Here is a 72,089-nt window from a genome sequence, read left to right as displayed (position 1 = left end):
TTGAACTGAGGACTTGCCACCATTGACAAAGCATACTGGCGTTGGCTTTCCTTCGAGGTATACAATCTTTTGAACGGTTTCTCCTGATGCGAGAGTCGCTTCTTGCTGCAGCAGAAGAGTGTTATTATCTAATTTTAATGTTTTATTGGAGAGTTCGAATCGATATTGATTTAAACCGGGTAAGCCTAATATGCCGTCTTCTATAATAGGGAAATTATCATCTACTAAGGAAAATTCTATCTCCTTGTTGAATAAATTTAGTTTAATTTTGGAATTGGATTCGTATTTGGAATGTCCGTCCCATGAAGAATTTCCTTGTGTCTGGTATTATACTTCTTCCTGGGTAGTATTCTTGTTTAAGCAAGTTGATTAATGCTCCCGAGTCAACGAGGAATCACAACCCTAGTTGTAGTCGTATTGTGGGTAATATTCCTGAGGTAGCATTGTTAAGTCTGATTGTCCTTGAATGTGGTTAATTCCTGGAGGGGCTTTTGTTTGAGGTATTCGAAAATTTTGACATTGATTGGCAAGGTGTTCCAATCGATTGAATTTGAAACATTTCGTTTGTGTCCTTTCGTTTACTGGTCGGTTCTCAAACTTTGTAAAATTATTCATTCTTGGTTACGATACGTCTGGTTACGATAAGATGGCGGAGCGGTTGTTTGTTGTGTCATCCTTCTGCGAGCGTTGTTTTCGCGAAAGTATCTTTCCACGTCCATTGCTTTTTGTTCTGCGTCAATGATGTTGGGGGGGGGGGGGGGGGGATTAGCCAATAGCACTTGCCCTATTTCTGAACGAAGGCCTCTTACATAGTTAGTCACAAATTCCATATATAGTCGATCGTTCATCGCTCGTCGAGTTCGTCCTTATATTCATCGTTAATGCTGTATTGAATCTTGTTAAAAGCACGTCAAAATCTAATGTTATAATTTTGCACGCTTTCGGTTAATCCTTGCCTTATTTCTCTTAATTGATCTTGGTGTTCTTTTACTGATGCTTGAGTAGCTACGTTAAATCTTAATGCTTCGTACAGAGTTTCAAATTCGTTAATATGGATATTGCGAATTGCCATTGCGGGTTTTCCTACAATTTTCTCTATTTTGATCATTTTTAATAACAACATTTGTTCACCACACATCATTCTCATTTCTTTTATTTCACGAATAAAATCCTCTACACCTATATCATCTTCTCCGTTTAGTATGGGAATACATTTTAATGCAATTTCAGCCTTTAGACTTCCATAGTTTGCAGCTCTTGGATTGGATGGTTGGACGTATGTTGGTGGTCTTTGTGGCATAGGTGGAAGTGGATTAGTATGGTGTTTTAATACTGATATATTATCGCCATCGTTAGTCATCACAGAACCAAATTCAGTTGATTCTACGTCTATTTGTGATAGTTTAACACGAGAGAGGTTTCTACCTAATATTTCTATTTCGTTAGCGCGCTTTCTATTTTCTTCGTTGGCTAATCTTAATGCATTCTTTATTTCGTTAAATTGTTGTCGAAATTCTTCCTTCTGTCTCTGTATTAAGTCTAAAATTGCTCTGGTAGAGGAATCAAGTGATCCCGTTTTATTTTGGGTTTTACTTGTAGAGGGTAAACTTGTCTCGGCTTTTGAATCTTTCTTATTGTTCATTGTGAATATTGTCTCTTCGTTAGAGTTGCTAGAGAAACTAACTTTTCGCGTTCTATCGTTTAAAAGAATCCTGATTTTTCTCACCTTGATACGTAAGTTCGTAGAATGAGGTTCCTCTGCGGTGCTTTCCTCTGCGGCACGTTCAAAGGTGTTGTTAGAGTGTCAAACGCGTTCTGTTGATTTGTTCTATGCTGACAGTAGTCTCGCTGATTTGATCCACTGTAGTAAATTATTGGCAGCAGAGTTCACAACACAAATGGTCCCAATCCTTCGATCTTCAATGATGTTCGTAGACCGAAATCGTAATTTCGTTTACACTGAAGCGAATGGATCCTGGCAGGGTCGCCAAAATGTCACGCAAAAATAACGCGAAAATAATAATAAAAAAAAAATGTTGGGTTCTTGGATCACAGTTCGAGATACCTTTATTCTATAATAAGACCACAAGTGTTCGATTGAACTGTTTCCGAAAGACTGAAGCCTCGATCAAGACCCAGCCCTTCTAGATGTTCGTTTATCTTATGCCTATGTGCCGAATTCATATTCCTTTGTTTTAGGAGTTGGTGTCGTGTGCCAAGCGATTCGGGTTTCCTGAGTCGGTTGGAGAAATTTGTCGACGTTACAATAGTGTCACGACCAGCTTAGTTCACGACTGGAGATAAAGATGTGTTGGCACTCGGCAACAATGTATATCGCCGAAGCGGAGTGCCTAATGAACCATCAATATCCCAGCGGTGCTTCTGCCGAATGTTCGAGAGGACGACGTGCGTGGCAACAGTCGCGGACGCCTAACAAACCCGTGGATAGTGGGGATATTGAGAGATGACAAAGGAGAAGGAAACAGATCCAATCGAAAATCAAATTGTAAGAGCTTCAGTCTTGGAAAGTCACGGCTGGATTTCAAAAGTAAAAAGGTATAAACAGGCCAATTTCTCGTAATTATATGTCGGAGATGAAAGGACATCGGAGCCTTCTCTTTGGAACTTCGGGAAAATCCCTTAACACCGTAATCTAGATTCTATCATAGGCGTAATTAAACAATTTTCGTCATTCGATCCGATTGTATTTGTTCGAGATTTGTGATAATGAGCTTGGGCTCGAGGCGATAGTCATTCGCCGAACGTAGCAGCGGTCACGGGATGAACGCTTTGTCTAATAAAATATGGAGTAATTCTATAGCTCTCCGTAAAAGAAATACTTGTGGCGGCACGCGACAGTAAACATTCCAACGGTTTCTGTCCCGTGGCTCGCCTTACGCAGACCCTATTCTTGGAGTAAGATGATTGCCAGATGTCGATGTGTCTCCGAAGCACACGTTCAGCTAGCCTGAGGGCCAGTTATAAATCTTAAGATTGAGTTGACTAAAATCCTTCAGACAGACAAACAATTTTTGTCCCAACTACGGTAAGATAGGGGAGATCTATTTCTTTCAACGAACGACGTCTCCCACTAGCAACTTTCCCTCGAGGGCAGCTAACTTCCTTTTCTAACCACCGATATGGAGATTGACCAATTAGCCGCAACGTCAATTTCCGTTACTTTCTGAACGAAGGCTATCCTCGACGAATCCAATGATCTTGTGTCAGCAGACACACCCCATCATCGTTTTCCCCTGTGGCATCATCGTGACGGAAAGTCATTCTCTCGTGAAGTCTCATTAGCGAGTTACATAGCGTCTTTACGCTCGGTGAATATTCTACGTTTTAACAAAGAGTTAGTTTAGTAATACTTCCACCGTAGCCAAGCAAATCGAGTACGACTTGGAATTTGGAAGAAGGCGCAGCCTGTTATCCCGTTGACCGCGGATTCGTTATTGAACCTAGGATCATTGTCATTAGTTTCTCGAGTATCTAAGTGCCACGGATACTTATCAAGTCATGTAATAATCGTATTTGCACTAGTCAATGTCTTCTCTATTGCATAACGACAACGTGTAACCCAAACGAAGATTCGTTTCACGCCCCTAACCCTAATTCCAATGTAAACCCGACATATATATATTGTTGTTGTAAATAAATTCTACATTTAGGGAGCAACGAATTCAAGTATTATCCTGTGCTGTAGGGTTATTATAGATGGCAGGGCAGCAGCCGCATGGGGTTCGTTGGCCATACATCCAGGCCGTTTCGGTCAGTCCCACTCTGCGACTAGTTGGTGACGGTTGTGTCGAAGTCAGTGGCGAATGAGCGGAGTGGTTTCTCAGTCTAATTCATGTATTTTCTATGCATGTTTTAACACGTTTCTTGGATATTATTTCGTCACAGTGTATAAAGTGACTTTTTTATACTTGTGAACTGATTAATTCTATCTTTGTTACTGAATATCGCAATATTCTTGTATGTAAGTATATTCCTATGCGATTGATGCATCAACATGCCATGCAAGAAGAATTGGGAACTAGGACAAAAAGGAAGAAATGTGATGGAGTTACTTATAACCATAGAAAACGACAAAAAATTCGTAGAAGTTCAAGTGAATCTGACGAGGAGGATGTTGATAAAAAGGAACATAACAATACAGGAATAGAAGTAATAACACAAGAGTCAAACAAACTCCTCGATAAGGGTAAAAGGATGATGCGAATGGTGGGATATAAAGGAAAAAAAAAATAAACAAGATCGTTTAGAGCCAGTTCAAGCACCTAAACAGCATGGTCTTAGAGGTCTTGGACATCATGTTCCTGGACTTGAAGCTTCAGGTCTTAAATGGCATCCTGAAGAGGAAGTAATAATGTGTGTAGAAGATATGAAATGGATAAAAAATCCAAATTTTAATATACCTGCATTAGAAGAAATGCAGCACTGGTTACATCAGGGATCTAAAAAGTTGACCATAGATGATGAAATTGATTTCTGTTGTGAAGATATAGTGAAATATATTATCAATTCAAAAACAGTATTCGATCATTTGGCCGACGTTGAAGTGCGTCGAGCAAGAACACGTTGTAATCCTTATGAAACAATTCGTGGTGCATTTATCTTAAATCGTGCTGCTGTTTAAATAGCGAATATAGATAGAGCATGTAACTTTATGTTTACTAAAGCAGAAGGTTTGGGCGACAATGACCTGCTATACATTGCAGATGTTTTTGCTGGACCAGGTGGTCAAGTTGGGGTTAGGATGCAGTGACCCGGCTACGGGAGATGTCACGGGCCATGGTTTCCCGGGATGGGGTAGCGCTGGCAGTCTCTTTAGACATAGTCAATGCATTCAACACCATACCCTGGGATGGGATATTGGGGGCCCTGGAATTTTTCGAGGTGCCTCCCTACATCCTTCGTGTCATAGGGGCCTACCTGAGCGACAGATGGGTCGGCTACACCGGCAAGGGTGGAGAAGGCAGTGGCCCGTTGAGCGCGGTTTTCCGCAGGGTTCGGTTTTAGATCCGATTCTATGGATCATCGGATACGACGCGGTGCTTCGTTGCCCCATGCTCCCAGACTCGGACATGATGTGTTACGCGGACGGCACATTGGTCTTGGCCGGATGACGTTGGTGGTACGAGACGCTGCGCCACGGAGAGCTTGCCGCCGCTTGCGTGATACGGGCTATACGTAGGCTGGGCCTGAAGATGTCCCCAGCCAAGTCGGAAGCCATATGGTTTTATAACAACCGATGTAGGGGGACTCCTCCGCCAGACCTGTGTTTGGACATAAGCGGAGAGGAGGTTGAGGTAAGACCTCACATGAAATACATAGACCTCATCATTGACAGTCAATGGACGTTCGGGCCGCACTTCAAGCTCCTGGTTCCCAAAGTGACGACGACAGCCAACGCTCTATGTGGACTGCTGCAAATATCGGTGGGACAGAAGTAGGAGTGCGCCGACTGTATGAGGGAGTCATCCGTTCTCGAAGGTCAAGACCCGACCATTAGATCGGTCCTGCCAACTTGGGAGCCTTGAAGGGGCCGCGGAGGGCTTCCGCTATTATTCCGGGACTCAAGAATGGGGGAGCGGGGCGTAGTTAAACCTAACCCTGAAGTAATGCCGTAAGACGGTTCCAGGGTTGATGATTGCATAGAAGAGTAGTTGACAAATGAAGCGTTTTTAGTGGGTATAGCAACGCCATCGGCCCAGTCCCACAGACTCCAGGCTTGGGCATGCGTAATAGCACTTTCTCCTCCGCCATTAAGGAAAAAAAAGAAAATGGTGCTCGCAAGACATGGAGTATTCGGGGAATACCTATAGAAAATCGGAAGGTAGATGACGAACACCTGTCACCACTGCGGAGGGTGCGAGGACACGGTCCACCACACGCTGTAGTTTTGTCCGGCGTGGGAGGCCCCCCGTCGTATTCTGTGACTAGCGTTTTGCGCGAGATTAGACGCCGACCACACTCACTGACAACGCTACATTTTATACCCTGACTCCGGTATACCCAGCACGCCCATGCCTCATGGTCAAGTAAATGAGGAATATAACGCGCATCGTATTGTTGACTTATCTGTAATAGAAACGGAGATACGTGTAAAAGTAAGTCATAAAAACAAATGCAGTTTTCTTATACTGCCTTCCTTATTTTCATTATGTTTTTGGCTTTTATTATATGTGATTTATAATCACTTTTCTTAATAATATTTTCTTTAGTTAGATACTTGCTAACATTTATGTTCATGTAAGAGTTTCATATGTCAGTTCTATTGTCCTTTCGATAAATTTATTTGTTTCTGCAAACAAATGTTTTTATCGTCGAGTGATTGTTTGTATCCAAAAACAAATTGTGCCATCGATAATGGTTAATAATAACCGATAAAATCTTTTGTAACTGTTATTCATATATCCAGAATGCTTAAAAATTAATATTCTTTAATAACTCTGATACAGTCGTGCTTTCTTTTAATATTAGTTGCTTCTTGGATTTTCTGTTCTAGTTATCTGATTGACCAGAATTATGTGAGAAATATTTTCAAAAATATGTGCAATTTATGATAAATGCACATTATCATATTCAGAAGCTTATTGCAGCATAAATCTTCATAAATTCTTTTCTATGCTGATATGGTAAGTCTGTCTTTTTTCTTTTGTTACAAAATGTCCTATTTCAATAAGAAAGATAAATATCATTTATTGTATCAGTGATAAACGCGATGAAAATACATGGCATGTACAATACTTCTATAGTTAAATACTATGCTCTTAAAAAATAATCATGTTTCTATTAAAATCAACTTCTACAAGTATTATATTTATCTTTATATATATCTATATCTTTAAAGTTTCAATAGCGAGCATGGGAATACTTTCGTGAGTCATTGCACATAACACATACATATTTTATTATATTTTACATATTTTATATATTTTACTATAGTATAATCATATATAAATTCGGAGTATAATAATCGTTATTTTCGGTATTAAAATCGTTATCAAATATCTATTTTAATCTTACAACTATTTAATTAATCTTCAAATTGAAGTACAACCATGGAAAATTAACAAAAGAACCACATCTAGATTTTACAAGTATGGCACAAGGTGACTGCGCAATGATTGTGTACATGTTCCACTTCTAGTCCTAAAGCGTAGCCAATCAACAAGCAGCACTACCCCTTTGTCGTCACTGTTATCCTAGAAATCGGTGCTGTTCAATCGTCATTCGTATTCGAATCAAGGTAGAGTGTACATCGTATACAAATTTACTGAACGTTATAAGTTTTGAATTTACCAAGCATGAGTACTAAGTGGAGAATTAAATTCATTCAATTCAATCAGGAACATGATCTGCAAAGTTTCTGTAAAAAGAGATTTAGCGAAGGTAAATATTTTATACATATAATTTTATAAAATGAAAAGATTCGTATACGTATTAGTTTTGTATAAATAATTTTAGCCTAAAAATTTGTTCTAGAATGAGTGGGGTAGTACAGTAATTGGAAAGGAAATTATTCTATATTTAAAAGTAAGTCGTAATATAAAATATAGTTTTCTTCTTTTATGTTTTTTGTATTTTCATTACGTTTTTGATTTTCATATACATAAGCGTTTTTCATTTAAAGAAGAATTTACATTCTCAATGACTTTTCATACAAATTTGATTAATAACTGCTATTTTTGATGTGTTATTTTAACCTTTGTCCTTGTTTGTATGGGCTACTCTATCGCTTATTTCCTTTTAATGTTTGCGCGCTGTACTAATTTTGTGTGAATAATTTAGAAATATATGCGGTCTTGCAAATGAAATGACTCGATGTAGAAAATTCTTAATTTTCATAAAATAGTTCTGAACTGCCATGATTGGGTGGAAACGAAGAATCTCTGAAATGACTATAAAATAAACCGCTTCGCAAATGTACGTTGAGAGAATACATTACGTTTCATCTAATATTGTTTTTTGTACTTTTATTTCACTTATCTGATAGGCCAAAATTTTTTAGGAATAAATTTTTAGAAATTTTTTCTTTGTTAAAGTTATTTTTTACTTCGTCTTTTATTACAGACTGTCACATTTCAATAAGAAATATTCTACTTCTTTCATATTATTTATGTTTATTTCTACATAAAATATTTGTGGCATATATATTCTTAGGTTGAAAGACAAATTTGTTGGTTACTACAAAACAAACATAACAAAGTTTTTAAGTTGTTCTTAGATTATTATAAATTGTGAATTTGTCTGAATTGCTATTCTTCTATGGTGAAATGATCTTAGTTTAATGCTGCTGTGGAGGATTGGTTGTGAATAGATAATGTAAAATAACGAGAGCGAGAAGTTGCTTTCGCAACCCGTCAAATATACTTCAAATAAGTTAAACAAATAAATAAATAAAAGTACAAAAGACGCTCATTCACTTTGTTCGCAACAATAGTGTACGTTCGCTCGCGGAAAACCCGACTCGTAGATGTTGATCGCTAAATCGTGTCGCTTGGTATATACTGTCTCACCCGCGATCGCGTACGTCTATTTGTACCGGTCGGGGAGGAGTCGGAAAATTTGAATTCGTCTAAGATCGACGGTTGCCCATAAAGGTGACTTTGTGTTGTCTATCGATGTGTTTCGAGCATCAAGGCTATGTTCGTGTTCTGAGACACAACAACAACATGAGACGCTCTCGATCCGCCTCGTCCTATGACTCATGTGCCGCTACACTGCTTTTGCTTTTTAATAAAATTTGTCAGTCCTCCTAACTATCTTTCTTTGTCAGAAAAGGAAATGACCATCCTATTGCTGTTTCTTTAATGAATTTTGTTGTAAATTCTGAATACTGTACCCAATTTATTTTTCTTGCACATATTATACATTTTGTTTTCATCTGTTTTGTATTTTATTCTATTTTCTGCATTCACTGATCGTTCTTGCCTCACAGCTACTCTAGCTTTGATTGTTCCTTTTACTTATTAATAGCAGTTTCATATGTAAGTAAGTAACTTTAATTATTTTTTCTATATTTTTATCATATTTATATACTTCACTATAAGTATTCTATTCTTTCTTTCTTTCTTTTCTCCAGAAAGTATCTGTAAATCCGACCGATCGTGGGGAGACGCGATCGCGAAGAAGCGCGTCAACGGGAGTCGTAAATTCCCGTTACGATTCTAAGAATCGACACCGCGAATAGACCAATCCCCTGATTTCCGTTAAGATAATAGGGGTGCTTGAGGTGTTATAACGCTGCGATTAACAGTGTTAGAAAATATGTATTTCCAACAACTTTGTACAACAACACAAGTTAGTAATTCCGCTGCTTAAGATATAGGTGACGAAGAAATGGAGTGTTCTGATATGAGAGAATCCGGGTAGATACGTTGACTGATCTGAAGACCGAGATTCAGTACGAATAGTTCGATGGTCTTCGAAGAAGTCTTGAGGGTTGAGAGTATTCGAACTGAACTGAGATATAACTACTCTTTCGCTCTTATATACTTACGGAGGAAAGCTCGGTATGTAGGTGACTTTTGAACGAAGGAAACTGACTCGTTGTTCACATTTTTCGTTATGAAAAGTGAGGACAAGGATCCGCGATACCCATTGACTATGACCAGCGGTGATGAATGAAGATAGGAGGAGTAAGCATCCTACCAACGTGGCTCATGGGTGACCTTGTTTGTGGGAAAATCCAGACATTTCCATTATGTAAATGTCCGATTTTTTCCATTATATAATTTACCAGCTTTTGCGTAATTTCTAAAAGCGCACAATGAACCTAAGGACTTTTCTAAGGAACTCCCGTAAATCGAAAACATTTATGGAATTGCACTAGAATTGCTTAAAAGGTCCAAGTTTATGGTGGGTCCTTAAGTTTGTCGAGAGTCTAAATAACGGTCAGCGGACACTTAGCGACCCAATACCGAGGGACGTCGCATGGTTCCTATCAGGCGACGTAACAGTCTGAATTGTATGTATTGGGAGAAAGATTACCTATTTCCACTATTACCTTCTTCTCCCCTAACCAATGCCTCATTTTCTTTCATAAATACAAATTTAATAGGTAGGCAATAAAATGTTGACGAGGGTTCAGGGTTTGACCACAGCACTTAATTATATTCGTCTAACATTAACTTAAGCAGCGCCAAAGCAATTACAAACAAATGTTCTAATTCAGATGAACTTTGTGTAAAGTGACTTGGAATCCAGCTTTAACTGGTTAAAAACATGCATGGATTATACTCTTCGCCATTCCTAGGACATTTACAAATTATCCTATCTGTCCTTCTCAGGTTAGAAATTCCACTTTGTACGAAAACGCTATTGTAATTATTCGAAAACAGTTTGTTCAACATTATTTGACATCCTTTAGCCTTGTGCCTATTCGTTTCTATACACGACTGGCATATTCTTTCCTTTAAGCAGCAATGTCTTCGTATGGATTAATATCTTTACGCGTTTCGCTATCTCCATTTCCAATACATGTAGTATACTTGGCATGATGTTTCTTTCCTGATCTCATAAACATTTCTGCGATGACATCAATTTGCCAACGTTGATATGGTTTATAGTGCAATTATCTTTGTCGCTTTCATACTAATCATTGTACTGTTCTGTGTCCATTTTATTTTCCCATGCAACGTTGCAAGATTGGGAAAATTTTAGATTGGGTTGATTTTACAATTATATCAAGCACTTTCTTACTGTGTTTCCCTAGGAGTGTAGCAAGCCCGAACGAAGAATTCAATTCTCTCATTTTCCTGGCGTTCTCTCTTCAGAAACGACAACATTTCTTTTGTCTTTCTCGGTAGCTCTCGAAATTGGACAATTATATACCCGTAAGACAGCAGAATGTAAATTTTCCGGACAGCCATAGTATCTATTGATAGCCAATCCCTGAAAAATATCCGTTAAATATAATTTCCCATACCGCTCTCTAAAAGTTGCCAACACAATCCTGCGATTTGTTTCAGATGGCTTTTGGTATGGATGGCATTGCCAATTAGTGGAGATGAGTTGAAAAATTTCATCCAGTACTCACACTTAATTGCAATTTTGGAACCTAAGCCGCGGTTTCTGGTTCTAGAAGACTGAATTTTTCTTTTGCAGTTCTTGCAAATAACACTAGTCGCTATCATCGAAAATGCAGCAACAAAGTTCAAGATATGTTAACTAAGATCACTTGCGAACACTTAATTGTTATCTCTATTTCACAATTTTTTAGTTGATGCGCTTGTTATTCGGTTCAGCAACGTGTATCATTCGAGTTGCAGTTGATGTACACGTAGAACGCCATATTAGAGCTGATGCAATTTTCTTGAACCCATTTGCTGCTACATATGCACTGCAGCTAGTTCTCATCACGAACGCTATCGCTATAAGGTTCATTTCATATCAAGCATTCTGTGCGAAGCAACAGTAATGTGTAATGTTGCCAATATTGAGTCGCTTCTTTAATAGCAGGGCATTCGATATAGATTGCTTTCCTCATTGATTCTGTTTGATTCAGTTTTCTTGAGGAGTACGCAATCGGGTGTAACATACCGTTATCTTAGGGTTGTCTAAAACGGCTCCTAAACCATCACCACTTACATCTGTGTAAGTGAATATTTCTTAGTTTTGTGCATATATTGCTAGGATCGGACTTGAACATAGGTATTTCTTGATCTTCTGAAATGATTTCTCACATTCTTCATTGCAGATGAATTCCTTCCATTTTTCCTTAATAAGTTATGAAGAGGTTCCAGGAGTTTGCAGGCACCTTCATTAAATTTATAATAAAAATTAATTTTCCCCAGTAATTGTCTCGCATTCTTTTTTGTTCTTTGGGCGTTCCAATTCGCCCAAGTCAAGAAACGTTCTTTCGGCTTTTAGCCCTTTTTTTCTCTTTTCCAATTCGCTTTCTTCCTTTCTTCAAATTTTTTAATCATTTTTTCTGTTTTTCTCTTTCTCTAGCTATGTGCACGATAGGCTAATCGTGTCCACACATAGTTTGTTTCTACAATGTTTAATATAAAGAGAATGTCCGGCGAAGGCGCGCGAGAACACACGTCCAGCGAAGTGCACTGTCACTGATTCTCTGAACTGATTTGAAGCGATTCGACGACTAGCCAGATACAATGCAGCGCGGTGTCATCGTTCGACGCTCTCTTGGAGTAGGCCGCGGGACGACCTTGCAATTTCAAAAACTCGTCGTTCTGTCGATCACCCAATACAATCCATGTTCTGATGACTTCAGCAGTGAATGTTGGAGAAAGACGCCTTATCAATGCATCGGTTGGCAAACAGTTAAAAGACGCTTTGCGAGAGATCCAAACATTGTGTTGATGGTGTGCATGAATATGTAGGCTCCAAGTCAGACGACAACGATACGAACTATAATAAGCTACGTTTATGAAGGGAAGCTAAACGCTACGATTAAATTTTACAAATAACTCACTCTTCATGGACATAATCGGAATAAGTTGCGCGACGACGTAAGAGGACATATAATTAATCTAATAAATTCAAATTTGATGTACCCATCTATGCCATATATTACATTGAATTCTTTTTTTTTTTTTAGATTTCGGTGATATATAGAGTTCATCACAGAATATGCGAGCCCGAGTGAAGAATTTTGCATCTTTCATTTTCCACTGCTACATTTTCTTTATCTCTGCTAAGTGCGCTCCTGGATTTGAAAGATGTTTTCGTTCGGTCTTTTCCCAGCCTGAATAATTTCTTGTTCGAGATGGTTTTTATATTGTTCCGAGATGACTGTTACAGTATTCCCTCTCTTCTTTGCTTTTCTTTTGCTTTTCTTTTGCTTTTCCTTTGCTTGGCAGATAGATTTGATTATTTTGGGGGAAAATATAAATGCTGAAGACTTTGCATCCTTAAACGTCACTGATAGCGTTCCTGCGTCCTTAGATGTGGATATGCGTCTCTATGTCTTTTGCTAACAGGACTTGCTGCGCAATGTTGATCGCCTGTTGGTCTATCGGATCCTCTTGTATCTGGCTCTTGATATTTTGTGGTCTGTATTTGTAGTTTTTAAAGGAGCATACAAGTAATCGGGAAACACATTAAAAGAAAATATTGCAGATTCTTGGGACCCTTGAATGACAGTTTCAATGATAACTGCTTCGAAAAAATGTTGCTTTATATAATTCCGTAACTTCGTCATTTGTTACACAGCGTTTAAGGTATTTAGTGGAGATGGTTGCAAATGATTGGCGCACTATGGTGGATAACATAAAGTAATAATATTATTTTTTGAGCGAGATTAATTAATTCTACGATTTTAGTATATTGGCGATACGTGACCATCAAGCAACGAAAGCACTGGTTCCTCAAGCATGTGACTTGAGAATTTTATGAATCCGCTAAACCAAAGGATAAAAATTACAATATATTTTCAATGATTTATTAGGCACTTGCATAATCCTACTTTCGTCAGCGTTGTGAATATTACCAGGTTGAGTCTTGTACTATTTATAAATCGACTGTAACTAATGGAAGAATTGCCCTGCAACAACGCGTTGAAACCAATTGCACGACTAACGAACGTCTTCTCAGATGCTTTTAATGATAATGTTATATGTTTCTAAAGGGAAGCGTACGATCAGTTTTGCCTCCTCTTCCCTCCATTAAAGTTACGCAAAATGTTAATTTTCTCTGCTATTTGAGAAGCTAATTGTTGTAGATCCGTTAAAGTGACGCCAAATAATGTTTCGTCTGAGATTAGTATGTAATTTACTAACACTTTTTCTTGGGTTTCCGATAAAACTGCCCTGTAATCATTGAATTTTTTTCGAGCAGCTTCTGAAGCAGATGCAGCTTTTTTCATTATATCTTCCTAAGAAGACTGAGGCACAGTTTTGGAAGAACCCGAGCGAGAGATGGCTCAAGAATCGACGACTCAGAAGAAGACGACGACGACGATGAGATTAGCGTGGTTGGGGACCGTTTGGACGTTAACGGTCCGGGAAATCGCAATCTCAATAGCAAAGACGACGGAGTTCGGGTAACTCCAGTGTTAAGACGATCGAGGCAAGACGAGCCTATGTGCATGCTGTTAACGTTCACAGACGTGGAGGACTCGCTAGAGAAATTCAGCGGGGACGGTCTGCCGAGTGTAAGTCGATGGATCGAGGACTTCGAGGAAATGGCAAAAGTGTGTGGGTGGTCAGACATCCACATGGTAGCTTTCGCTAAGAAACTGCTCACGGGCTCCGCTCAATCCGTCGTAAAGCGAGAACGATGCACGAAGTCCTGGATAAAGCTAAGGGAATCGTTAAAAGACGAGTTCGAAGACGCAGTGAGTGACCACCAGATACACCAGATGTTAGCAAATAGAATGAAGAGACCAGATGAGAGTCTGCAACAGTACATGAACAGTATGCGTGAGAATGCGGGACAGGGAACAGTCGATATACCGTCGCAAATCAGCTATATCGTTCGAGGCAGTCCCGACGAGGTCGCGAACAAGGCTGTGTTGTATGGAGCCAAGACCATGCAACAACTGAAAGAGCGCCTGAAGCAGTATGAAGCGATGAGGAGGGACATGAAAGCGAAGACAAAGTTTGAGGGACGTAAGGAGGATAAAGGAAAACGATCGGAAGTGCGAAGCCAGCCGAGGCCAACAGCGAGTGATAAGAGAAGATGTTTCAGTTGTGGCAGTGCGGATCACTTAAGCGCTAAGTGTCCGGAGAAAGGAAAAGGTATGAAGTGTTTCAAATGCAACGAGTTCGGACATGTGGCGGCGAATTGTACAGCGCGACAAGTAAAGACTTACGTAATCTCAAGACCGGAGAGGAAAAAGTACTTGAAGGACGTGTCGATAGATGGCTGCAAGTTTGTCTCGTTAGTGGATACAGGTAGTGACCTCACGTTTATACGATCGGATGAGAGTGCGAGGTTAGGATCACCTCCTCTGGGAAACTACAAACTTAGGTTTGATGGTTTTGGTTCCGCTGGTAATAGTACCTGGGGCGAGTTTACAAAGGTAATGACGATCGACGGGTACGACTTTACTGTCACCCTGCATGTTGTCTCGAAAAAGGTAATGACTGCTGCTAGGTACTGATTTCTTAGACCAGGTAGAGTTGCGAGTCAAACGGGGCGAGGTGACCTTTTTACGACTCGACGGTCAGACTGACGGTCACGAGGACGCGCCGGATGTACTGAGGGTAAACGCGATAGAAGAAACCGACGAGATAGACTTGTCGCATGTACGAGAACCTCATTACCGTGAAGCCATTCGCGATATCATTAAAGGGTATAGGCCGGAGAAGAAGCGAGATGTCGGGATAACCGCAAAAATAGTTCCGAAAAGCGACAAACTCGTAGCACGAAGACCGCGAAGACTGGCGCCGTCGGAAAGAAAGGAGGTGGACGATCTGATGGAAGTGTCGCGTAAAATTAAGGTAAAAATAAGGAACTTGTTAATTTCCGAAAAGGAGATTAAGTTCTTTTTATTTTTTACTCAATTTATACAATTTTTTCGGTTCGCGATGATACACTTTCGATACTTGGATTAGTTAAGAATTTTTTTATTAGACTGACTGGATGATTTTGAAGGGAGCATTTATATTCTTCCATTCGTTGGAGTGGGAGAAGGTTTTGTTTATACTTAGTGTAAAATTCGGAGAACGGCTGGAGTGATCGAATGCCACTCAGGCGGCTGAGAACGGGTGCTGACCGGACGGTCACACGCGATAAGGCGTTCGGAATTTCGGTTTGTTATATACAGTTGCTCGAATTTCGTCTGTGACATTCCCCCCTTCTTAGATTGAACTTGATCCCTCAAGTTTTCTTCAGAAGACTTTTGTGGAATCGGACTTGACGTGGCTTGAAAATTACAGCTGATTCCTCCTCTTCATCTGAGTGGTATGTGTTGGTTGGGTTAGATGTATAGGTTGGTTGTATAGATGTTGGGTGTTGAGCCCAGGGTGAGTGGTACTGGTGGGGCTGTCGCATTGTGGCTGTTGATTACAGTTTCATTTCGGCAGCAAAATAAATTGATACATAATTTGTTCGGTATACATTTCCTGATGCATTTGAATACCCCTATTTTGTTTAATCCATATATACCTAGTATGCCTAATGCTATGTACCCTAATATCTGGAGCGTGGTTAGTCCCCAATACTGTATATTTTTAATTCTGTGTTCGAAATTAAGAGTTTCTATCTCGTCGCCTATTTTATCGATCGTTGTTTTATAGCCTTGTAAATTATCTATTATTTTCGGTGCTCGCTCGAGTTTATCTAATAGATGAGTGAAACTATCGTTTGTTTTGAGCGCTAGGCTTTTTGTTTTGATTTCGTATATGACTTCGTTTTTTGTTTCGCCTATACGCATGTGTTCGTCTTTGTACAATATATCGCAAGAAGTGTTAGCTCTTATGATGCTTGTCAAGTTTTTGTAAGGTATGTTTCGTTTGGCAAATTGTGTCTATTTCTATCGGATTTGCTGGTATCGCAATGTAACAGTTGCTAGTTTTGAGCGGTATAAAGCTAATGTCTTCAATCTTAAGTACAGTTATTTGACAATGTTCAATGTGTGGTTTGAAATTTATTATTTCGCTGCGACAATCGGTTCTTGAATTTCTGTCATGGATTGGTAGTGTTTGTTTGCATATAGTGGTTCCGGCTCGATTCTTACAAAGTTTGTTGAAATACTCGATATCAGCGTTTATAAATGAAAGACCTGAAGTTAAATATATCTGATGTTCGACTACTGGAGCCAAAAATACTCCATTTCTTTTACTCGGGATAGGATATACTTGTAATATGTTCCATTCTGTGTTAGAGACTAAAGGTACTATGATCTTGAAAAATATTTTGTCATCTATTGTGAAGATTTTAAGATCACTGATGTCGAGTATGAATTGAAAATGTTCGGTTTTGGCAGAAATCGCGGTGTTGTACATCTGGCTACCTATTGTCTTGGCGTAATTTTCTATGAATTCATTGGGGTCAAGTATTTGTGGACTAATTATTCCTTGTTTGCCTAATATCATGACGTTAAGTATTTCATCTAATTGGAAGTGTAAAGTTTGCATCGCGGTGTCGACTTTCATGATCATCTTAAGCATAGATCTATCGATATTTGCCTGCTGTTGTAATTTTAATATATCACTATATGACCTCTCTAAGTGGTTTAGGTTTTCTGAGTTTACAATTTTTCTAATAAGTGCTGTTTGATTAGCTATTATGGTCTTGATTTTATTATTATCATCGAATAGTTTGTCTATATTTTTGTTTATGAGCGTAAGATCATCATCGTCGAGAGTCCCGAACAGATACGGAACCTATGATGTTAAGCAAACCTCGTGTGCTCCGGGTATGTGTTAACGCTTTCAAGTGTTTTGCGAGTTGTTTTAGGTTATTGATGCGATTTTGTAATCCGCCTAACTCTTCGACGTATTGTTTGCTGATTGCACGTGAGTCTATTGTTAATTTATATGATTCTATTGCGCTTATCTGTTCGTATATGTCGCTAGTGTCTAATCCTACTATAACATTGGCAGTGTCGCTGTATAAATATCCTTTTCCTATGTTTTCTACGAATACAGAGTTTCCTTCTAATGGTGTAATATTTATTTGCGCGGATACTATTCCGGCAAAGAGGAGCGTCGACCTGGAAAGTAAGGTTTTAAACGATTACCGTGTATCTTTTTGTCTTGAATCAGATAGTATGGAGTACATACTTTATCAATCGTGTACGGTCCTAATCATTCCACATCAAGTTTATGCCTTTTATGATCGTTATGTATTAAAACAGAGTCTCCTTCTTTGAAAACTGATTGAGGTTTTATAATTTTACGTTTTTGATCGCGCTGATATCGCTGTTTACTTTTGATCAATGTTACGCGAGCGTGTCGGAGTCTAGAATCCCATTCCTTTTTGCGGAACGTGACTTCGTCTGCGTATGTGCGTTGGGGATTCTTGGATATTGTGGAGGGAAGATTGGCTTGGTGTCCGAATGTGAGTTCGAATGGCGTGTAACCAGTAGAGTCGTGTATCATTGTGTTATATGCAAGGCATACAAAGTTAAGTTGATCGTTCCATTCTTCATCCGAATTTCGCTGTATCGATTTTAACATGTCTGTTATTACTGCGTGTGTCCGTTCTAACGATCCATTACTTTGTGGGTGGAAGGATGTCGTTTTGATATGTTTGATTTTGAACGCGTCTTCGTACTGTTGCATTAAACTAGATATAAAATTCTGTCCGCGGTCAGTTAATATCTTTTTTGGAGCGGAAAGGATGTAAATGTAATGATTCAAGAGTGCGTTCCAAATTGTTTCCGTTTGCTGAGTTTTTAGTGGTACGAGTATTAAGTATTTTGTCTATTCGTCATGTATGGATAGAATGTACTGATTGCCTTTTTTCGTCTTTTTCAGTGGGCCTAATAAGTCCATAGCAATTTTATCGTTTGGTTCGAGGGGTGTGTCGGTGATACAAGGTTCTTCGCGCGGTCTGATACGTGTAGTTTTAGATGTTTGGCAGGTGTCGCATGATTCTATATGTTGTTGTATACGTTTCATCAAATCTGGTACTCTGTGCCGTTCACGAATGCGGTCGTATGTCTTTTGTATACCGGGGTGTCCTACTAAATCGTGATTTTCTTTCAATAATTCGTCTATTTCTTCGTCGCTATATGTTTGAATTGGTTCCCATGCAAAATTTAATTCTTTTACGGTGTCGTTCAGGAATAGTAAAATTTGTTTGATCGCGTTCTTTTCGGTCTCTGTGAAACTGTCGTCGCCTATACATATCTTTTCGTTTATATGAATAATTTCGTTTAATTTAGTTAACCATTCGATTCTGTCGTAATTTCCTAGCTCTGTTTTGGATAATTGATAGAAAGATTTACGGTTCGGAGTCATTTTGAGAATTTTGGGTAACGCGTCGGTAGATTTTTCCCAATCGTGATATTTTTTATCGAGTTCTATGTTCAAATTTTCGCGTCGTCTGGTCAGAACGTGTATTCTAGATAGTGCGTCGGCTGCAGTATTATCTTTTCCTTTCGTGTATTCTATGTCGTATTCGTATTCTTCTAGTTTTAATCGCCATCTCATCAAGCGTGATGAGGGGTCTTTGCAATTCTGTAACCATTTTAGTGCTTGGTGATCGGTTCGGATGAGGAATTTCCGTCCTAACAGATATTGTCGGTGGCGTTTCACGGCCCATACTATTGCTAAAAGTTCTTTTTCTGTAGTGGAATAATTTCGTTCCGGTGGGTTTAGAGTTCGCGAGATATAACAACATGGATGTCCGTCCTGTGATAAGATTGCACCTATACCTTCGTTACTGGCGTCAGTCGTTAATGTGAATGGTTTCGCAAAGTCTGGGAATTTTAGTACGGGCGATGAACAGAGTTTGTTTTTTAATGTCTGGAATGCTTTCTGGGTTTTATCTGTCCAATGAAATGGTGTCTCCTTTTTTGTAAGTTCGGTCAATGGTTTTGCGATCTTAGAAAAGTTTCTGATGAACTTACGGTAATAACCTGCTAGTCCTAAGAACGATTTGATGTCTGTGGGATTACGTGGCTGTTTGAAATTGCTAACGGCTTCTAATTTTTTGGGATTTGGCTTTACACCTTCGGCGGTTACTATATGTCCAAGATATTCTAATTCTGGTTTGAGAAATTCGCATTTGTCCGGCTGTATTTTGAGTCCGAGTTCGCGTAGGCGTTGCAATACTATCGCGAGGTTGCTATTGTGCTCTTCAATCGACTGTCCGAATATTATAATGTCGTCTAAATATACGAAGCAATGTTTATTTATGAGTCCTCTTAGCGCGGTATCCATCATGCGTTGAAATGTTGCAGGTGCATTCTTTAAACCGAATGGCATCCTATTGTAATGATAGTGTCCTTGTGGTGTGGAGAATGCTGTGTACTTTTTAGAGTCTATGTCCATTGGGATTTGGTGGAATCCGGAGGATAAATCGAGGGCTGAGAAGAATTTTGCGTTGCCTAGTTGGGATAGTATGTCGTCTATGTCAGGTAATGGATATGCGTCCTGGTCAGTTAGTTTATTTTTCTGAAGTCTATTACAATTCGCCATTTCTGTTTCCCTGAGGCGTCTGCCTTTTTTGGTACTACCCAGACTGGTGAATTGTAAGGAGAATCAGATGGTTCTATAATGTTCTTTTGTAGCATTTCGTCCATTTGTCGTTTGATTTCTTCTTTATGGCATTCAGGCGGTCGGTAAGATTTTGTGTTAATGATTTTATTTTCTTTTAACGTTATTGTGTGTTTAGCAAGATTAGTGCATGGTAATAAGTCGGTCTCTAGATTGAATACGTCGAGGTAGAACAGCAATATCTTTTCGATTGGTTCACGGAGGGTTTTCTCTATATGCGAAAGTCTAACTAAATCTTTAAACGTGGAGACTTGATCATACGTATTTGAATTTTCGATAAAATTAGTCATTTTGGCTGGGCACTCACCACCATTGATAAAGCATATCGTTGTCGGTTTTCCTTCCAGGTAGACTGTTTTTGACACTGCTTGTTTTGGAGGTACGTCGTTTTCCTGTTGCAATAAAAGTATATTATTGTCAAGTTTTAATTGTTGATTCGAGAGTTCAAATTTGAATTTAGATAGGGCTGGCAAACCGAGTATGCCGTCTTCTATAATTGGAAAGTTGTCTTCTACCACAAAAAATTCTAGAGTTTTGCCAAATAGTTTTATCAAAGCGTGTTCGTTGGTTTTAAATTTAGAGTGTCCCATCGAGGATTTCCGTTCTTTTGTTATTCTTGGTCGTAATACGCATCTTCGCTTGAGTATATTAATTCCTGCTCCGCTGTCAATGAGGAATTTATGTCGCTGTCCGTCGGATCGTAAAAGTACTGTGGGTAGTCTTCCTGTTGTGGCGTTAATTCGTAGGTCTGGTCTATTGGTTCTTCTATTTCTTCCTTGTGTGTCTCGAGATTGTGGACTGCTGGTGGTCTCGGAAATTGGCTGGGTGTTCGAAAATTTTTACATTGACTGGAGACATGTCCGATTTGGTTGCATTTGAAGCATTTTAATTGTGTCCTTTGGGCAAGTGGTATTTGTTCGGTTTGTCGGAAGCTTCTTGGCATTGGATTGGGTGTTGGAGTTGGTTTTTTAGTGATCGGATTAGGATTATTGGTTGTTAGTCGTTGCTGCTCAGGAAGTCGTAATCGTTCTATTGGTTTTGGTCGTCGATTTCGATCTTCCCTGAAGAATCGCTCGATGTCGGTGGCTTTCTTTTCGGCTTCAAGGATATTGTATGGTGGATTGGCGAGTAGTAATTGTCCTATTTCGCCTTTCAGGCCTCGGATAAAATCGATCACGGAGTCTTTTAAAATCCTGTCGTTCATAGCTCGTCTAGTAATTTCGTCACGGTATTCGTTCGTTATACTGTATTGTAACTTATTGAGCGCTCTGCGGAACCTGATGATATAATTTTGCACACTTTCGTCGTGACGCTGTCTCGTTTCGCGTAGCTGGTCTTGATGTTCTCTAACAGAGTCTTGGGTGGCTACGTTTCGTCTCAGGGCATCGTACAGGTGTCCGTATTCGTATATCGGTATATTGCAGATGGCCATTGCGGCTTTACCCGCGATTTTCCCGATTTTGATCATTTTTAATAGTAGCGTGGGTTCGCTACACATGGCTCGTAATTCGCGTACTTCGCGTATGAATTCTTCTACTCCGATATTGTCTTCGCCGTTTAATTGCGGAATACATACTATCGCGTCTTTGGCCCGTAAGCTCGGCGGGGCGAATTGCGGTGGACGGTCTTCGTAAGAGGGATGGTTGCCTTCTTCTGTTCGAATTGGAACGCATGGTGGGGAAGTTCTATCTCTCGCGGCAACAGATTCGTCCATAGTAATAAGGGAGCCTAGTTCTGTAGTAGCGTCGCGTCCTATTTTTATTTTAGAGATATTTTTGCCTAATAGTTCTATTTCCGCTGCACGCTTCTTATTTTCACTGTCGGCCGTCCGTTGTGTCTCTTCTACACAAGAATTTCACTGCGCAAGAATTTCAATTTGTTTTTGTATCACGTCGAGTATGGCACGAATCGAATTGTCCGTACCTCCGTTTGTAGAAACGGTTTCAATAGTTTCGACTTTGTCTTTTCGTGATGTGGGCATGATTCTAATTGAGCTTATTGAGTCTGAACTACTGTTGCTATTTGGACTCGAAGCGCTTGAGAAACTGGGTTTTCTCACACGGTATCGTGAAAATGAATCCAGATTTTTCAGCTTACCGTAGTAGCTATGACCGTTGAGGAGTCTCAGGGATGTTTCCTCTCTGGCTGGTTCTAGATTCCGAATCTTATTCGTAGGCTTGCTCTGCGCTGACCGTAGTCCTCTCGTCTAGTTTCACCGTAGTGGAACGTTGAAAGTTGCTGCAGGGCTTCGTAGTAGCAAAGATTCGCACTGGGTCCGTTGATCCTTCGATCTTCAATGATGCGCGTACGCCGAAATCGTAATTTCCTTTGCACTGAAGTGAATAGATCCTGGCACGGATCGCCAAAAATGTCGTGTAAAATTAAGGTAAAAATAAGGAACTTGTTAATTTCCGAAAAGGAGATTAAGTTCTTTTTATTTTTTACTCAATTTATACAATTTTTTCGGTTCGCGATGATACACTTTCGATACTTGGATTAGTTAAGAATTTTTTTATTAGACTGACTGGATGATTTTGAAGGGAGCATTTATATTCTTCCATTCGTTGGAGTGGGAGAAGGTTTTGTTTATACTTAGTGTAAAATTCGGAGAACGGCTGGAGTGATCGAATGCCACTCAGGCGGCTGAGAACGGGTGCTGACCGGACGGTCACACGCGATAAGGCGTTCGGAATTTCGGTTTGTTATATACAGTTGCTCGAATTTCGTCTGTGACAGAAGCGTGGACAAACGAGGGCGTCAGCAAACCATCAGACTCGGAGTATGCGAGTCCGATAGTGGTAGCCCGAAAGAAAGATGGCTCCATCAGGGTTTGCGTCGATTTTCGTGAGCTTAACGAACTCATTGAGTGTCCACATTTTCCGTTGCCTTTAATTGAAGACGTTTTAGATACGTTGCAGGGCGCCCAGCTTTTTACGACGATAGATCTAAAAAATGGGTTTTTCCACGTAAGTCTAGACAAGGATAGCCAGAAGTATACCTCTTTTGTTACGCCCACGGGGCAATACGAATTTCTGAAGTTGCCGTTCGGTCTGAAAATTTCCCCTATTGTCTTCCAAAAGTATATATCGAAGATCTACAAAGAACTGATGGACAAGGGTATTGTCATCGTGTACATGGACGATATCATTATCCTTGCGCAGAATTTAGAGGAGGCATGGGAACGCTTGCAAATGGTCGTAGAATTAACTGGGCAGTATGGGCTAGTCATAAATTGGAAGAAATGTCGTTTTATGCAGAGGGAAATGGAGTATTCGGGACACATAGTCTCGGGAAACACCATAAAGCCGTCCGCTCATAAAACCAAGGCCGTTGCAAACTTTCCCAAGCCAACATCGGTTAGAAAAGTCCAGAGTTTCTTGGGACTTACGGGATATTTTCGAAAATTCATTAGAGGTTACGCTAAGATTGCCAAACCCTTAATCGATCTGTTGAAAAAGGAGATAGACTTCAGGTTCGGGGATCGGGAATCAGAAGCTTTCGAAACCTTGAAAGCAGCGCTTACCAGCGGGCCTGTGTTAACACTTTATAGAATAGGCTCAGAGACCGAGTTGCATACGGACGCGTCCGCAGAGGGTTACGGAGCAATATTAATGCAACTAAGTCTAAACGACGGCAAATTCCATCCGATCTACTTTGCCAGCGGAAAAACAACTCCCGTGGAAGCGAAGTACACCAGCTACGAACTAGAGGTGCTAGCAATAGTAAAAGCGTTGAAAAGGTTCAGGGTATATTTGTTAGGTGTGCCGTTTACTATTGTTACGGATTGTCAAGCATTCAAGCATTGTCAAGGACACAAGATCATCGGATTCGTCGAGGATAGCCTTCGTTCAGAAATTAGGGGAAATTGACGTTGCTGCTAATTGGTCAATCTCCATATCGGTGGTTAGAAAAAGATGCTAGCCGTCCTCGAGGGAAAGTTGCTAGTGGGAGACGTCGTTCGTTGCAAAAGTAGGCCTCCTCTATCTTCCCGTAGTTGGGACAAAGACTGTTTGCCTATTTGAAGGACTGATCGAGACTTCAGTCTTTCGGTAATGGTCTAATCGCATACTTGCAATCTTATTGCAGAATAAAGGTATCTAGAACTCTGGTTCAAGAGCCCAACATTTCTTTTTATTATTATTTTCCCACTATTTTTACGTGACACTATCATCGCTTTTTTATTAATTATACTTTAAAACGAATAACTTTAATGTATCATGTATTTTTGTTATAATGTACGAAATAACTATAATTTATCAACAAGCATCGTTATAAATATCATTCTAATCATCACAAGGAATCATTATAAACATCAGTTCTCTTTATTGGCATAATTATAAACTACAATAAGTTTTGGATCATTATATTACTACATTTTATATGTAGAAAACCGAAAAGTTTACCTTTTAAATATATGCATATCAAAATAAATATTATTTATAATAATATTTGCGCGTATAGGGTAATAGTTAAGCCAATCATTCTATGGGATGTCTATATTTGTTTCATGTACATTTAGCAATAAGCTGCGCAAACTACCTGAGTGATAAAATGTGTGCATATTCACATATCTGAAAGTTCTTCGATAAAATGAAAAATTATAAGTTAGAGAAGTAAAGTAAATTAGAGAGAAATATGAGAAGTAAAGAGAAAAATGAAATGCCAAGAGATTGAAATAATAAGAAATATAACATGTGTAGTAATCCAAATAATCTACGATATAATACTGTGTTGATTGATCTCTTTATCATTATATTCAATATTAAATCATATAAATATTAAAACATCTCTGCAAGATATACCCGAGTTGGCTCTTTTCTGGAGCTCTCTTCAGATCACGCACTTGTAGCAACAACTAGTTCAACAATTATTGAAAACTAAATAGAACTACTCACAACGACCACACAAAGTATCAGTGCTGTCGGGAAGCTTTAAACATCTCAAGATCGGCTTCAGTTCCGCTAAGAACAAACGAAGATTTTGACGCAGGTATGGAATATTTGAATAGCAACATAATAAATACGATCCGTTCTACTACACCTGATGAAGAGTCCGCAACCAAACAGGACTACCCAGATTCCATAAAAAGAAAAATTACAGAAAGACATAAGCTCAGAAGAATATCACAAGGCAATCGAGGAGCAAGAGGAAACGTAGGTTAAACGAAGCAACGAGAAAAGTGGCAACAATCCTTCAGAAGTTCAAAAACAACTGTTTCCGGAAGTATCTAAGAAACTTGTCCCTTACAGCAGACTGTAACTATTCTCTTTGGTAGATATTCAAGAAATTCACTGGTTCATCCTAAATTATTTCTGCGATCCATTTGTCGCAAGGAGGACACGATACCCCACACAGATAAAGCTAACTTAATTGTGAATTAGCCGAAGTATTTAAGTCACTTTCTTCTATTGAAATCGGCAGGTACGCAGAAAAATACCAGGAAAAAACGACAACACATCCAAACCAACTGACTGCAGAAGCGAGCAAGACTCTCAGAGACAGAAGACAAAAAGAAAACATCCCATTGACCTCACTAAAGAAATAAAATAGTCAAACTCGATGATGGTATCCCGCTGGTCGTAGCCATCCAAATGTTATTTAGCCATTAAGCTAGAAAAATTTACCAAATGTCTAGCTGGACAAATTATAAAGTACAAATTAAATAATAATAAAAAACACTTTCTTCTACCAACGAAGCAGAAATATTTGTATATCTATAAATCATATTTGTGATAATACATGAAATTTTTGTAAATCACCTTTCTAGATATCTTTTCCTGTAAAACCATTTACAAACTCACAGGTCAAAGAAATGATCTATTACCATTTTAACCCCCAAAAAGCACCGGGACACGAATTGATAAGTAAATAAAGCGATTAAGGGAGTGTTCGGAATTAGAATGTTCTAAAACAGCCACTTTTTGTGATATTTTTAGAAGGGAAAGAAAGAAACGAATTTGTTGAATATTGAGGTATGATTTTGTATATAATTAACCAATACAAACAAATTTTTTTTTAAGTAAAAAGAAAAATTATAACAGATTTCTAAGCCTATTTCATTAGCTGCACTTTTCAATCGGCGGGAAAGATCCACATCGTAATTCTTTACCGTAGTTCTAATAATCTAAATCTAAATCTTGAAGTTAAAATCTTCTGTTACAAATTATGAATTAGACCTATTTATTTTATTTACTTATGCTAATCCCATACGTTATAAAATCTTTACCAGTGCGATGGAAAACGCAAGGCTAGGCATCTTGAAAATAAGCGCATTAGAAGAGGCACGAATTCTTTTAGAACAGTTTTCTCTTGCTACAATAAATATAATAGCAGCAAAAATATATTATTCAACGCTTCATAATAGATTAAATAATAATGATTTAATTCAGGGAATTATTTGCCTTTGCCCCTTGTATTTTGAGAGGGCTATGAAAAAAGTACATCTGCTTCATGAGGCTAATTATAATACTTCCTGATATACATTGCCACATTAAGAATCAAATACTTTCCAATCAGCTAGAACCTCGGCGAGGCAGTTAGCTACGCTCGTTAAAGCCCAGAACTGAAGACGACGCGTCGCGAGGCACAAATAGCAGAGAACGAGAAAGTTTCTTTTAAAAGAAATATACAACAGGCAAGCGGCCAGCCCCCCTCCCCCTTGCGTGTGCTGTGGATGGATGTACTTTCTGGGAGTACATGGTTAAACGTGCTTGGTGTTACGCACACAGGGGCCCGACGATCAACTCGCACAACACTGGTCTACTGTCATCCCGCCCGTGGAAGTTTTTGTTAGGGAAGTGATACATTTACACTGTACATGAGAGTGTGTGTGTAAGGGTTAGAGGGCGTCAAGGTCATAGTGGAGACAAAAGACTGTTGCCAGATGTTAGAAGGATCTAGGATAGTCGGTTGGCGACCAGCGTGCGTGCAAGACGTTCTTCAGAGAGTAATATAGATGTATAACTGTTGTGTGGGAAATATAGTAAATAATTTGTATTCCCAAATCCTCGAATTTCCTTAACATGGTAGCAGAGCGTGGTTACTAGTTTTGCAAGATATTTAGTGCGTGGTTACGATCTTGCGAGTGAGTTTTCAGTAAAAAAAAAAAAACTTTCAGAATAAAAAAAAAAGAAATATACTTCGAGCACATAGGAACGCTTGAGTAGGAAAAGAAGAAAAAGAAGAATCAATTAAAATGGGGAGATCGGAAATCATGATACCTATATTCGATGGTGAGGATTATGGAATGTGGAAGCAAAGAATCACGATGTTTCTCAAATATAAGGAATGCGAGGTTGTTACTACTAGAATGAAGAACGAAAGAGACGATGAAGACTGGGACAAAAAGGATTTGAAGGCGATAAATATAATTTATAGTGCAATATCGAACAGACAATTGGAGTATGTTAGGGAAGGAAAAACGGCGTATGATATAATAAAAAGGTACGATGAAATGTACTTGAAAGAGTCGACGGCACTGCAGATCGTATGCAGAAGGAGATTGGAAAACATAAGACTGGAGAACTACAGTGATTCAGCATCATTCTTTAACGATTTTGAGAAATTAATCAATGAATTAAAAAGTGCGGACGCACAAGTAAGTGAGAGGGAAAAGCTGAATTACATGCTGAATACGTTACCCGAAGAATACAGCTACATAGCGGACATAATAGACGCATTGAAAGAAGAGGATCAAACGGTAGCGTATGTAAAAAATAAAATAGAGATAGCAGAGAAGAAAAATAAATCCAATCGAGGAGAAAGGCAAACCAATGCCTTTTCTGCAAAAAAGGAAGGATGCTTCAGATGTGGAAGATTAAGACACTTTGCGAGAGAGTGTCAAAATGGCGTCCAAGCGGGAAGCAGTAACGGCTATTGGCATGGGCCAACACGTGGTCGAAACAGAGGAAGAGGGAACAAAGGCAATACGAGCAGAGGACGTGGAAACTTTCATCGTCAATCAACAACCGGCAGGGGCGAGCATGGAAACTCAAGAGCAGGCATATGGATAGCAACGGCGCACGCAGCAAACAGCAGTGAGACGAATGAAATAAGTAAGAACGAAATAGTGTGGCTATTAGATAGCGGTTGTACCGATCACATAATTAATAATATAAATTATTTCGATAAATCTATCGACCTAAAAGAACCGGTAAATATATATTTAGGCGATAATAGACCGATAAAAGCGACAAAAGTTGGGAATGTTATAAGTTATTTTGAAGCATTCGGAAAACAAAATGAAATAAATATGAGGAAAGTATTTTACGCGAAAGAAATGTCCGCAAATTTGATTAGTTTAGGTAAACTAACAGACAATAAGAATACGGTTATTTCCAAAGGAAATATTGCGAAAGTAATAGATGAGGATAATAAACTTACAGCTGTAGCGTTCAAAGAGAATGGGACATATAGAATAAAAAGTATATTGAAAGGGAAGAAGCACTTAGTAAACAGCGCCGAACGTAGTGGTATGAGTAAAAAGGAAAGATGGCATAGGATGCTAGAACACGTAAATTTTAAATATTTAGAGATTTTGGGTAAAGAGCAGCTAGTGACTGGCATACCGAATGAATTTGAAAAGGAACTTTTGAAATGTAGGGTTTGTATAGAAAGCAAAATGCATAACTCACCTTTCAAAAATAATCGAACTAAGGCTAGGGAAATAATGGAAATTATTCATACGGACGTATGTGGTCCCTTTAAGACCACCGGATTCAATGGAGAAAAATATTTCATTTCATTTATCGATGATTATAGTAAAATAGCTAGGATCTATTGTATAAAATCAAAAGATGAGGTCTTTGATTCTTTCGTACAGTTCGTAAATGAAGCCGAAAATTTAACGGGCAAGAGGTTAAAAACATTAAGATGCGATAATGGTAAAGAATATTTAAATAATCGAATTTATAAATTTGCTAGGGATAAAGGTATAAGAATAAATAATTGCCCAACATACGTACATGAATTAAACGGGACAGCGGAAAGGTATAATAGAACAGTGATGGACATGGCGCGTTGCTTGTTAGCGGAAGCGAAAGTACATAAAAGGTACTGGCCGGAAATAGTTTGTACAGCGGCATACTTGAAAAATCGAATATTAGCGAATACTATAGAAAGAAAGACACCTTTTGAAATATTCTTCGGGAAAAAACCAAGTGTTAAAAATCTACATCTATATGGAAGTAAAGTTTTTGTAAGAAGGCCAGAACAAAAAAGAGTTTCCAAATGGGACAAGAAGGCAGATATGGGAATTCTATTAGGATATAGTGAAGTAGGATACAGAGTCTTATTAGGTGGGAAAATAACAATAGCTAGACATGTAGAGGTCATAGAGACAGACACTAAATGTATCGGTTTTGAGGAAAATTCATCAGAGGCAGATAGAAATGATAGCGAAGATAACTATTCATTGGTTGGTATGGATAAGGAAAAGTTAGAAGGTAGGAAAGATGAAAATAATAGTAGTATTGAAAGCTCAAACACTCCTAGGAGATCTACACGTATTAAGAAAACTTCAGTAAGGTATCCAGAAAAGGAAAATATTTACGAGATGCATGCAAATTATTGTAAAGTAGATATCCCTCGTACATTTGAGGAGGCGATTTGTTGCGAAAATAATGAAGTTTGGAAACAGGCTATGGATAAGGAAATAGAATGTCTCTATAAGAATAAAACTTGGAAATTGGTAGAAAGGGTAAAAGGCAAAGAAGTATTAGATGCAAAATGAGTTTACACGAAAAAATCAGAGGACAGGTATAAGGCTAGATTAGTGGTAAGGGGATTTCAACAAAGAAACCTAGCCGATGACATATATTCTCCAGTGGCGAGTAATCAGACCTTTAAGATATTGCTATCATATTGTTGTCAAAATGGATTAATAATTGAGCAAATGGATGTAGAAACTGCCTTTTTAAATGGTGAAGTAAGCTCGGAGGTATATGTAAATCAACCAAAGGGATATGCGGACGGAACGAATAGAGTTTGTAAATTATCGAAAGCGCTTTATGGGTTAAAAGAAAGTCCGAGGGACTGGTATGAGTGTTTTGATAAGTACGTGACGAGATTAGGTTTTAAAAAGAACAATATAGAGCTGTGCCTATATACTTATGGAGAGGGAGAAAATGTTGTTTATTTGTTAATATACGTAGACGATTTGTTGATTTGTAGTAATAACAAAGGGAAGATACAAAGTGTAAAAAGATTATTAACTGATAAATTTGAAATGAAAGATTTAGGTGAAGTAAAAGAATATCTTGGAATAAATATAGAGTATGATTATTTAAAAAATGAAATGAGATTAAGCCAAAAGAAATACATAGAATCATTAGCAAACAAATATAAATTACATAATAGCAAATTGTACTGTACACCTATGGAGACCAACTTAAAAATTGAAAAAGCTGAGATAAATAGAGAGGACATTGGATACAAGAATTTAATTGGCGCATTGCTGTATATTAGTGTAAATACCAGACCCGATATAAGTTATAGTGTGAATTATCTGAGTAGATTTCAAGATTGTTGTAACGAGACACATTTTAAATATGCCTTGCGAATATTGAAATATTTGTACCGGACTAGAGATTTAGGGCTACATTATAAAAGAAATGAAAAGTGCGAAACGATAGATTGTTATGTGGACGCTGATTGGGCAGGAGATCATATAGATAGGAAATCGACTTCTGGGTATGTAATTAGATTGTATGGAAATGTAATTGGATGGAAATCTAAAAAACAAAGGTGTGTGACAAAAGCCTCGACGTATGTAGAGTATGTTGCTCTATCGGAAGCGGTGAGCGAAGTAATGACTATCAGAGAACTAATGAAAATCTTCGATGTAAATGTAGACGATAACCCTGTAAAAATCTATGAGGATAACTCTGGAGTAATGAGTATAGCAAAATACGGAACTTTTACAAAAAATTCTAAACACATCGAAGTTCATTACCACTACGTTCACGAGTACGTAAAGGAAAATAAGATAAACATAATAAAAGTAAGTACAGAAGAAAACACTGCGGATATTTTTACGAAGGCACTGTGTAGAGAGAAATTTGAAAGGTTTAGGTCATGGATGAATGTAAAATAAGAGAAATGTAAATAAAGCGATAAATGTTAAATATTTTGTTAATTCGACAAGTATGTAAATAAAATTAAGTGTACAGTATAAATGTAAGGAGGCGTGTTAGGGAAGTGATACATTTACACTGTACATGAGAGTGTGTGTGTAAGGGTTAGAGGGCGTCAAGGCTTAGTGGAGACAAAAGACTGTTGCCAGATGTTAGAAGGATCTAGGATAGTCGGTTGGCGACCAGCGTGCGTGCAAGACGTTCTTCAGAGAGTAATATAGATGTATAACTGTTGTGTGGGAAATATAGTAAATAATTTGTATTCCCAAATCCTGGAATTTCCTTAACAGTTTTAGCCGGTAAGAATCCGGCACTACCTTCTGCCCACCTGCGCTAGGGTGGTAAGGTGTCTATGAAGATTTCCACCACGTAAAAAAAAAATTTTTTTTTTATTATGAAAGGAGAGACGTTTAACACTCCCGTATACAAGGGTGGAACACACATATAAATGGTAAGGCACTGTCGCCTTTCGACAACACTTACCAGATATTTTTGGAAGGATCGCGGAGGGATTCCGCTATGCTAATAATTTTATGCTAAAAATAATTATTGGCATATAATAATTTTTGGTGCTAATAATTTTTCCTTTTGAGCATTGGATTTCGAACAATATATTAGACGCGAATCTAGATGTTTGATCCATTGACATCATGTAATCAAAAACGAAATAGATAAAAAAATTTTATATACAACACAGTATTACTCAGTGAATTTATACTATCAATTACCAAATTCCAGACTTGAACAATATAATCATAGGCAAAACTTGGATCCATACCAGTGGTTAGAAGGTGGCGCCTACTGACATTCTGAATCAACTTCAGTAAACGTATTTCTTTGAATGATGAAATTAAAAATGTTACACGAGTAACGATAATATCATAAACTGTTTATAATTTAATTAGACATAATGTTAATTATATGCTTGTAAAAAGTTTCTATTTGTAAATTAGTCCGTTAATTATTTTGTTTTACTTTATTTATATGATCATATATTGCTTTATATTCTTTTATTTCATTTTATGTTTCTTTATCTCCTTTATTTATTTTATTTCACCAGCATAATTTTCTTTAATCTGTTCTATCTTTTCTAATAATCTGCGAGTACTGTTATTTTAAAGCCATTGGTTTGGATTCATTATAACTAATATTTTATTGATCTGCGGCATTTCAGTCAATATCACACCATTATGTTATTATTATTATTATTATCATATTATTATATGGTTATTATTATATTACAACTGTTTTGTGAATAAACGCTAAAAAAGGTTCACATTATGCAGTTGTTTATTGAAATCATTACAAAGTCTCGTAGTGTCTAAACACACAACGCAACACTGAAAACTCGTTTGTCGGAAAGTAGCAGCATTGCTGTCAATGATATTAGCATAGTCGTCTGTGCTATGTGCATCAACACAAGCGTCGGACGCGTGTATCAGCTGGTGTTGCTATGTGAGTGGTGCAGACAGACGATCAATGTCAGCTATACAATTTGAATTTAAAGCTCAGACTGCGGATTTCAGACGCAGCTGCGTAAGGCGCGGCTGTACGGCTAAGGAAATTCCATCTTTAGACGATTGTCTGACGTGTACATACATAAGTTTAAGACGGATTCAATATTTGAAAATTTTTGAAAATCAGTTGGAAGTAAAATTTTCAGAATTAACAGACATGTGTTTATAATTTCCAACATCAGAAAGTATTGATTCTTTATTGCGAACGAAATGTCATTTAGATATGTTAAACCTTACACATTAAAACTGCAAAGGAGCAATTCGATTACAAAAATAGTTTCCGAATTCCATTTTCATGAAAACGAGCAATTCACGTAAATTATATGATATGCCACTGAAAAAAATTCCTAACATTAAAGTCAAAAAATGATCGATTTGATGTGCAATGACCCTTATTGGAAAACAGGAGCATGTTTCTTCAATGTTTCAGTTATGCAAATGGGTGTGAGCCATACCACCATTTGATACTTATACTGTCTTTTCTATCGTTACTTAGTATTCTATCTGGCACTTCGAGACTGAAAAAACTGAGGTTTTACATTTTCTTCCTGTGATTCTTGTTTTCCTTTATTCGATTTAATGTAGTCAGCTTTTCGTAACAGCCTATACCTACAATTGTAACTAAGCGTACAGGTAATAATACATAGATAATAGCAATAGATAATGAAAAATAAATAATAAATAAATAGGTAATAATGTATTAATTAATTAAATGCTTCAGATAGAACGTTTTAATTTTATAAAAGGAGCGAAATAGGACATTTTTATCAAGAAATGACTTGAAATCATATTATTGAGATATGTAAAATTTTATGTGCTAGACTAGGTTAGCTGCTTGGTAGCGATACATGTATGTGAATATCAGTGTGTGCAATCGTGTGTGAGCGCGGCGTCTCGAAAACAAAGAAATGTAAACTGTTGAGTTAACAGTCTGGTATGGAAGAAAGTGCTGAGACGCGTGCAAGTGTGTATCGATGAATATCACTGAAATCGTTTATCAAATATAAATTCTAACTGTAAATTTAGTGTTCCTGTACCATAATTTCGGCTATTAAGATCCAAAAGTCTGAAGATGTATTTAATTAGTATTTTTAAATATACGTAAACGCAAACATAGTAAGGAGAAAACAAAGAATAGAATTGAAAGATAGAAAAATTTGTTATGACAATAGTGGTTTCAACATATGTACGTGGTATGCAATAAAATGTCCTATCGATTTTTAAAGGTAGGACCATTTAATTTACAACACTTTGTATTAGAACATTATAAATTGGTAAAAACATCTAAAAAAACAATTAGAGTAAATAAATCATGCTGTTTCTAGATCCCTACAAGCTGCATAGGATTTTCTGACTTTGTTTAAAAGGTTAAAAGTATGAGGAGCTTGAAATATTTCGACTAGTGGAAAAAATAAAAATTATTCCCAAAATTCTTACGAGGGAAGTTATTTAAAAAAAAAGTTAACTCTCCTTGGCAATAAAAAAAACCTACTAAATTATAAAAGATGTTTTGAAAAAATTAAGTGATTAAAAAGTATTAATTTTCGAGTGTTCTGTTTACGAAAAATCATTACAAATGATGGACTTTCGGTTTGGTTCGGGGCGAGGGTAACACGCGAATGGTGAGCTCTGTGGAAAAAGTGAAGTGTGAAGGGAAAAAGGAGAAGGAAACACAAAGTGACACGAAGAAGTTAAAATAAAGGGTGAGCAGACGAGGAGAAAGTGAAAGAAAAGCGAAAAGAAGACAGTAACGAGAGAGAGATACAAATAAGAAAAACTAGAAGAGAAGAGGTTAGGAAGTCGGAAACCCGGCAAAAGAAGTAAGATGGGGAAACGACAGATGGCGATAAACAGTGGAAAACCATGGAACACGGGTAAAGCGGATGATAAGGCTGATTTCAAAACTACATTGGATAAATACAGCTTGTGAGAAAAAGAGACACCAACCAGGGAGAAAGGGGGGAGTTAATGATGGAAAAAATGGAGAAAATGGAAAGAGGATTCGAGACAATGATAAAGGAAATAAAAGGTATATTCGAAAAGCAAGTGGCGGTGATGAAGAGGGAAATGCGGAAAGAGAAAGAAGGGAGAGAGAGAGAGAGAGAGAGAGAAGTGTGGAAAAGGGAAAAGAAAGAACTATTGGGCAGAGTCAGAAGAATCGAGGAGGAGAAGGACAGGGCAGAGAGAGAGAGAGAGAGAGAGAGAGAGAGAAAAGAAGAAGGAACATAGTAATCAAAGGAGTAGACTGGAACGAAGGAAGCAATGCAGAGACAGTAAAGGAGTTCATAAGAGAAAAAATGAAAATAGGGGCAGAAATAGAAAGAACACATATGATAAGGGTGAGGGACAAAAACACAATAATAGTGGCGACGATGAAATCAATAGAGGAAAAAATGAGGATAATGAAGGAACAAAGCAAATTGGAAAAGGAGGTAGACATAGATGACGATCTGACAAAAAAAGAAAGGGAGCTACAGCAACAAATAAGAAGGATAACCAGATTAAGAAGGGAAAAGGGCGAAGATGTGAGGATATAGGTAACTAAAAATAGAAAACAGATGGTACAGGTGGAACGATAATGAAGAGAGGCTGGAGGAAGAAAGAAAGAGAGGGGAAGAACAATGAAGGAAGGGGAAAAAGGGGGAAATGGGGGGCTACAAAGGGGATGAAAATGTGCTTCTGGAATGTGGCAGGGTTGATAAGTAAGGTCAAGGAGGTGTGGAAATATTTGAAGAAATTCGACGTGATCAAGCTCACGCACGGTTACAGAGACCACTGATTAGTGGTAGTAGATTTACTGCATTGGCAACTAAATGATTGCGGATTATGTCAATACCACCTAATGACAAAATGATATTGTTTACACGCCAAGTAAACTGTCACAATATAATCGGAACTCAAAAGCAATACATTTGACCGCTGTGAAGAAGGAATGTAGATACCTGAATCAGTAGACGCCAGTTGGATGGAAAAAAAATTAAATTTGTAGAAAGAAAGAGTGAAAAAATATTGGACAAGATCAAGTCGTGCTTTATTCGCTTTACAATTGAATATGTCTGCAGAACAGCAAGGAATATTTTAGTAATAGCATTTTACAATTAATTTGAAGATATATAATACGAAAATTGAAATGTACCATAACGTAATAGTAAAATGATTAAGAAATATGATAAATAAAGATATGTATGTATGAGTAACATTTTGTATGTAAATTAATTTTTAAGAAATGGACAGGTGCTATATCTTAATCTTTCAGTTTCGACAAAGAAGATAATTCCTTTGACAAATTTTGTACAAATTCAAATCAGAAAATAAAATAAAAACGTATACAACTTTCTATTAACTTTCGAAATCATTTTAAAAACAATTACAAATAACATATGAGTTGTACGAATAAAAATAGTTAGATCCGAATCATTATCCACGCTTAACCCTTATTTATTTAGTATTAATTCAAATTTTTCTCATAGAAAAGGAATGTCACGTGAAAGTATTTAATGCAAAGAGTTTAATTAAGAGTTTCCACGCTATTGACCATTCATTTGCGTACACGTTCGAACGTCCCTTGTGATAGGCTCTTCTTATTATTTTATTTACATCGTTCTTAACAATATGAGTAAAACTAACGTAGAAAAAATTAGTTATTGGTATACTACCTGTAGCAGACTGCAGAATTAACAAGGAGGCAGAAAATAGCGTGAAATTAAAAATTTTGGCGGGTTTAAAAAAATGTGTTTTTTAAAAAGAAAAAATAGACTTTAAGGTGCTATAATAAACTTTTTGACGAACTTTCAGGGCACTCAGGATCCTCTCCTTGCCTCTTAACATTACTCTTACTACAAGAAATATAATAGCAGCAAAAATATATTAAGAGCTTTATAATAGATTTAATAATAATACTTTTAATTAAGGGAATTATTTACCTTTGCCCCTTGTATTATGAGAGGGCTATGAAAAAAGTACATCTCCTTCATGAGGCTACTTAGAATACTTCCTATGATATACATTGCCACATTAAGAATCAAATACTTTCCAATCAGCTAGAACCTCGGCGAGGCAGCCAGCTACGGTCGTTAAAGCCCAGAACTGAAGACGACCCGTCGCGAGTTCGAATCCTCGGCATAAGGACTCCCATCTAAAAAGGGACGGAAAAACCAAAATTTCTCTTAGAATAATACAAACAGGCAAGCGGCCAAGCTCCTCCTCCCTTGCGTGTGCTGTGGATGTACTTTCTGGGAGTACTTGGTTTTTAAACGTGCTTGGTGTTAAGCACACAGGGGCCCGACGATAAAAACTCGCACTGGTACACTGTCCCGTTCGTGGAGGTTTTAGCCGGTAAGAATCCGGCACTACCTTCTGCCCGTCCCCACAGGGTGGTAAGGTGTCTATGAAGATTTCCTCCACGTAAAAAAAAAAAAATTTTTTTTGTAGTATGAAAGGGGAGACGTTTAACATTCCCGTAGACAAGGGTGGAACTGTTAAGGAAATTCGAGGATTTGGGAATACAAATAATTGACTATATTTCCCACACAACAGTTATACATCTATATTACACTCTGAAGAACGTCTTGCACGCACGCTTGTCGCCAACCGACTATCCTAGATTCTTCTAACATCTGGCAACCGTCTTTTGTCTCCACTAAGACCTGGACGCCCTCTAACCCTTACACACACACTCTCATGTACAGTGTAAATGTATCACTTCCCTAACAATTAGCATAGTGGTCTGTGCTATGTGTATCAATACAAGCGTCGGACGCGTGTATCGGCTGGTCTAACTATGTAGTGGTGCAGGCAGGCGATCAATTTTACCCAATAATTCCGATTTAAGACTCAGACTGCGGATTTCAGACGCAACCGCGTAAGGCGTGGCTATACAGCTAAGGAAATTCCATCTTTAGACAATAGGACCCTGTCTAACACTCTTTCCAGGAAAAGCGTGCTCAGATTGCAAAATACCTCACAACAAAAAAAGATCAGGAAAGTCAGTTAGATATAAAGGGGCATTCCAAGCGTTAGGTGAGATTATTTTCAATAAAAAATGAATTTTTAATCAATATCCAAGTGTGTTACGTTGTATATCAATTGTATAAATAACAAAAAAGGATTAATATATCCTTTCAAACTTTGCACGCTGCACAAAAATACAGAACACATTTACTCGAAATATATTCTAATAGAGTTTTATTCGCTCGAAAAGAAACAAAAGATTTTGTCAACATTTCTTAAACATGATCGAAATTGATTGCAATATACTTGCGTCTGCAGTTTGCTACTGGAACAGACGATTGTCAGACATGTACTTACGTACGTTTAAGGCGGATCGTATTGTTGTGCCTTGGAGTGACAACGTTGTTTTGCTTTATTAGGTCTAAAGGTAAACAAATGCCGAACAAAACATTATCGCCGTTCTTTCTAATCGTCATCCGTATTTACATTTGAACTTTTTATAATGCCATCGGTCGGTACGAATAGACGAGCGTCCTTTCTAGGACGATCATTATAACGAATCATTATAACAGGTCATACAGTGGAATAGCAAGCGTAGAGTTGAACGGTAGCATTGAGCGAGCGACGATTACAACCGGCATACACTATCTCTCTCTGTACTTGTATTTAAAGTGATTTGAATATACAGTGATTATTACAATTTTATCACGTAGAATAAACCACCTCAGCTCGTAATTTTTGGAATAAGATACGAGATGTTCCACATAATCCATATGTCGGGTTAACATTAGAATTTAGAGCCAGTAACAATTCTTCGTTTGGATTAGCCTTCGTTTTACGAAGCAAAGATTATATTTACACGTATATACAAGACTTTTACAAAGTATAATGAATATTGAATTTAACGAATGACAAGATTAACGAATAATTAGTTTAACGAATAATAAGATTATATATGTTTTACGAATAATAAGTTTAACGAATAATGAGTTTAATGAGCGCTATTATCAATGTTCTTGGGTTCAAACGAATCCACGGTCAACGGGATAACTTTTTACTATGCGTAGAATAATTTTAGCTATAAAATACGATTGTTGAGACGCTCGGTATAAACTGCTCGATATGTCACTCTCCAAGGCGATCGCACGAATAGTAAATTGATTGCATTGCATTTGTTTGTTATATACTCGTTGGAAGCATCGAGAAAGTTCCAATCGCCGTTGCTAAGCAGTTTCTGCCTGGAGTTTGATTATTAATACAACGTGTGTCCCATTATATCGACCGTATCGCCGTATGCCGCCACAACCACATTTCTAGGGAGAACCATACAAACACTCCACACCTCCGTCAGGCAAAACGTCCATCCCGTGACCGTGGCCACGTTCGGCGACCAGTTGTCACCTCGAATCCAACCTCGCTATCACAAATCTCGAACAATTACAATCAGATTGAATGACAACAATTGCTTAATTACAGCTATGATAAAATCTAGATTACAGTGTTGCGGAATTATCCAAAATTCCAAAGGCTCCGGTGTTCTTTCATCTCCGACATATATGTACAATATGTAATGATTTACGTGCAGTATTATACCGAGTGTCACAACAAACGTTATTTTGTGCTTCAAAATATATTCTACGTTTAACAAAGAGTTACTCCGTTGACCGTGGATTCCTTATTGAACATAAGAATTTTCATGATTTTGAAATGTGTTGTCAAGGTCATCATTCTGGACAACTTTTTTTTATACATGTTATCGCTACATGGCTTTAGTTTCCAAGATATTCGCAAAAAGCTTTAACCCTTTCGCTTCCGGTGCCGCTTATAGACGGCGACGGTGTCACGTAAAATCGATACTTAGGTTGTAAGAGAAAAGAAAGCTGAGTCGTAACTCAACTATTAAATTTCTTTTATCGAACTTTATCATAACTTTGGCACTGAACCGGAGAAAAGAGGTTGTACGAGAACAGCGACTAGAACAAGAACAAGAACTGCCCGAGCTGGATGAAGTCTCGGCTTATATACACCCTGGCTTGGGGATGTTGAGGGGTTCGGTGTGAGTTCCAAAGGAGTCCGAAAGTCGGGGGTAGAGCCTTATCTCCGATGAGGACTAAGGTGCGTCGCAGCTTTGGCGTCCGACAGTCGGGAGTCGATGTGTTTTCTCTGATGGGGACGAAAATGCGTCGCAGCTCTTTGGTGTTCGAAAGTCGGGGGTCGAGATCTTATCTCTGATTGGATTGGAAAGTAATTGATATCACACGACGATCGGCACCCCATATATCAATCATACACCAGTTACACCAGTGCCATCTGTAGTCAATAATATATTTTTTCGTTACCGGCAGAACATTTTCTGTTTATTTTATCGATATATTGGATTAATCGCTTCTTAAAAGTTAAAATTAAGTTGAAGTTAAAGTTTCTTACTTTTCATAATTAGTTATATTAAACATCTTATCGTAAAGTCATGTAAATATATAATATATTACCTACAATTTTGTGAGCCTTGTTACGCCACGAGGCTTACCACAGGCTGTATTTTCTAACCGTCGCTCGCGGTCCTACAGCGTTGCAGGCAGACCGTCTTATCTGCCCACCGGATCATATACAATGTATCCACGAGAGCATAGTTGTCGCCAAGCAGCGAGCTCTAGAAACGTCGATTTTTTACCGTTACGTTTTTCACATAAGAAGAGGCATACGTGATCATAGGCGCTAGCGGTGGCGTGACCCGAGCATAGTGGGGGTCGTCTTCCAAATGAGACAAAGGAATAATCGACGGGCGTTCAGTTCCTTCTGACGAGTCTAACGTGACACTTCGACAAATCTGACGAGCAAACGAATTTATCTAGAGATATCGCAAAGTCGAGTCAAATTTCTGTGACATATTCATCATATTATTGTAAAATATATTATTCTATGTTAACCTGTTAATACAGTGTAACATTCATTAAACCACCTCTGTTATCTTAACCGAAACAGGGGAACGACTATTTCGCGGCGTCGATTAACATAATCGTAGCGAGAATTTACGCCTCTCGCTAACGCGTTTTCCTAGCGACCGCGTCTCTCCGCGAACGGTCGTAACAAGCCTTTTCATATTAAACATGTAAATTATACTTACCATATTGGAGCAAAGATTGTTTTATTATTGTTTTATTCAGCATAGTTGTTATTTAAGACTTAGGAAAACATTTATACAGCAATCACGCCACTGTGCCCATGTGTGGCGCGCGCCTCCGTACAGGGAGAGCACTTAGGCGGACTGGACTGCCGAAGCTAAAGTGTTAATGCAATTTATGTTACGATTACGTTTCATTTTAGAGTAGACGGCCGCATTTTTATATAGTCCAACCTAAACTTAACCCATTGGAAAAAAAGATAACCATTTTTAATATTATGTAAATAAAAAAGGAAAATTAATTAGTTAAACAAAATGTGTTATACTTCACATAAAGTATAAAGTTCAAACCTAATTGTCTTGGAAAATAAAGCCTCAAACGAAAAAATATTATCTTATATTGTCTATTCCTTTTTCCATGTCAGTGCAAGTACAAATTGCATTACCTACACATAGCTCTTGATTCTTATCATTATGCTCTCTCCTGCAAAATATTCAGTGACACTTACAAAAACTTTACAATCAACATCATCTAATTACATCCATTTACCAATTGCACTATTAATTACACGATATTCTGTGCGATAAATTTATACTAGGTATCCTTCAGAAATTCACTACAATTTTCTTCAAATCTACATATTTAGAAACCATTTTTCAGAAATTCAACATGATTTTCTTCAGATCTGTATTATGATTAAATTTTATTACCCAGTGCTCTAAAATGTTCCGTAAATGCTTCAAAACGATCAGTAAATATTATAAACTCAACTTACAACCATTATTACCTAATGTCTGTAATCTCACGAATATCCATAGCAGTTACTACCGACATTGCTTTTTGCGAAACAGTTGGGAAAGTACCCACAATTAGAAACTAACAGACGTATCCTTGGGACAATTTCCGATTTTCTTATCTTTTTAACTCCATCCATTTCCATATTAATCTCAGTGGTTTCCTATTTTTCTTCCACTCTAACTGCAACCCTTTTGCTTCCTTACATTGGTTGTGACTAACGCGATTCGAGGTGCGTCGAAAGGGCTCCAGGTATTTCCACACAGCGTATTCTTGGATTCTCTCTATGGAAGAAAGAGAAACGAACTTTAAGACCAAATTCCGTTTACTGCGCTTCTTACAATTAATTAAAATGTTCTGTATAGTATTTTTTCATTTTTCAAAAATATGTTGAAATATGGGACTATGACAGTTGTAACCCAAATTTACAAAGTTATAGTTTAAACATTAGTATCTTACAATTATTTTAAATTGTTTTGATCAGAAATAATCATTACAATTACTCAAATATCATTGGTTAGAAATTCCGTCACCGATAATGATTATCAATAACTAAAAATAGTTCATTACAGTAATGGTTATCGATAACCAAAAACAATATTTATCGTTGATAATAGTTATCGGTAACCGTAGAAATGTTCATCTGTAATGATTTTTCGTAAACAGAACACTCGAAAATTAATATTTTGTAATCACTTAATTTTTTCAAAACATCTTTTATAATTTAGTAGGTTTTTTTATTGCCAAGGAGAGTTAACTTTTTTTTAAATAACTCCTCTCGTAGGAATTTTGGGAATAATTGTTATTTTTGCTCACTAGTCGAAATATTTCAAGCTCTTCATACTTTTAACCTTTTAAACAAAGTCAGAAAATCCTATGCAGCTTGTAGGGATCTAGAAACAGCCTGATTTATTTATTCTAATTGTTTTTAGGTGTCTTTACCAATTTATAATGTTCCATTCCAAAGTATCGTAAATTAGATAGCCCTACCTTTAAATATAAATAGGACATTTTATTGTAAAACCACGTATATATCTTGTTACGAAACTATCAATTTCTTAACAAATTTTTCTAGCTTTCACTTCTATTCTTTGTTTTCTCCTTACTATGTTTGCGTTTACGTATATTTAAAAACACTAATTAAATACATCTTCAGAATTTTGGATCTTAATAGCCGAAATAATGGTATAGGAACACTAAATTCACACTTGGAATTAATATTAGAATAGTTATATATGTATTTGATAAACGATTCCAAAGATATTAATCGATACACACTTGCACGCTTCTCAGCACTTTCTTCCATACCAGACTGTTAACTCAACAGTTTACATTCCTTTGTTTTCGAGACTCCGTGTTCACACAATCTTCCACACACTGATATTCACATACATGCATCGCTACTTTTTTTTTTTTTTTTTTTTTTTTTTTATCGTGGAGAAATCCTCATGGACACCCGCTAGGCGGGTAGTGTCGGACTCTTACCGACTAAAACTCCACGGTGGCCTATCCTGACGCCTGAGTCGAGACGCACCCGGGTTCTCTTCCGAATTCTGCCGGTCACCCCCGGGCGTCTATCTCTCCTTCTTTCGAAGGGAGGCATCCTTGCTCTTCTTTGGAACACTAGGGGGGACCACACCCCCTAGCGCCTCGATCCTGCGCGTCTTCCTGGGGACCCCGTCCCTGACGCCTTTCTTCCTGGTTTCCATGTGCTCCTGTGGCGGCCGGGATAGCTCCGCCGGTTACCCCCGGGGTAGTCCTGCGCTCCGGGGGCTTCTGCCTGCCTAGTGCTCCTTGGAGAATCCCAGAAAAATGGCGGCGGTGCGCCTTCTTCCTCTTCGCCAGCGCCCGCCCGAACGTTGACCCATCCTTGTCCGTGCCGCGGCGACCGTTGCTTAACCCATGTGATCGGTGGGAAATCCACGTCTCCGCCGCTGCCAGCGGGCGCTGACACATGCATCGCTACTACGACGTAGCTAACCTAGTCTAGCATATAAAATTATACATATCTCAATAATATGATTTCAAATCGTTTCTTGATAAAAATTCCCTATCTCGCTCCTTTTATAAAATTAAAACGTTCTATCTGAAGCATTTAACTAATTAATACATTATTATCTATTTATTTATTATTTATTTTTCATTATCTATTGCTATTATCTATGTATTATCTATCTGTATACTTAGTTATAATTGTAGGTATAAGCTGTTACGAAAAGCTGACTTAATTAAATCGAATAAAGAACAGCAAGAATCACAGGAAGAAAATGTAAAACCTCAGTTTTTTCAGTCTCGAAGTGCCAGATAAAATACTAAGTAACGATAGAACCGACAGTATAAGTATCAGATGGTAGCGTCTGATGTATGGCCCACATCCATTTGCATAACTGAAACATGCTTCCGTTTTCGAATAAGGGTCATTGCACATCAAATTGATCATTTTTTGACTTCAAAGTTAGGAGTTTTTTTCTGTGAAGTATCATATAATTTACGTGAATTGCTCATTTCATGAAAATGGAATTCAGAAACTATTTTTGTAATCGAGTTGCTCCTTTGAAGGTTTAATGTGTAAGATTTAACATATCTAAATGACATTTCGTTCGCAATAAAGAATCAATACTTTCTGATGTTGGAAATTATAAACACATGTCTGTTAATTCTGAAAATTTTACTTCCAACTGATTTTCAAAAATTTTCAAATATTGAATCCGCCTTAAACGTATGTAAGTACCTGTTTGACAATCGTCTAAAGATGGAATTTCCATAGCGCCTTACGCGGCTGCGTCTAAAATCCGCAGTCTGAGTCTTAAATCCGAATTGTATGGACAACATCGATCGCCTGTCTGCACCACTCTCATAGCAACAACAGCTGATACACGCGTCCGACGCTTGTGTTGATACACATAACACAGACGACTATGCTAATGTCATTGACAGCAATGCTGCTATTTTCCGACAAACGAGTTTTAAGTGTTGCGTCGGGTGTTTAGATACTACGTAACTTTGTAACGATTTCGATGAACAACTGTATAATGTGTACCTTTTTTAGCGTTTATTCACAAAACAGTTTTAATATAATAATAACTACGTAATATTATAATATAATAATAATAATAACATAATGGTGTGATATTGACTGAAATGCCGCAGATCAATAAAATATTAGTTATAATGAATCCAAACCAATGGCTTTAAAATTACAGTACTCACAGATTATTAGAAACGATAGAACAGATTAAAGAAAATTATGCTGATGAAATAAAATAAATAAAGGAAATAAAGAAACATCAAATAAAATAAAAGAATATAAAGTAATATATGATCATATAAATGAAGTAAAACAAAATAATTAACGGACCAATTTACAAATAGAAACTTTTTACAAGCATATAAGTAACATTATGTCTAATTAAATTATAAACAGTTTACGATATTATCGCTACTCGTGTAACACTTTTAATTTCATCATTCAAGGGAATACGTTTACTGAAGTTGATTCAGAATGTCAGTAGGCGCCACCTTCTAACCACCGGTATGTATCCACGTTTTGCCTATGATGATATTGTTCAAGTCTGGAATTTGGTAATTAATAGTGTAAATTTACTCGGTAATACTGTGTTGTATATCAAATTTTTTTATCTTTCTTATTTCGTTTTTGATTACACGATGTCAATGGATCAAACATCTAAATTCGCGTCTAATATATTGTTCGAAATGCAATGTTCGAAAGGATGTAGCTGTAAAGATCATTTGCCACATGAAAAGGTTAACAGATAACCTGCGTTATCCGGAAGGATAGCGGAAGCCTTTCGCGGTCCCCCCAAAAAGATCTGATATGTCCCGCCGGAAGGCGACAGTGCCTTTATATATGTGTATTTATATATGTGTTCTATCCTTGTCTATGGGAGTGTTAAACGTATCTCCTTCCGTATTACAAAAAAAATTTTTTTTTTTACGTGGAGGAAATCTTCATAGACACCTTACCACCCGTGGGGACGGGCAGAAGGTAGTGCCGGATTTTTACCGGCTAAAACCTCCACGAACGGGACATTGGTACCAGCGCGAGTTGATCGTCGGACCCCTGTGTGCTGAACACCAAGCATCATTAACCAAGTATTCCCAGAAAGTATACCGAGAACACACGCAAGGGAGGGGCTGACTGCTTGCCTGTATTATATTACTTTTAAGAGAAATTTTGGTTTTTCCGTCCCCTTTTTGAAGATGTCCTTTATACCGAGGATTCGAACTCGCCACGCGTCGTCTTCAGATCTGGGCTTTAACGAGCGTAGCTGGCTGCCCCGCCGGCTTTCTAGCTGATTGGAAAGCATTTGATTCTTAATGTGGCAATGTATATCAGAAAGTATTCTAATTAACCTTTTGAAGGAGATGTATATTTTTCATAGCCCCCTCAAAATACAAGGAGCGAACGTAAATAATTCCCTCAATTAAAAGTATTATTATTAAATCTATTATAAAGCTCTTAATATATTTTTGAGCTATTATATTTCTTGTAGTAAGAGTAGTGTTGAAAGGCAAGGAGAGGATCCTGAGTGCCCTGAAAGTTCGTCAAGAAGTTTATTTAAATAATTATTATAGCACGTTAAAGTCTATTTTTTCTTTTTAAAAAACACATTTTTGTAAACCCGCCAAAATTTTTAATTTCACACTATTTTCTGCCTCCTTGTTAATTCTGCACTCTGCTACAAGTAGTATACCAATAACTAATTTTTTCTACGTTAGTTTTACTCATATTGTTAAGAATGATAATAAAGCACGACTTGATCTTGTCTAATCTTTTTTTCTCTCTTTCTTTCTACAAATTTAATTTTTTTCCATCCAACTGGCGTCTACTGATTTTCAATTACAATTCAGATATCTATATACCCTTCTCACAGCGGTCAAATGTATTGCTTTTGAGTTCCGATTATATTGTGACAGTTTACTTGGCGTGTAAACAATATCATTTTGTCATTAGATGGTATTGACATAATCCGCAATCATTTAGTTGCCAATGCAGTAAATCTACTACCACTAATCAGTGGTCTCAGTAACCGTTGGTATTCGGTCTTCTTTTTTCTCTTTACGTGACACCGGCTTCGGCGAACCTCATATGCATCTAAATCTTGCTTTAAATGCATTTAAATTTTCTTACTGGCTATTTTACTGGATATTCCTTGAAATTTTTTCTTTGTATGATATTTCCTATAATTATATCACATCATATCACATTATATCACAATCTCCAGGTATTTTTCCGCACTTTCATTTGCCCATTCCCTTTTCTCCTTCTCTTCTTCTTTCTTTCCCTCATTTTTTTATGAGTCTGGCCCCCCTATTTCTATTTCTAACGGCACGTGGTCCGACTCTGTTCTTTTTCCTACTTTCATGTCGATTATTTCTTTTGTCGCCTCCTGATTGCCAATCACGTAATCTATTATTGAGTTTCCTCTCTCCCCGATATATGTCCACTCCTCTCCTTCTTAATCTCTTCCATTGATTATCATCCAGCCTCTCTCTTCCAGGTACTTCAACAGAGTTCTTCCTTCCATGTTTATCATGATGTCTTTTGATCGCCTGTTTTTTTCTTTCCCTAGATCCTCGTTTATCGGCCCTCCTTCTTCTCCCTCTTCCTGCGTTCCAATCAACGCAGATGATCATCACTTCCTCCTCTCTTCCGTCTACTATTCCCTCTATTGTTTTCGCACGATCGCGGGGAGACACGATCTCGAAGAAGCGCGCCAACGGGAGTCGTAAATTCCCGTTACGATTTGCTAAGCGACGCCGCGAATCGTTCGATCCCTTATTTCTTTTGGGATAATAAGGGTAGTTAAATCAAAGATAACGCTGCTGCTAACAATAGTTTGACTGACAAACATGTGGAAACAATGCAGCTAAAAAGTGCCGTTTTATGGTGGGTCCTTGAGTTTATTGAGGGTCTAGAAGGCTATCGGTGGGCCGCTGGCTGCTAGGTAGCGTCGGCTGGAATGCATGTTCCATGTGACGCAACATCCTCCCCCCGTTGAGGGGGGACCGATCAAGTTCTATATGTGGGTGTGTGATCCACCTCCTTCGATGTCAGTGATTGTCCGGACTCATCTTGAACTGATTGACATGACAGGGGAACCAGTCGTTTGACGCCGCGGTCCAGGAGGCTCGATGATGTCTGCACAGTCGCTGTCCGTATTATGCCATCGGCTTCGGAATAGACCTTGACTACACGGCCCAAGGGCCAATGCATCGATGGAACGTTGTCTTCTCCGAGGAGGACGATTGTACCTTCTTGTATGTTGTGTCCACCCTTGGTCCATTTACTGTGGTTGTTCAATTGATTGAGGTACTCCTTATGCCAGCGTTTCCAAAAATGTTGTTTAAGTTTTTGGATATGCTGCCATCTGGAGAGCCGGTTGGATGGAGTGTCCCTGAAATCTCGCTCACGCACACTCATTAATTACTCGCCGATGAGGGAATGACCCGGAGTGAGGACGAGGAGATCCTTGGGATCAGTGGATATGGGTGTTAATAGTCGGGAGTTGAGAACTGCTTCGATTTCTATGACAAGTGTATTGAATTGCTCGAACTTAAACAACTCATTACCGACGATGCGTCTGAAGTGATATTTGAAGGGCTTCACCGCTGCCTCCCATAGTCCCCCGAAATGTGGAGAATGAGGGGGTATGAAGTGCCATTCGATTTGCTTGTTGGCTAGGAAAGTAATTACCTTTTCGATGTGATCGTCCGATTTCAGCAATTCGTAGAGCTCCCTTAAGTCGTTGTTTGCGCCGATGAAATTTGAGCCATTATCGAAATGGAGGGTCGAACAAAACCCTCGCCGTGCGATGAATCGACGAAGAGCGGCGATGAAGGATTCGCTCGTGAGATTTCCAACGAGTTCGATGTGCACCGCCTTGACTGCTAGGCATATGAAGATGGCTACATACACCTTGACCCGTCGACGGTTGCGATCTCGTTTCTCCTTGATTTAAAATGGCCGACGTAATCGACGCCGACGTTTGTAAATGGTCGAGATTCAGTTACTCGAGCCTCCGGCAGATTACCCATTATGTAATCTACTTGTGGTGGATGAGCACGAACGCAGCGGACGCAGTTTTTGATCGTATGCCATACCTGACTTCTGCCATCGATGGGCCAGTATCGCTGTCTCACTGCGTATAAAATCGCTTGTGTACCTGCATGCAGACTGACCTTGTGCTCGTTTTCGATAATCCGGGACGTTGTCGGAGATTTGGGTAGGATGATCGGGTGCTTCTGTGTGAAAGCCATCGGTGCTTGACTCAGTCGGCCCCCGAGGCGCAATATTCCTGCCTTGTCTATAAACTGCTGAGTCGTTGGCGTTTCCTATTGACCGGCATATTTCGAGTCTTCCGGAGCGTGGATAGCTCTTCTGGAAAATGAATATGTTGGAATAACCGAATGAGTTTGTCATGGGAAATCCGTAATTCTTCTGCGTTTAGTGGTGACGATCGGTTTTGTGGTTGTCTCCACCGGAGACAGCGAGCGGCGGTGCGGATTAACCTTGTCCACGATGAAAATCTGTCCAAGAGGCTGTTGTCGACAGGAGTTGTGGCGAGACAAGTTGCTGCTTTCCGTTCTGGTAAGTTGGCTAAACGTGTTGGACTCCACATCGGCCAATATTCTTCTGGTTGTTGCAGCCACCGTGGTCCAGTTTGCCACATGTTAGGCTGCAGGAAGTCTTCGGCTGATTGTCCTCGAGAAATCAGACCCGCCGGATTGTCATTGGTGGGAACATGACGCCAATCTGTGAAGCTAGTTTTGTTCTGTATCTCGGCTACGCGATTTGCGACGAATGTTTTCAGTGTGTGAGGTGACGAATTGATCCACTGAAGAACAATGGTGGAATCCGTCCAATAAACTGTACGCTTTACCTCGATATGCAATGCTTGCCTTATGATTGCAATTAGTGACGTGAGTAGAAGAGCGCCACTCAGTTCAAGTCGTGGAATGGTTTGCGTTTTGAGCGGAGCTACCTTCGATTTCGCAGTGAGTAGTCGTGTCTGGACGTTTCCGTAACGATCGAGAGACCTCAGATAGACACAGGCTCCGTATGCCCTTTCGCTGGCGTCACAAAAGCCGTGGAGCTCAATCTCGATGAGTGTTTTTATTATGGTCTTGCGTGGGAACCGTATCTCGTTGAGTAGTGATAGTTTGGTGTAGTAACGGTTCCACTCGGAATGCAAATCCGCTGGCAGGGCCTCGTCCCAGTCGACCTTTAGCGACCAGACTCGTTGAAGTATAATCTTCGCTCGAACGATCACTGGCGCAAGCGATCCTAGTGAGTCGTAAATTCTGGCGATCACCGAGCTGATGGATCGCTTTGTAACCCAAGAGATCTTGGCGTTAGCTTCGACCGAGTAGAGTATTGCGTCGTCCTTGGAATCCCAAAATATGCCGAGTGTTTTTAGGGTTTGATACTCAACTAATTGTAACCTTCGGCTTTTGTCTTGTTCGGATAACCCTTGGAGGATGCTCTGGTCGTTGGAAGCCCATTCTCGAATGTTCAAACCGGCGGATTGGAGAAGTTCGGTTAGTTCCTTTCTGAGGGGTAGTACCTCTTCCTTCGTGTCCGCTCCGGTGAGGGCGTCATCGACGTAGAAGTCTCGTCGCAGAGCCGATGACGCTCGTGGAAATCGATGTCCTTCATCGTCTGCCAACTTCTTGAGACACCGTAGGGCCAAGTATGGAGTTGCCGATAACCCGAACGTCACGGTGTTAAGTTGGTAGGTTTCGATTTCCCCCTCCTTGTTACGCCAAACGATTTGTTGATATTGTCGGTCCTCTGATCGCACCAGGAATTTCCTGTACATCTTCTCGATGTTCCCGGTGAGTACATACTGATGCAGACGGAATCTAAGCAGGATATTGAATAGATCCTCTTGTAACTTGGACCCTCTATAGAGTGTGTCGTTTAATGATACTCCGATGCTGCTAGCCGCGGATCCGTCGAACACGACTCGGAGTTTCGTTGTTTCGCTCGCTACCTTGATCACGGCGTGGTGTGGTAGATAATACCCGCCTTCGTCGGTGTTGTCAGGACTGATTTTTGACATGTGTCCTCGATCTAGATAATCTTGGATTACCGCTCGATAATCGGCTTCAAAGCGCCTGTCGCGCTGGAATCGGCGGTTGAGGGATGCGAGTCGTTTCATTGCCAATGCCTTGGATGATCCGAGCGACGAGAGATTTTCGTTGAACGGGAGAGCGACGATGTATCGTCCTTCGCTGGTGCGTCGGGTGTGAGCTCTGAAATGATCTTCGCATCGTCGCTCTGCTTCTGAGATGTGTTTGATTGGGGGTCCTTCGTCGATTTCCCAGAACCGCGTAAGGTCTACTTGCGGAGCCGTCGTGGATGCGTGAAAAGTGTTTGTCGCGGTTGAGGAAGTTGGACTCCCCCCGATTACCCAGCCGAATAGTGCTTTTTGCGAGCGCAGTTCCGGTTCGTCCGGTTGCGTCAGGTTGATTTGTCCGACGTACATCGACGAAAGAGTTGTGCCCGAGCTTAATAAGACAGCGATCGGGGAAGGCACATGAAATCGGGGATCGGCTAGCTTGATATTCCTGGGTATGTCAAGCGCCGAACGATCGATGGGCTGACTTGAAATCAGGTGCGTTATGGCTGGAATGACGAGAAATGCCAATGTGCATTCGTACTTGCCGTCAATGGAGGTAATCGTCGCCCTTATGAGTCGCCTTGATGTCGTCTTCAATGTATCGAGAGCTCCAATTGGGACCGAACACTTCCTTTGCCTTATTCCGAGGATGTTTGCAAGCCTTTCTGTGATGAAGTTCATGCTGGATCCGGTGTCGAGGAGCGCACGGCACTGGATCGGTTGCTGTTTGTTGGTTAGTATGTGGACTTGGGCTGTAGTCACTATGTCATTATGCAATACCTCGGAAGCTGCTGGTCGGGTATCTTCGGTCCTTGTCGGAGTTCTGGATTTTTGGCGTCGTTGTTTACGCGTATGTGTCCATTTCGGACTGTCGGATGAACTGGTGGGCGAGTTCGTCCGGGTTGTCCCCGAATTGTGTTTCTTCGCGGTTTTCCGCTTACCTGTAGGTGACGGGGGCAATGCTGTTCTTCTGCTTGACGAGGAGGGACTTCGGCTCGAGGTGGAGGAATTCGACCTCGACGGCTGTTTTTCCGGATGTCGTGTGATGTCGTCCTCCGCACATTCGACACGAGCCGGCGTGACAATCACGCGCTATGTGCCCCTTCTTCAGACAGTTCAAGCATAAAGACGCCTTTGTAGAGTCCTTTAAGCGTTTACTTACAGTTTTGGCCTTGAATGAACCGGGTGTTATCCTTGACAGGTAGGGCATGCTGGAGTGACTTGTGTCGCTGTAAGTACATGCCCTCGTGGGGCGCGTTGACGAGTCCGAATGGTTTGTTCTGGTGAAGCTCTTGGTTGTTGAACCGTGGGAAGCGGTCTGGAGTTCCGTGCTAATTTCTCGAGGAATTTTAGCAAATGACTATACTGAGACACTTCGTGGTCAGGCAGCTCCATTTCCCATTGTTTTTGAATACTTAATGGTACCTTCGACAAAATGATGCAGTTAAGTAGAGCACTGTTATCGGGGTTGACTTGTCCTAATTTGTTTAAAGCACATATATGTTGCTGAATAGTGTGGGCTAAGCGCCTTAATTCCGTTGGAGACTCGTTGGTTAATTTGGGGTAATCAAGCATTGGCATGCAATGATTGAATGCGGTGTATCGAGGACTCTCTAGTCGTATTATCGCTCACTGTATTCGATTTGTTGACTGCTTGAAGAGATGCTTGATTGAGACTGAGCTTTTCGCTCTTGTGCTTTTCCGGAGGAAAGTTTGGTGTGGGTGGGCCCTATGAATGAAGAACGCGGATTCGTTGTTCACACCTGTACCTTTACCTGAGGGTAAAGATCCGCGATGCCGATTGGTTATGACCCCTGCTAATGAAGAAGGATATGGGGAAGTCTCCCACCAACGTGGATCGGGGTGACTTCATTCTTGGGGAAAACCAGTCGTTTTCGGTGGCCATGTGTTCGGTTTTCCGTTCGGCGACTACCCGCTTTCTCCGTGAATTTTGAAAGCCTAATAAACTCAAGGACTTCTCCGGAACTCTGGCATAACCGAAAATACTTCTAGGCAATAGTTTGACTGACAAACGTGTGGAAACAATGCAGCTAAAAAGTGCCGTTTTATGGTGGGTCCTTGAGTTTATTGAGGGTCTGGAAGGCTATCGGTGGGCCGCTGGCTGCTAGGTAGCGTCAGCTGGTATGCAGACGTTCCATGCGACGCAACATTCCCTCATTTTTTTATGAGTCTAGCCCCCCTATTTTTATTTCTAACGGCACGTGATCCGACTCTGTTCTTTTTCCTACTTTCATGTCGATTATTTCTTTTGTCGCCACCTGATTGCCAATCACACAATCTATTACTGAGTTTCCTCTCTCCCCGATATATGTCCACTCCTCCCCTTCTTAATCTCTTCCATTGATTATCATCCAGCCTCTCACTTCCAGGTACTTCAACAGAGCTCTTCCTTCCATGTTTATCGTCATGTCTTTTGATCGCCTTCTTTTTTCTTTCCCTAGATCTTCGTTTATCGGCCCTCCCTCTTCTCCCTCTTCCTGCGTTCCAATCAACGCAGATGATCATCGCTTCCTTCTCTCTTCCGTCTACTCTTTCCTCTATTTCTTTCCATGTCCCTTTTGGGTCTTGATACCCAAAGCAACAGCACAAGAAATCGGAAACATAATTGAGAAAACAAAAAATGATAAAGCACCAGGAATCGACCTAATTAACGGCAAAGTCTTGAAGAACCTTCCGCCAAAAGCGATAAGACAAATCACAATAATAGTTAACGCAATACTAAGAATACAATACTTTCAAAAAACTTGGAAACTGGCATAAATCATAATGATACCCAAACCAGGCAAGGCCCCACACGAAACCAAATCCTACCGACCAATCTCTAGTCGTCTCTACCGTCGTGAACATAGTGTGCTCATTACACGCTCTATTTGTCCATTGGCCCTACTAGCTCCGGTTGCTATCAGGTGGAGTTTTATGTTTCTGTTTTTACAAAAGCTTTGAAACTCCTTGCCTGTGAAGCATCTTCCCTGGTCCGATATTACCCGGCAGGGACTGCCGAATAAGAATATAGCCGACTTAAGTGCTTCGATGGTGTTACTGGAGTCTATTTTGCGGGTGTGACGTAGGTATACGAATTTGGTGAAGGCGTCGACCAACACAACGACGTACTCCTTCGAGTCACTCTTCCCGCTCAATTTGCCCGTGACATCCATGTGCACCGTGTGCCAAGGTATGCTAGTCTTGGGTATGTGGTGCAGTTCCGCTTTTATCTTGCTTGAACTGGCCTTCGAAACTCGACAGGCATGGCAGTTCTCGACGAATTTGCGAACATATTTCGCCATTCCCTCGAACCAGTAATGCTCGTACGGTTTCTCCAGCGTTTTATCCCACCCCAAGTGCATAATTGACTGGTGCACATGGTTAATCACTGACCATCTGAAGCTTCTCGAGACAATGGGCAAGCAGAGAGTTTTGCCCCTCCTTTGTATTTTGCGGTACAGGGTGCCGGACCGTAATTCGTAGGTGTTCGAGACGTCTTCCGCGAGCTCTTCGTTCTGTAGTTTGCCGACGATTTCCGAGATTTGGGGGTCGCGACGTTGTTCCGCTAGTAGCCAGTCGTCGGAGATCTCGGCCATATTAATCTCTTTCGCCGGACGGAAATGACCTTTTGTCTTATCTTTTCATGCCTATCCGTCCAAGCGATGTACTTGCTACTAGAAGTGAGTGCATACAGGGGTTTCATCACTTGTGAAAATTTGGGGATGAACGTCCGGAAGTAGGAGGCCAGGCCTATGAACTGCCGGAGCTGTGTGACGGTCAACGGAGCTGGTAGAGAATTCAAAGCTTGTATCTTTCCCGGGTTTGGACGAACTTCTCCGTTACGACCCACGTACCCCAGATAAAGTGCCGACGTCTTCAGGAAGGAACATTTCGCGAAATTGAAAGAAAATCCGGCGTCCACGAGGGTGTTTAGTACGATGTGCAACCTTTCTAACGCCTGGTCGATTGAGTCGGCAATTATTAGAACGTCGTCCAGATAAACAACGGCGTACGAGTGCGCGAGGTCGCCTAAGGCCTTGAGGATGGCCCTCTGGAAGACGGCAGGGGCATTTTTCAGTCCGAACGGCATCGTTAGGTATTCGTATTGGCCGTCGGGGGTGACGAACGCGGTATACTCTGTCGAGTCGGGGTGACTGGGAATTTGGTGAAACCCGCTGGCCATGTCCAGGGTGATAAAGTATCTCGCGTTTTGTAGTCTCGCGATTTGGTCCGCGATAAGGGGTAAGGGATACCGATCCGCGACCGTGTTTTTGTTCAGCTCTCGGAAGTCTACACACAATCTATCCGTGCCGTCCTTCTTCTTCACGAGTACCATGAGGCTCGCGAACGGCGAATTGCTAGGCCTTACTATTTTGGCTCTAATTAATTCGTCTATCCCTTCGCGTACTATCCTGCGCTCTTGCTCGCTATGTCGGTAGGGGCTTCGTTGCACGGTGACGTTGGGATCGATTAGCCGTATCTCTAGCTGACCCGTACTTACGCGAGTACGCGGGAAGCCCGTAATGAATGATTCTTTGAAACTCCCGAGGATGGAAATCAATCGAGCCTTATCGTTACCGATCACGTCGGTGTCGACCTCGTTAATATCGACCGCGACCTCCGAGACTTTACTACAAACGTTAATCACCTTGCTCCTGTAAATATCAACGCTGTCTCGTGTAATGTTTACGTCAAAACCCTGGCTTAAAATTTCACGACCAATCATGATATCGTACTTTAAGTTGCTGTCCGCAAGAACGTGAAAAGTTATGTCCAATGTAAAACCGTTGATACACACGGTGGACAGAATCTGAGACGTACTTTCCGTGCACGTATTTCTTATTTCTCGCAGTACTACTACGTGAGTCGTTCTTCTGCCGGAAAATTTCGAGGCTGCGGACTCTTTAATTAACGAACATTCGGCTCCAGAATCGAAGTAGAATGGAAACGACTCACCCTGCTGGCTTAGTCTATCCGTCGGGGCTTCCACCACGCAGGCATCAACTCGGCGCTCACCCTCGGGGCGATGTTTTCCTTCTCGCCGCGATGGACAGCGAGACGCGATGTGTCCCGGCTTGTGGCAGTGAAAGCACAACGCTTTTGGTGGTGCAGCCAGTCGGCTTTCCTCCGGGCGTCGGGGGTCCTTCTTCGGTTCCCACTTCGCCCTCTTGCAGCATTCGGATGTCGGATGTCCGTAAATACCGCAGTGGCCGCACCTGGTCCGGGGGGCGGGTGACCTGCCTCGTTTGTTTCCGGAGCTCGCTGATGACCTCCACGGCGGGGGCGTTGGCCACTCCGCGTATAGGAAGGGCTTCATTTCTCTTTGGAATTGTTTCACCGACGTGATGTCACTCGTGAGCGCTAGTCGTTTAAAACGTTCGTCGCGCAAGGCCAGCAGATGGAGGGCGGTGGCGGCGAGTACCTCTTCCCTGGTTGAATTTCGGCACTTCGACCCCAGGAGGGTGATGATACGATTTCCGTACGCCCCTGGTGTTTCGCCGTCCCGCGGTAGTTCCTCGGCTACCTTGATTAGCGACGCGGCTGCTACTTCTTGGCCACCGAAGTGTGCGGCGAATTGTTCCTTAAAATCTGGCAAAGTGAGCTCGTCGCCGTTCAATATTTGCGTAAGCCAATATGCTGCCGGACCCTCTAGGGCACGGTTTAGGGCAGAATACAGTGCGCTGTTTTTCAGGGGGTGGTCCCTCATGAGCAGGCCGACGGCTGTGTACCAGGCGGCTGAATCTGCGTCCGCGGCTTCGGGGTTGAAGAGCGATAACGATACCCAGGTTGCCCGGTGTCCTTTCTTCTTCTTCTTCTTCTTCTTCTTCCCTAGCGACCGCCTTACTGCGCGCACGATGCTCTTACGATCCCGCGCCGATAACGTGTGTTCGGATCCCACTTCTGATGTCGAGTCTGAATCCGAATCCGAGCTCGAGTCACACTCCGAGTCCGAGCTCGAGGCGCCCTCCGGGGGAGGGCTCGCGGGAGATAGCGGTTCCGCGTTGGAGTTCTCCATCGTCCTGAAGTTCCAGAGGGGCCCCGGCGTCCTCTCGTCTCCGACAAATATATAAAATGGTCATAAAACCAATCTGGACGTACGGAATAGCACTATGGGGAACAGCAGCAATGAGACATATAACCAAAATAGAGGCGATGCAATCTAAAATACTCAGAGCAATAGTAAATGCGCCATGGTACGTTAGAAACGAGGACATTCGGAAAGATCTGGGAATACCAACGGTCAAGGAGGAGATTAACAGAAGTGCAAGAAGGTACAGAGAAAGAATAGCAACGCACCCAAACCGGCTGGCAGCGAAAACGATCGACACATCAAGCATAAGAAGAAGATTAAAAAGGAAACACCTAACAGACCTAACAACCAAGGACATAACCTAACCAAGGACATAACCTAACAAACACGATGATGGTACCCCGCTGGGTGTAGCCACATACATGTTATATTAGTATACCGCTATGATATTTTACCAAATGTCCTACTGGACAAATTGGAAAATTTAAATAAATAAATAATAACACCCTTATCATACGTGTTCTTTCTATTTTTGCCCCTACTTTCATTTTTTCTCTTATGAACTCCTTTACTGTCTCTGCATTGCTTCCTTCGTTCCAGTCTACTCCTTCGATTACTATGTTCCTTCTTCTTTTCTCTCTCTCTCTCTCTCTCTGCCCTGTCCTTCTCCTCCTCGATTCTTCTGACTCTGCCCAATAGTTCTTTCTTTTCCCTTTCCCACTCTTCTTTCTCTCTCTCTCTCTCTCTCTCTCCCTTCTTTCTCTTTCCGCATTTCCCTCTTCATCTTTTCGAATATACCTTTTATTTCCTTTATCATTGTCTCGAATCCTCTTTCCATTTTCTCCATTTTTTCCATCATTAACTCCCCCCTTTCTCCCTGGTTGGTGTCTCTTTTTCTCACAAGCTGTATTTATCCAATGTAGTTTTGAAATCAGCCTTATCATCCGCTTTACCCGTGTTCCATGGTTTTCCACTGTTTATCGCCATCTGTCGTTTCCCCATCTTACTTCTTTTGCCGGGTTTCCGACTTCCTAACCTCTTCTCTTCTAGTTTTTCTTATTTGTATCTCTCTCTCGTTACTGTCTTCTTTTCGCTTTTCTTTCACTTTCTCCTCGTCTGCTCACCCTTTATTTTAACTTCTTCGTGTCACTTTGTGTTTCCTTCTCCTTTTTCCCTTCACACTTCACTTTTTCCACAGAGCTCACCATTCGCGTGTTACCCTCGCCCCGAACCAAACCGAAAGTCCATCATTTGTAATGATTTTTCGTAAACAGAACACTCGAAAATTAATACTTTTTAATCACTTAATTTTTTCAAAACATCTTTTATAATTTAGTAGGTTTTTTTTATTGCCAAGGAGAGTTAACTTTTTTTTCAAATAACTTCCCTCGTAAGAATTTTGGGAATAATTTTTATTTTTTCCACTAGTCGAAATATTTCAAGCTCCTCATACTTTTAACCTTTTAAACAAAGTCAGAAAATCCTATGCAGCTTGTAGGGATCTAGAAACAGCATGATTTATTTACTCTAATTGTTTTTTTAGATGTTTTTACCAATTTATAATGTTCTAATACAAAGTGTTGTAAATTAAATGGTCCTACCTTTAAAAATCGATAGGACATTTTATTGCATACCACGTACATATGTTGAAACCACTATTGTCATAACAAATTTTTCTATCTTTCAATTCTATTCTTTGTTTTCTCCTTACTATGTTTGCGTTTACGTATATTTAAAAATACTAATTAAATACATCTTCAGACTTTTGGATCTTAATAGCCGAAATTATGGTACAGGAACACTAAATTTACAGTTAGAATTTATATTTGATAAACGATTTCAGTGATATTCATCGATACACACTTGCACGCGTCTCAGCACTTTCTTCCATACCAGACTGTTAACTCAACAGTTTACATTTCTTTGTTTTCGAGACGCCGCGCTCACACACGATTGCACACACTGATATTCACATACATGTATCGCTACCAAGCAGCTAACCTAGTCTAGCACATAAAATTTTACATATCTCAATAATATGATTTCAAGTCATTTCTTGATAAAAATGTCCTATTTCGCTCCTTTTATAAAATTAAAACGTTCTATCTGAAGCATTTAATTAATTAATACATTATTACCTATTTATTTATTATTTATTTTTCATTATCTATTGCTATTATCTATGTATTATTACCTGTACGCTTAGTTACAATTGTAGGTATAGGCTGTTACGAAAAGCTGACTACATTAAATCGAATAAAGGAAAACAAGAATCACAGGAAGAAAATGTAAAACCTCAGTTTTTTCAGTCTCGAAGTGCCAGATAGAATACTAAGTAACGATAGAAAAGACAGTATAAGTATCAAATGGTGGTATGGCTCACACCCATTTGCATAACTGAAACATTGAAGAAACATGCTCCTGTTTTCCAATAAGGGTCATTGCACATCAAATCGATCATTTTTTGACTTTAATGTTAGGAATTTTTTTCAGTGGCATATCATATAATTTACGTGAATTGCTCGTTTTCATGAAAATGGAATTCGGAAACTATTTTTGTAATCGAATTGCTCCTTTGCAGTTTTAATGTGTAAGGTTTAACATATCTAAATGACATTTCGTTCGCAATAAAGAATCAATACTTTCTGATGTTGGAAATTATAAACACATGTCTGTTAATTCTGAAAATTTTACTTCCAACTGATTTTCAAAAATTTTCAAATATTGAATCCGTCTTAAACTTATGTATGTACACGTCAGACAATCGTCTAAAGATGGAATTTCCTTAGCCGTACAGCCGCGCCTTACGCAGCTGCGTCTGAAATCCGCAGTCTGAGCTTTAAATTCAAATTGTATAGCTGACATTGATCGTCTGTCTGCACCACTCACATAGCAACACCAGCTGATACACGCGTCCGACGCTTGTGTTGATGCACATAGCACAGACGACTATGCTAATATCATTGACAGCAATGCTGCTACTTTCCGACAAACGAGTTTTCAGTGTTGCGTTGTGTGTTTAGACACTACGAGACTTTGTAATGATTTCAATAAACAACTGCATAATGTGAACCTTTTTTAGCGTTTATTCACAAAACAGTTGTAATATAATAATAACCATATAATAATATGATAATAATAATAATAATAACATAATGGTGTGATATTGACTGAAATGCCGCAGATCAATAAAATATTAGTTATAATGAATCCAAACCAATGGCTTTAAAATAACAGTACTCGCAGATTATTAGAAAAGATAGAACAGATTAAAGAAAATTATGCTGGTGAAATAAAATAAATAAAGGAGATAAAGAAACATAAAATGAAATAAAAGAATATAAAGCAATATATGATCATATAAATAAAGTAAAACAAAATAATTAACGGACTAATTTACAAATAGAAACTTTTTACAAGCATATAATTAACATTATGTCTAATTAAATTATAAACAGTTTATGATATTATCGCTACTCGTGTAACATTTTTAATTTCATCATTCAAAGAAATACGTTTACTGAAGTTGATTCAGAATGTCAGTAGGCGCCACCTTCTAACCACTGGTATGGATCCAAGTTTTGCCTATGATTATATTGTTCAAGTCTGGAATTTGGTAATTGATAGTATAAATTCACTGAGTAATACTGTGTTGTATATAAAATTTTTTTATCTATTTCGTTTTTGATTACATGATGTCAATGGATCAAACATCTAGATTCGCGTCTAATATATTGTTCGAAATCCAATGCTCAAAAGGAAAAATTATTAGCACCAAAAATTATTATATGCCAATAATTATTTTTAGCATAAAATTATTAGCATAGCGGAATCCCTCCGCGATCCTTCCAAAAAGATCTGGTAAGTGTTGGCGAAAGGCGACAGTGCCTTGCCATTTATATGTGTGTTCCACCCTTGTATACGGGAGTGTTAAACGTTTCTCCTTTCATACTATAAAAAATTTTTTTTTTTTTTACGTGGAGGAAATCTTCATAGACACCTTACTACCCTAAGTGTAGGTGGGCAGAAGGTAGTGCCGGATTCTTACCGGCTAAAACCTCCACGGGCGGGACACGATGGTAGGTGTTGCGAGGTGCTAGTGTGGTGGTAGTGTGTGCTTGACACCAAGCACGTTTAACCATGTACTCCCAGAAAGTACATCCATCCACGCCACATGCAAGGGCGGGGCTGGCCGCTTGCCTGTAGTATGTTTCTTTTAAAAGAAACTTTCTCATCCTGTGCTATTCCTGCGCCTCCATTATATGCCGAGTATTCGAACTCACCACGCATCGTCTTCAGTTCTGGGCCTTAACGAGCGTCGCTGGCTGTCCCGCCGAGCTTTTAGGTGATTGGAAAGTATTTGATTCTTAATGTGGCATTGTATATCATAGGAAGTATTCTAATTGGTCTCTTGAAGGAGATGTACATTTTTCATAGCCCTCTCAAGATACAAGGGGTAAAGGTAAATAATTTCCTTAATTAAATCATTATTATTAAATTTATTATGAAGCTCTTAATAACATATTTTTGCTACTATTATAATTCTTGTAGTAACAGATGGCCGTTCTAAAAGAATTCCTGCCTCTTCTAATGCACTTATTTACAAGATGCCTAGCCTTGCGTTTTCCATCGCACTGGCAGAGATTTTATAACACATGGGATTAGCATAAGTTATAAATAGGTCTAATTGATAATTTGAAACAGATGATTTTAACCTCAAGATTTAGGTCCGATGCATACGATTGAATTTTCAACAAATGACCACAACGGCAATGAGTTGGAAGAACAAGAAAATACATATGTATGTATCCTTCTTTTGCGAAACAGGAGAGCTTTATTTCTTTCTCTGCTCTTCCAAAGGCGCCGGAACGATGTCCTACGATAATATATGGCTCATCTGCATCGAGCCTTAAGATACACGGATAAAAGAGGTTTTTATTGGCCAACATAGCCCTATATATCCGTTAGTGAAATTTTCACATGTTTGTTACAAGTTGTATGTGTATTAATACCGTCGACGGGTGTGTATATCGCAACTGGTACCACTATGCGATTTTCCCAGATAGACGATATAAATGTCCTCCATTTGATTCGGGTTTAAGAGTGCTTCAAACGTAGTTGCGTACGACCTTCGTCGTTGACCGACGGTTCCGTTGAAGAAATCCAACGTTAAATTGGGTGAGTGACGCCGGCCGACTTTTCCAACCATCTAGAACTTTTTATTACACTTTATTATACACTTAATAATCACAATTAAGATATACACTGAATAGATACGTATAAATTACACCTTACTCTAGTAACTTTATATAAATTAAGTAGGCGATTGGTTTAAGGGTAGAAACTCGGTAAAGAGATGTTGACTGTTTTAAAGATAGAAAATCTGTAAGTTTTAGTGAGGATGTTGTGGAAGTGGAAAGCTAGGTGTGGGTGTGTCTAAGACCACGAAATTTTTGTTTCATTTGGTAGACTATTTACAATCAATTCTCGCTGAGAATTTTAAGTAACTTCATTTGGTGTGGTCCAATTGCTGAGGTTATTCGATGTGTAAACTCGTGGATAAATTGACAGGTAGAAAATATATTTAAATGGAATTATAAGTAAGAATACAATTTGAGCTGGTCCAGATCCGTAGGCTAGCTGTGTTACCCAATAACTGAAAAACCCCGAAGCCAACATCGCCGGTCTACTGTTTGTGGTCTGTCTTCGTCGCAGACTTTTGTCTACACGCTGTCGATGGCTTCAGTTTTTTTCTTTTTTTTTCAGTTGTTCACATTCACTATTTGTCCGATTTGTACACTTGGTAGAATTTTTTGGCTGTTTGATTATCATGCGGGTGGATACCCCCAGTGGGATACCATCTTCGTGTTTGTCAGGTTGTGTCCTTTGTGAGGTCTGCTGGGTGTTTCCTTTTCAGTCTTTTGTCTATGTTTGACGTGTTGATCGTTTCAACGGCTGGCCGGTTTGGATGTGTTCCTATTCTTTCTTTATATTTTCCTGCGTGTCTTCTAATTTCCTCTTTGACCGTTGGTATTCCCGGATCCTTCCGTATATCCTCGTTTCTAACGTACCATGGGGAGTTTACTATTGTTCTAAGAATTTTAGCTTGTACGGTCTCTATTTCATTTATATGGCTTATTGCTGCTGTCCTCCATAGTAGTATTCCGTACGTCGAGATTGTTTTTATGATCATTTTGTATATTTTTAATTTATTTTCTATACTTAGTTTGAATTTTCGACTTGTTAGCCAGTACATTTGTCTCCGTGCCATCTGTGTGTGCCGTTTAGTATAATGTTTGGTGGTTTCTGTTTTCGCAGTGTGTAATGTATTTGAATTTATCAGGGTTTGCTTTAATTTGTTTTGCTTGAAGCCACTTTTCTATTTTTGTGATATGTTCTTGTAGTAATGTAACTGCTGCTGCAAGGTTAGTGCGCCTGACTAGTACAGCTGTGTCATCCGCGAATGTCAGTATTTTGCTATTGTTAGTTGTTGGTATGTTGGCCGTGTATAATGTGTATAAAATTGGTCCTAGGACGCTTCCTTGCGGAACTCCTGCCTTGATTCCTTTAACTTCAGAGTATGTGCCTTTGATTTTTACTATGAAGGTTCTCCTGCTTAGGTATGATTTGACTGATTGGTATATCTGCTCCGGGAACTGTTTTCTGATTGACTGAAGTAGGCTATTGTGGTTTATTTTATCGAATGCTTTTTCGATGTCCATAAAGAGTGCCGTGCAATATTGTTTTGTTTCCAGCGCCTGTAACATTTCATTGACGAGTCTGTGCGTTTGTTCTATTGTGGAGTGTTTGTTTTTGAATCCGAACTGGTGATCCGGTATTAATTGATTCTTCTCTATTATAGGTTTTATGCGGTCGTAAATTACTTTCTCTAGTATCTTAGAGAACACAGGAAGTAATGAGATTGGTTTGGGTAACATTATGCTCTGTGGCAGTTTCCATAGTTTAGGAAAGTATTGAATTTGTTGAAGTGGTCTCCACTTCTAAGAAAACCATACATCTGGTCTTTTTAGTTTTCTCAAGCACTTAAGCCATCACCGATAAAAGTAATTAACAAAGACGAACAATACTACATAAATGAAACAACAAACATATCAAAACCAAGCCAACCATTAAACGAAGAACAGGAATGCTCAGCTACAAACGAAGTTGATATGGAAACAATACCAAACAACGAAGAGAATGATACCAATAACGAATTAACCCAACAGGATGATAGCTGGAAGGTGGCAAGTTAAAACAATAAACAAAAAATAACTGGAAATCTAGATACAGAAAAGCAGCGATGGTTTCAAGAATTACCATTAAAAAACTCCTACAGCTCACTAACGAAAGAAATAGACGACGATTCAACAACCAAAAACACAACTCAATCAACATACACTACAAAACTACCACCAATATTTGTCGAGGCCCAGTTAATAGACCCGCTTATTGATCAACTAAACAATATAGTTGGGAAGGAAAACTACACAATAAAACAAACAAAATTAGAACAAGTAAAAATTCAATCAAACACCCCAGCAAATTATAGGAAAGTGGTAAAAGAACTAAAAGAAAAATACGCTATATACCACACGTACCAGCTCTAAACGGAAAGGAGCTACAAAGTAGTCATAAGAGGATTACATCCAAAAACTAACAAAAAAATTAAGTGACGAATTAGCAAAAATTGGCCACCAAACAAGAGCAATAAACAATATGACAAGATACGATACCAAGCAACCATTACCATTATTCTTAATAGAACTGGAACCTAGAACCAACAACAAGGAAATCTACGAAATCAAAAGAATACTAAATACGATAGTAACAGTGGAACCAGCACGCCCCAAAAAAGATGTACTACAATGCATGCGGTGTCAACAATACGGTCACACTAAAAATTATTGTAACAGAAGCCCGGCATGTGTTAAATGTGCAAAAAATCACTTAACAATACACTGTTCATACATAGGGAAAAGAAATGAAGTAAAATGCTACAACTGTAATGGAAACCACCCAGCCAGCTATAAAGGATGTGAAATCAGGAAACAATTACAACGTTAACTGTTTCCACCACTTCTCAATAGATCAATCAGTAACTATCAACCACAACAAGGTATAACGGATAATGAAGCAACATTGAAAGCACAAAATGAACCAAAAGCTATAAACAGAAACATAGATCCCCAAGGAAACCGAAGCTACGCGGAAGTAGCCCAAAACATTAGACAAGCAACGCCCACAAACAATCAGATTCAAAGCAACAACACCGAAGACGATACAGAAATCAAAGAAATGCTCAAACAATCCATTAAAGGTACGGAGATATTAAGAAAAATGGTAAGTGAGCTAAACACAATACTAAGGCAACAAGTACAACAAACAACAGTCATGTTACAACTACTCACAAACTTGCTAAGTAAACAATAAAAATGTACATGATCAAAATAGCAGCCTGGGACTCTAACGGACTACAACAAAGGGCCCTAGAAACTAAAACATTCCTGTATAACAATAATATCGACATACTACTCGTATCGGAAACACACTTCGCTACAAAAAGTTACATAAAAATACCGTACTACACAATATATGATACCAAGCATCCCTCAGGAAAAGCACACGGAGGGACCGCAGTAATAATAAGAAACGACATTGAACATCACTTACGCAGCCAAGCTAGTAAGGAATATACACAAGCAACCACCGTTACTGTACAAACTAGCAGCAACCATTTACAGTTGTCACCAGTATACATACTACCGCGACACAAAATGACAACATAAATGTGGGAAGAGTACTTTCGACACTTAGGCGACAAGTATATCGCAGCGGGAGATTACAATGCAAAGCACACGCTATGGGGATCAAGAATTACCACAACTCGAGGTAGAACCCTGGAAAGATACATTAGAAACAACGACCTCAACTGCAGCATCCCATTGAAAACACCCGAACACATCGAACAAGCAGTAACAGCATTGACAGAAACTATCCAAGAAGCAGCATGGACAACCACTATACCTGAATCAACCAACAGACAAGCAAAAATAATTCCGCCAGACATCCTCGAAGAAATTAGAGAAAAAAGAAAAGCGAAAGCAAAATGGTAAAAACATAGAACACGAGAAAACAAAAAATATCTAAACAAACTTGCAAAGGAAATAAAAAAACAAAATAAAAGAGCACAAGAATAACGAATTCACAAAATTCATAGAGTCACTCTCTGCACATGAGAACTCCAACTACTCCCTATGAAAAGCCACGAAAAAAATAAAGAAACCAATGAAACTAGTCCCAGCAATCAGAAAAGCAGACAACACATGGGCAAGAAGCAACGAACAGCAAGCTGAAGAATTTTCCAACCACCTGTACAACACATTTACACCACATAATATCAACAACAGCAACCCTAAATGCCATACGGACGAGGATGTGCAAACTACTAGTACCTCAACTGACGAACAGTACACCATACCTAAAAGAACAGCACAAGAAATTAGAAACATAATCGAGAAAACAAAAAATAATAAAGCGCCAGGAATCGACCTAATCGATGGAAAAATCTTGAAAAACCTTCCGCCAAAGGCGATAAGACAAATCATAATTATAAACTAAGAATTCAATACTTTCCCAAACTATGGAAACTGGCACAGATCATAATGTTACCTAAACCAGGCAAAGACCCACATCAAAATACATCATACAGACCAATATCGCTACTTCCTGTGTTCTCTAAAATACTAGAGAAAATAATACAGCAACGCATAAAACCAATAATAGAGAAGGAAAAATTAATACTAGATCACCAATTCGGATTCAGAAACAAACACTCCACTATAGAGGAAATGCACAGGCTAGTCAACGAAATAATACTAGCACTAGAAAACAAACAATACCGCACAGCCCTCTGTATGGACATAGAGAAAGCATTTGACAAAATTAACTACAAAAGCCTACTACAAACAATCAGGAAACAATTCCCGGAGCAAATATACCAATTAATAAAATCTTACTTAAGCAGCAGAACCCTCGTAATAAAAATCAAGGACACATACTTCGAAGTCAAACACATCAAGGCAGGAGTTCCGCAAGGAAGCATCCTAAGACCAATACTATACACACTATACACGGCCAACATACCAACAACTACCAATAGCAAAATACTGACATTCGCGGACGACACAGTTATACTAGTCAGGCACACTAACCCAGAAACAGCAGTCAAATTACTACAAGAACGTATCACAAAAATAGAAAAGTGGCTGCAAGATAAACTGTTGAAGTGGTTACCGCTTCTAAGAAAACTCTATATCTGGTCTTTTTAGTTATCTCAGACAGTGAAGCCGTTGACAGCGCGTAGACAGAAGACTGCGACGTAGTCAGGCCATAAACAGTAGACAGGCGACGTTGGCTTCGCGGTTTTCAGTTATTGGGTAACACAGCTAGCGTGCGGATCTGGACCAGCTCAAATTGTATTCTTACTTATTACATTTCTATTTAAATATATTTTCTGCCTTACAATTTATCCACGTGTTTTCTCTGTTTATACATCGAATAACCTCAACATAAACAAATAAAAGCAAACCCCGATAAATGCAACCACATTACATTCACACTGCGAAAACAGATACCACCAAACATCCTACTGAACGACACGCACATACCGCAAACCAGGCAAGTTAAATACTTAGGACTCCACCTAGAAACACAACTCACATGGAAACAGCATGCTAAATCGACAATGGACAAAATAGAGACAACAAGGAGACAAATGCACTGGCTAACAAGTCGAAAATCCAAATTGAATAGAAAATAAATTAAAAATATACAAAACGATCATAAATCCAATCTGGATATACGGAATACCACTATGAGGAACAGCAGCAATGAACCATATAAAAAAACAGGGACCGTACGAGCTAAAATTCTTAGAACAATAGTAAACGCCCCATGGTACGTTAGAAACGAGGATATACGGAAGGACCGGAGAATAGCAACGGTCAAAGAGGAAATTAGAAAACACGCAGAAAAATATAAAGAATAGGAACACACCCAAACCGGCTAGCTGAGGAAACGATCAGCACCTCAAACATGGATAGAAGACTGAAAAAGAAACACCCAGCAGACCTCACAAAGTACACAACCTAACAAACACCAAGATGCTATCCCGCTGGGGGTAGCCACCCACATGATAATCTAACAGCTAAAAGATTCTACCAAATGTCCAAAGTGAACAAATTATGAATGTAAACAAATAAATAAAAAAAAAACTTTCACTCTCGCTACGCGTTTCCCACATTCTAATTTTATTTTTTAAAAGTTCACACGTTCGATCACTTTCTTTCAGTGAGTCGTTTAAGTCACCAATATAGCTTAATGATTCTGGTAGTGTTTTCAGCATGTAGTCGAGTTTTTCACGTTCACTTACGTTTGCACCAGCACTCTTTAATTCATTTATCGTTTTTTCAAATTCCGTGAAAAATGAATTTGATTTTTCAAAGTCTTTCAGCCTCATCATGTCCAGTCTACTTCTTATACAAATTTGCAATGCTGTTGATTCCTTCATATACATTTTATTAAATTTTTTCATTATTTTTAAAGCAATGTCTCGATCACCAACAAATTCTAATTGTTCATACGTTATACTACCATAGATGTAGTTCATCGACCAATGATACTTTTCATCCCAATTATCGTGCGCATCCGTGTCCATTTTCTCTCATGAAGCCGGTTCTAGACATTTTTAACACCTTAAATACATTAATACTCTTTTCTTCCACATTTTGTAATCACGACCATCGAATATTTGAAGTTTAATTTCATCGTCCCTTGGCATTTTGACTCGTTTTTTACTTTCATCCCTTTTTCTCCTTTTTCAAAAATACTTCTCTCTATTATCCAGGTTCCTTTTATTTGTTCTGCCAATAGCCTCTTTATCTCTTCAGAACTTATTTCCAATTTTGTAAAAATCGACTTTTATATATTCACTTCCGGTGTCACGTGGTTCCATAATCTTGAATCTTGGCAACCACGATTTTTACTACCATGTTGAGAATTGTGGATCTTGATAGCCGAAATAATGTTACAGGAACACTAAATTTACACTTGCAATTAATATTAGAATAGTTATATATGTCGGAGCGGACATTAGAATTAGGGTTAGGGGCGTGAAACGAATCTTCGTTTGGGTTACACGTTGTCGTTATGCAATAGAGAATACATTGACTAGTGCAAATACGATTATTATAGAGCCGGACAAGTAACCGTGGTAGTTAGGCACTCGAGAAACTAATGACAATGATCCTAGGTTCAATAACGAATCCGCGGTCGACGGGATGATAGATGAACGTACTCACAAAATCTAAGTCGGACGCGTAATATTCACTGGTCGTAAAGGGTTACTCCTTTCATCGATGAGATCGCGAGCGAGAATGCCTTTCCCATTCCGATGATGCCACAGAGGAAAACTATAATGGGGTGTGTCTAAGGACACGAGATCATCGGATTCGTCGAGAAAAGCTTTCGTTCAGAAAGTAAGGGAAATTGGCGTTGCTGCTAATTGGTCAATCTCCATATCGGTGGTTAGAAAAAGATGCTAGCCGCCCTCGAGGGAAAGTTGCTAGTGGGAGACGCCACTCGTTGAAAAATAGGTCTCCCCTATTTTCCCGTAGTTGGGACAAAGACTGTTTGTTTGTTTGAAGGACTTTAGTTGACTAAATCTTAAGATTTATAACGGGCCCTCGAGCTAGCTGAACATGTACTGCGGAGACGCATCGACATCTGGCAATCATCTTACTCGAAGAATAGGGTCTGCGTGTGGCGAGCTACGGGACAGAGTCCGTTGGAATGTTTACTGTCGAGTGTTACAACTATTTCCTTTTTAAGGAGAGCTATAGAATTATTCCATGCCTTTGTTAGACAAAGCGTTCATCCCGTGACCGCGGCTACGTTCGACGACTGACTGTCGCCTCGAGCCCAAGCTCATTATCACAACTCTCGAACAATTACAATCGGATTGAATAACTACAATTGTTCAATTACAGCTATAGTAGACTCTAGGTTACAATGTTGCGGGATTATCTAAAATTCCAAAGGGTCCGGCGTTCTTTCATTTCCGACATATATTTATTTGATAAACGATTCCAAAGATATTCACTTTCTTCTATACCCGACTGTTAACCGACTGCATAGTTTACATTCATCTGTTTCCGAGACACCGCGCACACACATACCTCTACACACTGATACCCGCATACAAGTATCTCTACTACGCATTCAACCCACTCCAGCACAGAAAATTATACATATCTCAACAACATTAAAAGGAAAACTATGCCAAGCTCCAGTATTAAAATATCCCTACTATACGAAAACATTTACGTTAACAACGGATGCCAGTAACGAAGGTTTAGGAGCCATTCTTTCACAAGAAGGAGACCCTTGTTGCTTCCTTTCAAGAACATTAAACCCCCCTGAATGAAATTATACTACGACAGAAAAGGAATTATTAGCTATCGTTTGGGCAGTTAAAAGACTTAGACAATATTTACTAGGCCGCAAATTCAAAATTCAAACAGACCATCAAGCTCTTAAATGGCTACACAACTGCAAGGATCCCTCTAGCCGATTGATTCGATGAAGACTAAAATTAGAGGAGTACGAATATGACATGGATTACGTAAATGGAAAGGAAAACACAGCCGCTGACGCCCTATCCAGAATACACGCGATAACACAAACTGACGTTTTATTAAAACGATTCAAACACTGGGAAAAATCAGAAGAAATACCAAAATTGTTAAAACTAACATCTAGCAAAGACAACTTTTTCCAATTAACAAAAACAATCTAAGCCCATATGACGAAACCACATGGTTACAGAAAATATCAAACATACTTCAAAGAAGTAGAAAGATCGGAATAGGAGACAATAACTTAAACGCACAAGAAAAAGCACACATAAGAAGACTTCTTTTATTTTTCAACGACCAAAGCGACGACATAGAATTTGCTTACGAACCAATACAGCGTTTAAGTGAAGAAGAGATAGAACAAGTACTAAAAGAAAATCATGACTTGATAGGACATCCCGGAATACAAAAGACGTACGACAGAATCAGAGACAAATATTGTTTATTCGACCAATCGCGGGGAGACGTAGTCGCTAAGAGAAACGTCAACGGGAGTCGTAAATTCCCGTTACGATTATAACAATCGACACCACGACTTGATCGATCCCCTGATTTCCGTTGAGATAATAGGGGTGATTGAGTTTGTATAACACTGTGATTCACAGAAATATAAATTATATATTTCCAACACTTAGATTACACTGATGAGCATAGATAGATAGATAATCACTTATCGCCCGAAGATAAGATATATATGTACGTTATAGCAGGGCTCTTATAATTGGATTTAATGTATTAGCACCATAAGATATTTAGGAGAGGAAATGTATGCTCAACAATACCGAGACCGACTCTCGCGTTATGCTTACTGCCCCGATGGGCATTAGCGGTAGACTTAGTAGTTGACTTTTCCAAAGATGTAGAAGAAGTGAAGTTGAGTGACGATGCTGTGTCGGAGGAAAGCTAAGGATGGGTGTGTCTAGCGCACGGGACCATCGGATTTGTTGGTGCCGATGTTAGTTAAGAGAGCGAGGGAAATAGGCTTCGCCGTTAATTGGTTAAACGAAGGGTCTTAACCGCCCTCGAGAGAAAGTAGTTAGTGGGAGGAAAGTTGCAGCATACGTAAGAAAAACTAACTTTCCCTTGTCAAGCCGTGGTAGACAATAGACTTTAGAAATTCTTCGGAAACAGACGTTTGTTTGGTTTGAAGGACCTCTACTAAGAAATTCCGAAGATTTATGGAAGATGCTTGAGACTAGGGAGGGTACGCAGTGAGTATCCGAAGACATCTGGTTGCCATATTGCCCGCAGTGTGTGGCCTGGGCTAGGTAGAGTGTTACGCGACGTAACAAATATAATATCCCACACCTAATGGACAGAATAAAAACTAGAATGGGAACTTGCGCGACGTGTCAAACATCAAAGACTGCTCGGATAAGAGGAAAGGAAGAATCACAAATAACTGACACCCCATTAGAACCTCTCTTTTTTTTTATATGTGTAGAAATCCTTATGGACACTCCGCTGTTGCAGTAGTCGCGTAACAGCAGAGTGGTGTCCTACCAACTAAAACTCCACGATGACCATCCTACGCGTGTGACGGGGGTGC

The 72,089-nt window shown here is 39.3% G+C and overlaps 1 protein-coding gene, 2 non-coding genes and 2 pseudogenes across 3 annotated transcripts; 2 read left to right on the top strand and 3 right to left on the bottom strand.

The window, feature by feature from the left end:
• Positions 1 to 31,666: 31,666 nt before the first annotated feature.
• LOC126875624 (U6atac minor spliceosomal RNA) lies at positions 31,667 to 31,773 on the top strand. The gene has a single exon (XR_007693594.1). It is a non-coding gene; the product is annotated as a U6atac minor spliceosomal RNA (small nuclear RNA).
• Positions 31,774 to 36,810: 5,037 nt separating this feature from the next.
• On the bottom strand, positions 36,811 to 54,174 carry LOC126875566 (uncharacterized). The gene is made up of 6 exons (XM_050638517.1): positions 53,815 to 54,174; positions 52,443 to 52,538; positions 52,049 to 52,315; positions 51,751 to 51,980; positions 49,197 to 51,632; positions 36,811 to 36,931 (listed from the first exon to the last, which is right to left on the bottom strand). The coding sequence occupies exons 1-6, from the start codon at positions 54,172 to 54,174 to the stop codon at positions 36,811 to 36,813; spliced, it is 3,510 nt and encodes a 1,169-aa protein (XP_050494474.1).
• On the top strand, positions 37,222 to 37,320 carry LOC126875601 (U6atac minor spliceosomal RNA; annotated as a pseudogene).
• LOC126875627 (U6atac minor spliceosomal RNA) lies at positions 45,486 to 45,600 on the bottom strand (annotated as a pseudogene).
• A 6,519-nt stretch (positions 54,175 to 60,693) lies between the features above and the next one.
• Positions 60,694 to 60,800, bottom strand: LOC126875639 (U6atac minor spliceosomal RNA). The gene has a single exon (XR_007693603.1). It is a non-coding gene; the product is annotated as a U6atac minor spliceosomal RNA (small nuclear RNA).
• Between the last annotated feature and the right edge of the window lie 11,289 nt (positions 60,801 to 72,089).

This window comes from Bombus huntii, chromosome 18 (assembly GCF_024542735.1).
Source record: "Bombus huntii isolate Logan2020A chromosome 18, iyBomHunt1.1, whole genome shotgun sequence".
NCBI lineage: Eukaryota > Metazoa > Arthropoda > Insecta > Hymenoptera > Apidae > Bombus > Bombus huntii.
The sequence above is the reverse complement of the archived record's forward strand: the minus strand, read 5'-3'. Positions and strand labels throughout refer to the sequence as shown.

What these genes read in the sequence shown, in the direction of transcription:
- LOC126875566 (XM_050638517.1), bottom strand. Translation starts at nt 54,174, where the DNA reads ATGCACTTGGGGTGGGATAAAACGCTGGAGAAACCGTACGAGCATTAC. An exon ending in AACGCGCCCCACGAGGGCAT is followed by an intron (nt 51,981 to 52,048) that starts GTACTTACAGCG and finishes GGTTCATTCAAG; the next exon opens with GCCAAAACTGTAAGTAAACG. An exon ending in AGATTTTCATCGTGGACAAG is followed by an intron (nt 36,932 to 49,196) that starts GTTAATCCGCAC and finishes GTCCCTTTTTAG; the next exon opens with ATGGGAGTCCTTATGCCGAG.